The following is a 72,089-nucleotide window of genomic DNA, read 5'->3' on the forward strand; positions in this document are numbered from 1 at the left end:
ACGCCCAACTCCATCCACCTTACAGTTTTGATAGTGGCAAACTAGGTTTATAGTATTTGTTGATGTCATTTTAAGACGCACACAACAGTTCATCCCCTGACCTTTAAATCGGTAATGATGCTAATTTAAACATCAACTACCTTACTTCTCTCTCCATCCTTGATTCACTCTTTAAAAAAAAGTTTTAAATATGCCTTTATTTCCTGCATTTTCATCAAATTTTGGCATTGGTCTCTGCATTTTTTTTTTTTTTGGCATTGGTCCCTGCACTTTGTAAAAATATTGGTATTGGTCCCTCTATTAATTTTCTGATAAAAAAAAACACAAAAACTATTGGTATTGGTCCCTGCACTTTGTAAAAATATTGGTATTGGTCCCTACACTTTGTAAAAATATTGATATTGGTGCCACGTGGCGTGAAATGATTGGGCCACGTGGCACTCCGTTGGTTTTGTGTTTTTTTTTAATAGAAAGTTAATAGAGGGACCAATACCAATATTTTTACAAAGTGCAGGGACCAATGACACATTTAAACCTTAAAAAAATGGCTTAAATATGAAAATGGTCCCTACAAATATCTGGCGTTTTGGTTTTAGTCCCTATAAAAATATTTTTTTGATTTTGGTCCCTGCAAATATAAAATATTTGGTTTTGGTCCTTGGTATTTTGTTTTAATCCTTGTAAAATCATTTCATATTGAAATTGGTCCCTATAATATTCATTTTAGTCCTCATTTTGAGGGACTAAAATCAAATATTCTACATATTACAAGGACCAAATCCAATATGAATCAATTTTACAAAGACTAAAACAAAATACCGAGGACCAAAATCAAATTTTTTATATTTGTAAGGACTAAAACCAAAAAAATATTTTTACATGGATTAAAACGAAAATATCAGATATGTACAGGGACCATTTTCATATTTAAACCTAAAAAAAATTGATTAGGTCTTGGTAATGCTTGAACTTTTATCTATGGAGTGACTTTATGAAGACATCCACCAAATTATCTTTCGATGCAACTTTCTCAGTAATAATTTTCTTAAGTCTGATCTACAACAAACCATATCATACATGGTGCTTCCTACGACACTTGCATATGGTGTACCCTCCATCTTCTCATCCTCAAATTGAGGATAATGCATAGTCAAAAGTTTTGTGTGATGATCCAAAGGAATCTCAGTGGTCATAGCACTACTCTTTATGAGTTGTCCCACCACTTTCTTTAGGTAAACATATTGAGATAAGAAAAATTCATCCTTGTCCTAGTTTTTCCGGTATTTTTTTCAAGTATACTCTTAGCAACAACAAAAAATTTCATCTCAAGCTAGGGGACTAAGTTGTCCCTTGTATAAAAAACGAGACACTAATTTGGTATTATCTCTTGTCAGGAACTAATTTGTGTGATGAAACTCAGATACACTAAATGTTTCATTATACGTAGTCTTCGTGAGCATAGCTCAGTTGACAAGGACAATACATAATATCGCAAGGTTTGAGTTCAAATCTCAGACACAAAAAAAAAAATGTAAAAAATTATATGTACGAATTTGTGCTTCAATATATTAAATATTGTTAAACTTTATCATCTGAATTGTACTTATAAAAATGTCCACTCTAGGATCAAATATAGAAAATAATAAGATTCAATCATTTACAAAAAATATTTTAAAAATTATTCACGCAGTTCACGAGTACAGTTTTTATCAATATAAACAATGAACAATAAACTAATAAAATATGCAGCCCGTGTATCTCGCTATTGCAAGTATATATATTTTAATGAATCATTTCGTTTTCTTTGGACCGTCTTTAATTTAGATAAATAATAGTGACAAATAATACATTCATAATTCATCAATCAACCCCTTTTATAAACACTTCTAAGTTGTAACAGATTTAGAACACAGAGCACTAAACCAAGAAGAAGAAAAAAGAGAAGTAGAAGAATCACATAAGCTAAAAAAATGGGAACAGAATCCAAACCATTGAAAATCTACATGCTCCCATTTTTTGCACAAGGACACTTAATCCCTCTTGTAAACTTAGCTCGATTAGTAGCATCCAAAAACCAACATGTAACCATCATAACAACACCTTCAAATGCTCAACTCTTCGATAAAACAATCGAAGAAGAAAAAGCCGCCGGCCACCATATCCGCGTCCATATCATCAAATTCCCATCAGCCCAACTCGGTCTACCTACCGGCGTTGAAAATCTTTTCGCTGCTTCCGATAACCAAACTGCCGGTAAAATTCACATGGCTGCTCATTTCGTTAAAGCGGATATTGAAGAGTTCATGAAAGAAAACCCGCCTGATGTGTTTATTTCGGATATCATCTTCACCTGGAGTGAATCCACTGCGAAAAACCTTCAAATTCCACGGCTTGTTTTTAACCCGATTTCAATTTTCGATGTTTGTATGATCCAAGCTATACAATCTCATCCCGAATCTTTTGTTTCTGATTCGGGACCTTATCAAATTCACGGTCTACCTCATCCTCTTACACTTCCCATTAAACCATCACCAGGTTTCGCTAGACTCACAGAATCACTTATAGAAGCTGAAAATGATTCTCATGGCGTGATCGTTAATAGCTTCGCTGAACTTGACGAAGGTTACACAGAATATTATGAGAATCTCACCGGACGGAAGGTTTGGCATGTGGGACCAACTTCTCTAATGGTGGAAATTCCCAAAAAGAAGAAAGTAGTGAGTACTGAAAATGATTCCTCTATCACGAAACACCAGAGTCTCACTTGGCTCGATACTAAGGAACCAAGTTCGGTTCTTTACATTAGCTTCGGGAGTTTATGTCGTTTATCAAACGAACAACTTAAGGAGATGGCTAATGGAATCGAAGCGTCAAAGCATCAATTCCTTTGGGTGGTTCATGGAAAAGAAGGAGAAGATGAAGATAATTGGTTACCAAAAGGTTTTGTAGAGAGGATGAAGGAAGAAAAGAAAGGAATGTTGATTAAAGGATGGGTTCCACAAGCGTTAATATTGGATCATCCATCGATAGGCGGATTCTTAACGCATTGTGGCTGGAACGCGACCGTGGAAGCAATAAGTTCCGGAGTACCAATGGTTACAATGCCCGGATTCGGGGATCAATATTACAACGAGAAATTGGTGACTGAGGTGCATCGCATTGGCGTGGAAGTTGGCGCCGCGGAGTGGAGCATGTCGCCTTATGATGCTAAGAAGACAGTGGTGAGAGCTGAAAGGATAGAGAAAGCTGTGAAGAAATTGATGGATAGTAATGGTGAAGGTGGAGAAATAAGAAAAAGGGCTAAAGAAATGAAAGAGAAAGCATGGAAAGCTGTTCAAGAAGGTGGATCATCGCAAAATTGTCTTACAAAACTTGTTGATTACCTTCATAGTGTGGTAGTTACCAAATCAGTGGAGCTAAACTAGCTAGTGTGCTAGTTTTAATTTTCCTTTTTCTTAGTTCTGTTGTATCTATAATTTGATTTTAAATGTTTTCTAATCAATAAAAAACATGAATAATTTCATCTTCAATGTTTTCAAATCAATAAAATAAAAAGTTAAATATATTTTTTCATCTGATTATTTTTTTGTCCCTATAAAACAAGTGTCACTAGGACCATAGACATATTTAATCCTCCTCTCAAGAAAAATATAAATATTTAATCCTAAAATAAATTACGATTAAAAGTAGATTTAAAACAAAATAAAATGTAATGTGTTTCAGGTACTCCATCCGTCTCATATTAGGTGTCTCATTTGAGTTTTACACGGAAATTAAGAAAATGATTAATAGTGTTGATTTTAATGGTATAATATGTTTCATTTACTAAAATATTTTTATTAATTATAATTAGTGAAGTAGTTACATATGATTGAAGTGTAATATATAAGAGTATGTTAGTGGAAAAAAAAATAATAAATGTTATATTGATATTGTAGAAGGAACAAATAATTTGAGACAAAGAAAATTATAAAAGATGACACATATTGTGAAACAAAAGGAGTAATTTAAAACCCAATCATGGAATGAGTTATCTCACATCCCATCCATGTATATATAATAAGAATATATCAAATAAAAAGGATGGTACCAAATTCATCACCCATCATAAAAAAAAACAATATTAATTCATACTTCACCAGAAATAATCTAACTCAATCCAACAATAGAATATTCATGTCTTCAGCATCAATGATAAAATAACAAGAATTCCATAAGATTCTAACTCAAAAGGAAATAAATTTCAATGTTAAACACCAACCCTGATGTTACATATCATAGCATCGTTTTGCCTACATGTCTATTCATCAACTAATATAAAGGGGAAGAGATAGAAAACATTTTCATTGCCGCCTTCTAAGCCGTCCCATAATTATCATCTTCAACATTAGTATTTGTACCGCAAGAGTACAATCACCATAAAACACTAAAAACAACAAAGAGGTGAGAATTAATATCATAACATTAAATTGGAATAAATGAATAGATACAAAAGTCTTAGACCAACCACAATACAGCATCCCATTTGGGTGCTTAAACGGGTCTCGACTGTACACGTCACTCATTTTATAATTAATACTAAATAAGCATATAATCTCTCCAACCCAACACCTCAAAATAATTATTAATTGGGTCTCAACAATAACTCTATATCATTACATTTTAACAATAATTTATATATTCATTCATAATTATATAATTTTAAAATATTGAAGTAATTTAATTATAAATTATTAAAAAAACGAACATTTTTATTTTATTTCTGTTAATAATTCAAGAAAAAGTTAAAACTTGTAAAAACAATATAAAATGAATGATGATAAATTGCATAATTATTTTTTACAACTATTATATAATTATATAACTAGTTTTTAATATCAAAATAATACAATAATTAAATATATTAAAAAAAATAGAATTAATTATACATGTGGGACCCATTAATAATAGGAGGGTGCCTATAAAAGCACTCACCTTTATAAGCAGCATAATCATTGATCCACAAAAGGGGTGCCTATTTACAATGGTGCTTAACAGGGGAAGAACTCCCCATTGTAGATGGTCTTAGCATTGTTGGTCATTTATTACAATCATACTCATAATATTTCACCATTGTTTTACGACATTAGCACGTCCATTATTTCATATCATCGTTAAATATATCACATACATCACATAAGACACGTATACATCATGGCATAAACATATACACCAATTACACATACATGAACCATATGCATTTGCACTTCACTCCTAGTCATATATGCATGCCGGTACCAGAACCTATCGTCATAGTAATAGATCAGCGGTGTGTTGCTGATTGTACATTCGTCATTTGTCATTCCTCATTCTTCATTATGCAATATGATACGATGCATGAAGACTCACTAAACGTCACATAGAAGGCACATAAATAACACATCATCTTTACAACATAGTCATTTCGTCATATTACTTGTTATTATAAAATAAGTACGGCATTTGTCATATTTCGTCATTCATAAACATCATTTATTCCTTCATTCATCATCGTCATAAAACAAATCATATCATCATCATATTACAATATTAGTATGACATCATTAATAACATCATAGGTACATATTAATATATGTATTTCATGTCATCGTTAAGTCAACAACAAATTTAAATCTCACTCAAATCATTAATCTTATCTCCATCCCCTGCACCTTTTATCCTAGTGACATTTCTTATCTTTTGTGCTCAGTTTAAGGTTTTCACTACCACGTCATCCTGCCTTATAGTATCTTTCTTCATATGCGACTAGGCTTATTAAGTTCTAAGATTAATATTCTAGCCTCACATATTATTTCATCGTTACTATCGTCTATCACCTTTGACACTAAATCATAAACTCGTCTTACTCGGGTTTGTACTCATTATTTTAACTTATAATATCAAAATTATTCTTTATCCTAAGGTTCTCCTAATATCTCCTTTGTTGGTTTAAGAACTACTCCTAACAATCCCATTTACTTCTATTATCCACTCTTCTTCGGTTCTAGATTTAGTTTCCCTATTGATTTGAGTTAATCACCTTCATTTATGCCTAAACATGCTTCCTATTATTTGTATAATAGTTTAGGATCATTACTTTACTTTAGGGACTCATTTTGGGAAGAAAATATAGGTTTATTATGCTTAGGAAGGGTGCACGGTCGTGCTCTTTGGGAGCACGGTCGTGCACCCTTTAGAACAAAAATTTTGCACTCCCATGACAGCAAGAAACGCATGGTTCGTGCGTTTCTGGTGGCAGACCGTGCATTTTTTCCAATGATGGCAATATCGCATTTTTGTTGCGATTTCGCCTTGGGGACCTTCCCCGACTTCGTTTTCGACCTAAAACTCGTCAATTCCGACCTCAATCATCCTCCTATGAATTCAATATCATTTAAATACTAATCATCCATTAATCTATCCAATTATCAACTCTTTCGACGATTAATTCCGAGTTCATTCATCCTATTTTTGTTCTATTCAAATCTAATATTCCTACTTCATCATCAATTTGTATTACATCTGTTCTTCATCATAAATTGCATCATAACAACTAGGCATGGCAATGGGGCGGGGTGGGGACGGGTTTTACCTTCCCCGTCCTCATACCTGATTCTCATATACTTACTCGTTACCCTACCCATACCCTACGGGGATGAGAAATTGAATCTCATCCCCGTCCCCGACAGGTTCGGGTATCCCCGCCTCATCCCCGTCCCCGCATTGAATAATTTTTTTAATAAAAAATAGAAGTTTTTTTGCATCCCCAAGAGCAACGTTGTAATATATTATCCAACAATAAGATCACTTTCACATTTGTTAGACAAAATGATTTAGTTGATCCTTTAAATATAAATAGTAGTTTTTATTAACATGACAATTATCAAACAAAATAACATAACATATCAATATAAAGTAATTTTTTTACATTTGGGACAGGTTTGGGTATGAGTTCGGGGTGGGTACCTATATACCCGTTACCCGTCCCATACCCGTGTTTTGAGATCGGGGAAAACCCATACCCATACCCAAATCCAGTCAAAACGGAGAAAACCCGTCAAATTGGGTTTGGTTCGGGTGGGTAACCACGTGTATGGGTTTTGTTGCCATGCCTAATAACAACATTCTTAAAATTAAATATCCCCCTGTCATAGTTAAGATACCCTAGTGTGAAAGGATTCACCCCCTTACCTCGAATTCTTCAGAAGTTACAGTTTTTGGCTCTCTTCTTCACAACTAGGGTTTTCTCCTCATCTTCTCTCTTATCTTCTTCTTTTTACGTTCAGCAAAAGTGCCAATTCTAATTTCCAAATTTCTATTTATATTTGGGTTGTTCACTCATTATTATTTCTTTCTCTTCTATTCTCCATTATTTTACTTCTCCCTCCCCCGCTTATTTATTTCTTCTATTCTACACCTCTCCCCTTCTATATTATTTTATTTAACCTTCATTTCTATCATATTAATCACCATAATACATCCTTAATCATCAAAACTCTATTTATTAGTAATTTAACAAAATATTCAAAAAGCATGCATCATTAAAATCATAAAAATCAAGATTCATCTATTTAACCTCCTTAAATTATTAAATATAAATTTTGGGGTTTTACATTAGGAGTCTCACATCGAGTAAATAAAAGTGTTTGATGTGATATTTAAACCATGAGGATCTCTCACCTAATGGACTATTTTTTGGGTTGGTCTCTTCTCATGGGCTTAAGTCCTAACAACAGTGAGGGTAGATTTTTGTTATGCCCGATGTATAATATAGGTAAAATTATGACAAATTTGAATAGTACGGAACACCTAAACTTAATACCAATGCTAGGGTACATAAGATATTACTGTAGATTATTTCAAGATTGAAATTGACTAGGGTTATTTTACATAACTAATCAATTCTAAATAGTTAAACATTACATCAACAAAAAACATAATCAAAACCAAGATAAAGAAGCAACTACGTTCTTCCCCTTTTTGATGATGACAACCAAACATTGATGTTTTTGACGTTAGTTCCCTTGAAACATAGACATATAGAAAAAAGGAACCACAAGTTACATAATATGCCGACACACATACAAACACGTCACATTATACAATATGCCACACACAAATCACAAGCATGCATATAAGGCAAGTCACAAGCAGGCATATAGGTGGGGATTAGCATGGAAAGTTAATGTTAACCATTAGATCAGGTAAAGAACACAATCGTATTTACACTCTTAATACTAGATTTTTTTTGTCACCATCTCTCTCCTTCAATATTATATCCAATGTTTTAACTTAAGTATAAAAACAAAACATTCCCCGAAATTAAAACTTAAACATTTTTCCACGCTTATAATCCAGATCTCAAAAAATAAAATATGTCTAGAAAATCATGTGTGATAATTTCTTGCGTTGAACCAGCCTAGGAGATCCATTTTTGTAACATGGTTTTAATTGAATTTGGATTTGATATTGTTATGACAAGGAGTGGAGATCAAGTTTTTATTTTATTTTAAGAAAATTAAATTAACAATAAAAAGCATAGACAAGGGAAGAAGAGTTTGAACGGTGGGTTTCATGGTGTTGTAGCCTTGCCGATGGTGAGTTGGTTGGTATGAAGGAGAGAAGTGACAAAAAAATCTCGTGTTGAGAGTGTATAATAAGATTGTGTTCTTTACTTGATCTAATGTCTAATATTTACTTTCCTGTGATGAAAAACAACTCTCATTTTTCATGCTAAACCCCACCATGCATATAAGTCAGATCACAAGCATGAATATGAGGAATCCGTCTACATATAAGGTGTACATCACCATATTCTCCCTTGTGAAAAGTAATAAATTTCTCCGGTGTGAAAAGTCTCTGCAAGAGTTTTTTTTATTTTTTTATTTCAAATTTAAATTTTTATGCTTTGGGAGTTATGGTGTCACATTTACCTCCTACTATTTGGATGAGTTTTGGTTTATCTTCTTGCAAAAAAAAAGGTTGGAGATTTCTCCTTGTCATTTAAAGATTCTTTAATTTTATACCCTCGAGACATTTGACTATGCAAATAAGCTGATGTGGCACTCTGAATGTGTAATTAATTTTCATTTTCCATATTTTTTTAGTACATGCGATATTTGTGACTCAATTTTTTTAAATAATTAAATATAATAAAATTTCATTATTTAAATAAAAAAATATTTAAAAAAATCTTCTCTCTTCTCTCCCTCCTTTATATTTTCTTCTCTCTTTATCTTCATCCTCCTTCACTACTGCCGCTTTTCCCCCTCTTTCTCTCTCACTATGCTGACCCATAAATCAACTTCCATATCAACGTTAATTAGGTTATGCCCATCAATATTTTTTCATAAAAAACTAATGCTTAGTTTGTGTTTCCACTTCCATCTAAGTCAATAGGAATCGAACTAGAACAAACACAAATTCATTTACAAATCTGAGAGTTGTTCGATGGTGGGTGAGTGGTGGGGGTAGCAAGGGGTTGGCCGGAGGTCGAAGGCACGGATGATGGACGAGACGGTGGTGATGTTGATGTTTTGTTCTCGCTACATTGTAGTTGTTGTTATTAGGTTGAGATGGAGTTGGATTTCGATTTGAGTGTTGTTGTTCTTTTCGCTGTTATTGTTGTTGTTGGTTTTTTATGTTGATAATTTTTTGGTTTTGGGTTTGGGAAGAACATTTATGTTCATGAACTTATAGGTTTGAGAAAACATTTAATGTTGAATGTGTTATTAGGTTTATAGAAAAAAGGAGGAGAAAGAACATAAAGAAAAGAGATAAGATAAGGAGGGAGAGAAAGGATCAGAGTAAGAAGAGAGAAGGGAATGAGGAAAGAGGAAAGGAACTGTGTCAGAATAGATGGATGGAGAAAAAGTAGGAGGGTTAAAACTACAATTAAGTTTAAAAACTTTCTACAGTTTGACTTAGAAGCCCGATAAGGAGAATTAAACTAGAGGTGTTCAAAATTGAACCAACCCAATGAAAAATCGTAACCGAACCAATCTAAATTGAAACCGCAAAAACCGCTTTTGATTTGAATGTATTCGGATCACTTTTTTACTCAATCACATAGTTTGGTTCAGTTTGCGGTTTTCATTTTATCAACTGAACCAAACTGCAACATAAGAAGAGTGTTAATTGCACCTATGTCCCCTAAACCAGCACTCACATAAACTTAATAAAAACTTTTATAAAAATGACATATTTTTTTCATTGCTTTTAATTTGAAAAATGTATTTATGTGCTATTTGAAATTTTACAGAATGATAAATCTTAGTCGTTTATATTTCTTAAACAACAGGATTACTTGGATTACTTTTTTTCCATGTTTTTAATTTCGTCTATATTGTTTAGGGAAAATAAAAATGTAATGTTTGATGAAATTTAAAACATTGTTGTATATGTGTTGTATTATAGCTTTTTGACTCGATTTTAATGTTGAAAACAAAAAATTGTATTGTCTTAAAAAAAAAAGCCGCACCAACCGATCCAACCCAAACCACATTGATTTGATTTGGGTTGGTTAAGATTTTATTTTAAAAGTCAACCAAACCAAACCACATGCTTTTTTATCATGCGATTTGGCTGACTTTTAGCCTCAAAACCAACCCAAACCGCACCGCAGAAAGCCAAACACCCTTAAACTAAACCCACGAATTTAAGAATGAGTCAACTACATACCAACAAAGTCAACTTTAATTGGCATAGAAAAGATCATTCTGATTTAAAAAAAAATGAAAATCATAAAAATTTTCCAATTTTTTATTGCTTTAATTTGGTTTTTTTTCCAATTTGATTTTTTTTTTTGACACGCATATACACTCTGCAACCAAATTCACTCTTACCAAACCCTAATTCATGAGCGCCCGTCTGTTATAAAAGCAAACAGCAACACACCAACTAGGTTATAATCAAAAACTAGCTCTGAATTCTACTAAACCCTAATACTCACACGGAGCCGATGACTCGTATTCCGTTGGATCTTGTGGCTGAAATCCTATGTCAACTCCCAGTGAAGTTCCTTGTACAACTCCGCTGCGTATGCAAATCATGGAATACTCTAATCTCAGATGATAGCAGTTTCGTCAAAAAACACCTTCACGTGTCAACAACCAAATGCAAACACCTCCTCGCATGCACATGGATCTCTCCACCGCTACCGGAGTTTAGAATGATGTCTTATCCACTCACCTCAATTTTCACATCTGAACCCACACTCCTTGAGTGTTTTTCGCCCATTCCTCCAGATACCCTCGTTGGTTCCTGCGACGGTCTCCTTTGTTTCTCTGTTAATAAAGATCTTGTACTTTGGAACCCTTCCATAAGAAAATTTAAGAAATTACCCTCTTTGGAACAGGTTGTAACTAACTGCGCATTTGGCTATGATCCTTTTATCGATACGTACAAGGTTGTTTCTCTTTCCAGCTATTCTTGTGAATCTGATGGAATTGATGGCACTCCCATGAAGGTTTTCAGAACTCAAGTTAACATTTATACTCTAGACACTCATTCATGGAAAAGGATTAATGATTTCCCTTCCATACCCCTCAATGGTCTCTCTGAAGGAATAATCGTCAGTGGCACAGTAAATTGGTTTGCATATTCTACTGCATCTGGTGATTTCTCGCGTGTCATTGTTTCTCTTGACTTGGGGAAAGAGTGTTACCAAGAGATTTCAGAGCCTAACTATGATGAAAAACCCATTTACTTGACCTTGGGTATGATGAGGGATTGCCTGTGTATATTTTCATATTCTCACTCTTTTACCGATGTTTGGCTCATGAAGGAATACGGAAATAAAGAGTCTTGGATTAAATTGATCCATCTTCCTTACTTTGGTGATCATGATAGTCATGATGATAATATTCACTATCAGAAAATTTACGGTCAGAAGATATTATACATTTTTGAGGACGAAAATGATGTATTGCTCGTCGTCAACAAAGAGTTTAAAAAATGGAAGTGGGTTGTTTGCGATTCTAAAAATTATACTATAAAGAGTTTCAAGATTCAGAAAGACTTTGGTTGGTTAGAATCAAAAGTCTACGTTGAAAGTTTGATATCACCTTAGTATTAAGATGATGTTCCATGTCACTTGTATGAAATTCAATCCAACTTTTATGTTTATTTTGGTTTCTGTTTGTTTTGAGTGTTGGCCCTTAATGGATCATTGTTAATTAATAGTGAATGAAATTTGCATCTTAAGAGATTGTTTTGTTATTTTTATTCGTTTGTTAGTTAGAGTCGTTCGTTCTCAACCGTGCTTTGTTGTCTTTGATGGTAAGTATAAGCAATGGTAGGAAGACACTAATTGGGTCTGTCTTTTAACTGATAATGGTAACAGTATGCTGCTTCGGGTTTTATAAGACGATGAAAGCATTAATACCTTTTGCTTACAAAGAATAATCTTACGTAAATAATGTACTTCTATTTGCCTTTTCCCTTAGTTCATTGATTTTTTAGCCCACCGTTCCCTTATTCCGCCAAATGTGAATCCAAGGACAGACACAGTTCGGGATAGCTTCGCGATGCTACACATTGCGACAAGATATATCTGTCTTATTCATTCATTTATTTCTCCTTTTTATCTTCATCTTATGGTTGGTTTGTGATACTGATTACTCGGATATGTACTTTAGATGGTTCTTGTATGTCCTGTAAAGAAAATCAGTATGAATACAATGACTCCTATTAGGATTAGAAAACTAAATAAAAATGAGTGATTATTTAAAAATTTGAAGTTGTCTTCATAAAGGTTTGTGAATTGATTAAGTCTATATCAATTGCAAAGAGTCAAACACAAGCCTGGCACTACTCAAACCACGGTAACTATGCAGTCTTTACCTCTGAATCAAATATTTCTACAACCATATCAACAATTTAATAGCTAAAATTTAAGAAAAATAATAAGATAAAAGAAAAGAATGCAATAATCAGGTCTGTTTTCAATGGAAAGGTTTAGAGCATGCTGAGTTATAATGCTCTATCAAAGCTTTTAGCGATGCATCTTTCTTAACAAACACTTGAGGAGTAGCTGCTGCAACTAAATGCCAAGAGGCTAGGAGGTTGATGTTGTTAGTTGAATAAGCTTTAGATGTGAATGTAATGGTATACTGTTCTAATCAAGTTCTGGGGTGAGCACAAAATTTGTTATGGACCCCTATCTTTGATAATAAGTCTAGTAGATTACATAACTCCCTCCGTTTCACAAAACTTCTCACTTTTGAAGAATTTATAAATTTTGTTTTTTAATGAAATTCTACGTTTTTTTTATAATATATTTAACCATTTGTTATTTCATTCTATTATTTCTCTATGCACAATAAATATGCAAGGATATTATTGACAAACTAATAATTATTGACAAACTAAGTTCAAACTAAGTGTAAAGTCTCCATCTTCTCCTTCTATTTTCCCTTCTTTAATGAGAACTTTTGTTGAATTTTGAGAAACTCCTAGGGATGGCAATGGGTACCCAATGGGCAGGGTACTATAGTACCCATCCCCATACCTGCGTTTGTAAAAAATACCCGTACCCGGACCCGTACCCTCGTGGGCAACAACTTTAGTGCCCTTCCCCATACCCTATGGGCACCTAAGTGCCCATACCCGCACCCATTATCCGCAGTTTAACTCTGAAAAGACAATAAAAAAGCACCACAACTGAAATACAACTATTATTCAGAAATATGAGATTCAAGAAATAGTTACCTGAAAGCATAAGAGATGGATAACAAAAAGCAACGAAAGGCAGGCAGGCGGCAGAGATTCAACGCAACAAGAGGCTAGGTTTAGGTTACTGTAATAAGCAATTTTTAAGTTTAGGTTTAAGCTTAAATAGTTAGGTAAATTAATTAATTAATTAATATATAAATTATTTATTATATTATATAAAAACATATATGCGGGTTGCGGGGCTGGGTAGTATAGTGTCAATACCCGTGCCCGTACCCTTTTAAGTTTGCGGGTAATTACCCGGACCCATGCCTATATCCATGAAAGCGGGGTTTTACCCTACCCATTGCGGATATTTTTTGCGGGTGCCCATCAAACCTGGGTCTATTTTCCAACTCTAGAAACTCCTCTTGATAAAGCTACATATAATTGACCATGGCTGAAAAATGTCATGGAAGATAGATTCAGACATTGAGAATGGTCTGCCCTTGTGACTTATTTATGGTAATTGCAAAACTTAGTTTAACGGAAAACTGTTTTCTACTAAGCACAAAGGGATGTCCGGAACTCGCATTTGTTTTTAATTTAATTCTAGGCAAGAATGCTCTTTTCCAGCATTGCTTCCCGTTAGGATTTCCACATCCAACATATTCTTAAATAAACTACGACATAACAATCGTGTTCCATTACACAGGCCATATCTAGGGTCTATGTTTCGCAACAACGTCGAATGTGCACCTTTTTTTACCTTTAAAATATTTGGTGGGATTCTTCCTTGAGCAATTGAGTTTAAGAATTCATGTTGATATAAGTTATGAGTATCCTCTTCAACCTCGTCAAATGACAACAAATTGTGTTCGTCTCCTGGAAGATTGATAATTATGTCATTCAATTTTTAAACATCGTCATTTGTAGGTGTAATTATGGCTCGTTCGACCATATATGATGCATCTCATCCATGCAAATCTAATTGTGGAAAAATATGATCAATAAGAGTTTGTATTGACTGTTCTCCTTCCCATGGGAATGCAATTTGAGGAGGTATCCTCACCATATCATTGGGTTTGGTAGGTTCAACACTATCACCAATTCACATAAGAAATTGTGCAAATTCAGGATCATTCATTGATCGCATATTTTGTACCAAATGTAGAACCTTGGTATTAGCCCACAAATAAGATTTAATAATACATGCAGATATCATTTCTGCCTTACTACCTTTTTGAATAACTGAAATTACTTGACGAAAATCTCCACCAATGATCATAACTTTTCCACCAAATGGAGCATCACAATCGAAAATATCTTTTAGTGTTCGATCTAATGCTTTTAAACAGTATATGTTTTTCATTAGGGCTTCATCCCAAATTATGGCAGTTGCTACTCTAATAAGCTTTGCAAGATCTTTTTACCTTTTTATATTGCGGATGGAATTTGGTTGTACATCAAAAGGTAAATTAAATCAGGAGTGTGCAGTTCTACCACCTAGTAATAATGTTGCAGCTATACGAAATGACGCAATTGCTAAGACAACTTTTCCTCTATTTCTCAAAGTTAGCATTAATGCTCGACAAATAAATGTTTTACCTGTTCCACCCAGCCCATCAACAAAAAATACTTGACTCTGTTTATGATCAATGGCATTCATAATGTTAGAGGATTTAAAGTTAAATCTTTAACATTGTTTTTTCCATCTTAGAAATTGTGGTTGGGTCTAACACAACCCCGCAAAACCGGCTTGTGAGGTGATGATTGCCCCAACTTATAAACACATTGTCATGTCATCACCTATCTGATTTGGGACTCTTAACACAACCCCTCACGACCTGCAATATTGAGCTTGGTTCATGGACATTAATGGTGGGTGGCCTGATAGCGGAAACCTAATAGTAGGTGGCCCAATGGATCTTAGAGTGGCTCTGATACCATCTTAAAAATTGTGGTTAGGCCTAACACAACCCCACACAATCGGCTTGTGAGGTGAGGATTGCCCCCACTTATAAACACATTGTCAGGCCATCACCTATCCGATGTTGTACTCTTAACATCATGTTTGTTACTAATATTTTTTTAGAGAATTTAAAGTGCGATCTTTAACAATATTTTTTGCTCACATTTGTTACTAATCTTTTTTTTAGAGGATTTAAAGTCCAATCTTTAAAATTATTTTTTGCTCACGTTTGTTACTAATCTTTTTTTTAGAGGATTTAAAGTCAAATCTTTAATAATATTTTTGCTCACGTTTGTTACTAATCTTTTTTAGAGGATTTAAAGTCCAATCTTAAACAATATTTTTTGCTCACGTTTGTTACTAATCTTTCTTTTAGAGGATTTAAAGTTTAACAATATTTTTTACTCACGTTTGTTACTAATCTTTTTTTTAGAGAATTTAAAGTCAAATCTTTAACAATATATTTTGCTTACGTTTGTTACTAATCTTTTTTTTAGAGGATTTAAAGTCTAATCTTTAACATTATTTTTTGTTCACGTTTGTTACTAATTCTTTTAAGAGGATTTAAAATCCATATTTTAACATTAGTTTTTGCTCACGTTTGTTACATTTATTTTAATATTTAAATTAAATTTATTCTTATCTAATTGTTACATGTGTTATTTGTAATAAAAGAATCTTTAAATAAAAAGGGCTTCAACTATTTTTTTTACAGGGGTTAAACCGAAATTCACCCAAACGATAGAGAATAAAACCATAATAACTAAAAAAATTAATATTAAAACTACGAAATTTCCAAGGTAATTAAAATCGGACCGAACCAGCCGGTTCAACCGTGAACGGACCTATCTTCGGTCCGATTATGCCTCAAAACCGTTCTGTAGCCGAACGGTACACTAAACCTGGAAACCAAAAACACCGGGAAAACCGGCGGATGGGCCGGTTCTTCATGTTGAACCGCATTCATCATTTCTATTCATTGAAAAACCAGAAATCTACTTCCCATAAGTTCATAGGGAGGTGAGAGGAGTAGTGTCTGTCTATGCCATGCTTGAATATATGGGGAATATTGGAACTTAAGAGGGTAAAATATGAGGAAGAAGAGTTGATTTTGAAGAAGAAGGCGTGATAAGAAATTCAAAGAAAGAAGAGAGATGGCAAAGAAGTGAAGAGACAGAGGTGAGATCATGGGCTTTTCGGTTCAACCAGAGGGAAAACATATTCGTATGCTTTGAAATCTTGAATAGAAATTATCAGCATTTCCTTGGTAATTAAGATGGGAACTTCTACGGCAAACTCATAAATTAAGGTGTACCGATACTCCTGCTTCTTAAATTTATGCATTAACAATCAATTTTATGAAATAAAAAGTTATTTATCGGCATTTGTATCTCAGAAAATATCATTTCATAAAAAAAACACATCATTCATTGTTTATAAGAGTCATAATAAGTTTTTTTTTACATATTATCGTATAAAATAATCAAAGTTCTCTATTATGAGCGATAAAAATTCAAAAAAATTCAATTTTAATTCATTGATGCTTTTGGTGAATAAGATTTTAATGATTATAATTATAAATGATGAAAAAAAAAATTCTTCTAAAAATAATTCATTTAACTATAAATTTAAGAATCTGGTGTACCATACAATTTGCCAACTAACATTACATTCATTAATTTCAAGTTCCAATAAAAATATTACTATCAAGAATAAATTATTCAAAATTTACTGCTACTTACTGATGTTTCAAAAAACACCGCTAATACTTCTACTAACAAAGATAATCGGTGTTAATAAAAACATATTGGCTTAATTGCTATTTTAGTCCCTTAGCTAATTTTTTGGTATTGCTTTGGTCCCATAACTAAAAAAAAGTCTGTTTTGGTATTTTAACTTTTGTTCTGTTTCTTGTTTTGGTCCTTTCCGTTAATTTTATTCAAAAAAACGTTAGGGTTTATTTTCTTCATCTTCTCCATCTCAATCCTTCATCTCCTTCAACTATTTCTGGAAAAATAGGAAGAACAACAATAATAGCATCAACAAAATTAAGCAGCACCAACAACAATTTTGGCATCATCATCATCATGAAGTAACCCATAAACCCTCTCATACAACAACAACAAAATCAAATGGTAGCAACATCAAACAACATCAATTTCAGCATCATCATCTTCCTCTCATCCAAAGTTTTTGCAACAACAACAAACAATTTTTGCAACAACGTCAAACAACAGCAATTTCAAACCCATTTCACAATAATCCCAAATTTTCAAACTTTCTTTCATATTATTCAAAACCAAGAACAAAATGAATAAATGGTAGCTAAAAAACACAAATCTCAGACCAATTCATCAATTCCCCCTATTTTTTTCTTCGAAAATTTAAAAGGAGAGACAGTTCAGATCCATAACTATGGGTGTGATTTTGTCGTTGTTGTTATTCTTTAAGCTGATTTGATTCAGCAGATCCAGAATTGGGAAGAGTGAGGTGAACATGTTGAAGTATTGTGCCATATGAACAAACATCTGAAACAAAAATCCATATACAATAAAAATTGCCCCAAGAAGAAAATTATTTATGTTGTTTTTTGGGATTGTGTTTGAAAAGAAGATGATTGTAATTTTGTGTTTGGCAGAGAGTGAAATAGAGGAATGAGTATTAGATTGGAGAAAAAAAAAAGATGAGATGAAAGGAGAAGAGAGGGTTTGAATTTGAATTAACCCTTTCACAACAATTAAAACAATTTGGGAGTAAAATAAAGTTAGGGTTTGAATAACATTCATGTGAATCAATTCTGGGATTTTCTCATGAGTTTTTTATGAAGGTAGCTTGAAGATGATGAAGAAGGGGGAATGAAGATGAAGATGATGTAAACCCTAACGTTTTTTGAATAATATTAACGGAAATGACTAAAACATGTGACGGAGCAAAAGTTAAAATACCAAAATGGACTTTTTTTTAGTTATGATCAAAGTGATACCAAAAAATTAGTTAAATGACTAAAATAGCAATTAAGCCAAACATATTTATCGTTTATAATATTAATCATGTACAAGTATTAACTTAAGATATTTGATGTGGAATTTATTTTTTAATAGTATGAAACTATAAACATTTATGTAATTTTTATTTTTATTTTTTTGTTCATGTAGCCTAATGGTTAGAATTCACCTTATAAGGTGAATAAGTGCGGTCTCCGGGATTCGAACCAACTGAACTATGCTCACGGGACTATGTAAATTTTATTTATTACTGCTTTCTATATTTTATTCATAGTAAATATATATTTTTAATCTCTACAAAAATATATATATTTTTAATTATTACCGTTGAACTCCAATCCAATCTTTAAACCTTGAACCCATGAGAACACCGATTCAATATCCGATCCGGTTCTGATTACCTTGGAAATTTCTCTCAATGGTTGCCGCCTTTCACGCATCTCCAATTCAAACTCATCCACCTTCTCAATTAGCAATAGCTTTGAACAAATCCATCACTTCCGTTCTCCATGAATTCAATCAGAACACACTCAGTCAGAGATTACATGACATTGTATTATCTAATATTATTATTTTAATTTTTATAACTAAGCTTTAAGTCAATTTCTATAATTTAGTATTGTTATTGTTTTTAAGACAATCTTAAATAGGTCTCTGAGATTGGCAGTATTTCAAAAAGTTCTTTGACTATATTTAACCGTTCTTTCAAATACTAATAATTTCATAGATGGTAAAGGATCTCTTTCAAATTAATTAGTGGTCTTAGGTTGGAATCCAATCTTAAAATTGTAACCATGCTAAATATCTTGAATGAAATCTATTCAACTTATTGTGGTTCAACCGGTTCAAGAGAGTAGTTTCTACAATTGCATGAAGAGTGTAATATCCCACCTAATTCCTAAAAGAAAAAGTATCAGTTGAGCCGGTCTGAGAAGAATATTTACTAAAGGGTAAATTGTATGATAAGGTATATAAATGGTTTTCTATAATACCCCAAGCATTATTTTGACGGACTACAAAAAACATTTAACTGCGAAGTGTTAATTGTCTACGACTGTGAGAGTCATGTTAAGAAAGGACATTTAGGGTAATTGTTGCATGTGTATAAATATAAGCCAAACCCTTTTTTACTCTCATTTACTCTTCTCATTCACTTACTAAAATCACTAATCCATCCTAAACTATCTCAACTCTTAGAGTGTGTTTGGATGGGGAATATTTTGAGGGAATGTAATGTTTTGAGAGAATTCAACTACTTTGAGGTGAATCCAAACAATAGAATTCACCATAAAGTAGTTGAATTCCCTCAAAACATTCCCCAACCAAACACACTATTAGTCTTTCTCCCTCTTCAGTCAATCTCATCAACTTCTCACCCAAACCCCACTTAATCGAACATGCAAGTGAATCTTATGAAGCCTAGAAAAATGGAAAGGCTTGGATTAAGCCTTGATATTCCTCCCTCCATTCTTTTCGCTGAACCGAACCTAAACCTTCCCACCTTTATGTTCAAACTCTTGCTAAGCCATCATTGGTGCATGTATATATGTTATGATGGGAATGGATGCTTAAGATGTTAGAAATAAGCAAAAGGCGGCAGTAAATCATTGCATGCAAGAGCTTTAAGCTGAAGAGGAGGCTTCGGTCAGTAGGAACAATAGATGAAAGAGTTTGTGCAAGAATTGAAGTCTGGTAGGAAGCTTGGATGCATAAGTTGTTTTAAAAGCTAGGGTATTACAGTGAATTTGGAATGAACAAGTATGATATTAAGTTGTGCTTAATGGGTGCAAGGAGCAATGGTTGAGGTAGTGGTAGAAATGCATAAGTTGAAGATCAGTTGTTGAAAGAATCCAGAATAAGTCATGGTGAGTTCCTATAGTTTAGTCTCCCACCTTGGGGGTAGTTATCTTATTAATGAGTGAGATAAGCTTTAAATTAGGCCTAACTTATTGCATGTGTATCTGCCATTGTATGTAATACTATTGTTTGTTATTCTAAGATAGAAATATATTCAAATATGTCGCGTCCCTCGCAGGCTCCAGATTATGCTAGATGGTTTTACTCTAGTTGGTAAACCACACGATAGTCTGAGGAGTCCGGTTCTAACCCTGATATAGGGAATTTAGTCGGCCAACCAGAGGAATGTGTTTTGGGTTACTCAACTCGGTCCATTCAGTAAAATGAACTCACATAATATTCTTTGTTCCACGCTAACTTAATAAGATATGAATATAATTATATGATATGATTATGACAGTATGAAAAGAATTATCGTATTATACAGTTAGTGATCCTAGTATTTCCCTAGATTAGTATGATATTCATGACATAATAGTAAACTCTTGATTATGTATATGTACAAACATATGGTGATTGTAGGTTATCCGAGATTGCCTATAGCCTAAGACAAGTAGAACTCACTGAGACATCCTTTCTCATCCCACTCCTTTTATTTTTATTTCAGTTAAACAGGTTGCTCGTGATGAAGATAAGCATAAGAGGTTGGATGAAGATAAGCATAAAAGGTTGGATGATTACGCACATCGTTTTATATTAGCATATTGCAACTAGTTTTATGTATTTTGTACTCAGTTATTATCTTATGTCATGTACTCATTAGTAATGCGCATGATTGTTTCAAACGGTATTATGTACCTTGTAGGATTTAGCTAGTAGTTTATCAGATGTATAAGACTGTTTCGCCAATGTATTTTCATTCAAGCAAGAAATTATGTTGTAATTTTAATGCATCTAATACTTTATGTTTAATACTCGTCTAAATATTCTAAACAATTTAGTATGAGTGTTACACTGAAGATATCTAGTTCACAACATGAAAAAATATCCTTTCAAAATATTTATAAAATCATGATGTATTTGAGAGAACGCTATAGAACCATAGACTTCTCGGTGGTTTACTTCATTATATTTTTAATTTTAATAAATGCTACTAATCAAAGGAAACTAACAATACTAATTATAAAAGCATGGAACAAACATATGAAAAATAGGAGACCACTAAAAAGCATTCATCTTCCTTAACTCCAATAATCGAATGGGGTACTCTACTACACTTTTTCTCTTCACAACTCATAATTAGTAACAAATTATGCTTTCCATAATTACAATCAAAGAAAATCAGATTTTGTTCCAAAATTACAATTAAACAAAATCAGATTTTGTTTCAAAATTAAATTTAAGAAAAACAGATTTTGACCCAAAATTCAAAATTTGACTCCCAAGATATAAGTGTGTGAATATTTTTCTTAAATCAAAAAAAAAAAATCAACACTTTCTCTTTTTATAAAAGTTACTACTTTTTTTTGCCATTCAAGATAAAAATAAAAATAAACACTTTCTCTTTTTATTGGTTACTACATTTTCTTTCCAATTCAAAATATAAAAATATCTTTTTTTTTTACACATAAAACCAAAAAAAAAAAAAAAACTAAACGCTTAGTATATATACTAAAAAACACAACAGTTCTAAGCCATTGTATAAAAAAATAAAAATAGGGTTTCAAACTCTCTTCATTTAGGAGAAGCTTCCCCTTCAGAAGAGTTGTGCCTACTAGTTAAATTTTCACCTTTAAGGATTAAGGTATATTTTTTCTCCCTCTTCACTCCAGTTCTATTCAACAAATTTTGATTTCATTATTTAACATTTTTACTTTGATTGATTTTGTTGTTCTCTATTATGTTTCATTGGTGTTTTTATTGTCTACAAGATTATGATTATCATTGGTGAACTACAACCATGTACTTGTATCTAGTACTTCAAAGTTTACTTTAACTTTTACCATCAACATGGTTTTAGTGTATGTTTGGATCTTTATAGCACTAACGCTTCAAATTGATGGTGTGTTTAGTTTCAGTGTATGTATGTTTGGATCTATGAAGCACGGACGTGTTAGATTGAAGGCTTTTTTGGTTTAGTGTATGTATGTTTGGATCTATGTAGCACTAACGCTTTAGATTAAAAACATTGATATATGTGATTTTGCTTGGTTTAAGTGTATGTATGTTTACATTTATATTATTACAATTGTCCACTCATCAATTTTTAGTGTCTTGTTTGGTGTCAGTGCTAATGCTTCATAGGTTTTGATGGATAGTGTGTTTGGTAAAATCCAACTACACTATTATTTTGTTGAAATTATAAAAATGTAATTTTTATCAAAATCTCAATGGCCAAAGGCGGTTTCATTAAACTGACTGCCAATATGCACTTATTGATTACAATAAGTCTGCTTATACAAGAACTTAAGTCTGTATAATTCAATTTGTTTTATTTGTATTATAGGTGATGTGATTACTAGAACAACTGCAAATAGAATTCACCATTCTGATATCTTTGAAGGGTTGTCTGGTGTTCATTGTTGGACTGGGCATACATTTGTTCTTGTTTTCTAAAACACGTGTTGTGTTTGTGACTCACACTAGCTTTAAGCAAAGTGGTGGGTGATTGTGCTTTTCTTGTATTAACTGGTCTGAAAATTTGAAACGTTTTAATAGCTGTCTCAAACATTGTCTTGAATGTTTAAAGTTTCATGCATAAGATTATTCTTGTATATCTAATGAGAAGTGGAGAAATATAATATAATTAGTTATCATTATTGTCTAGATAGTTTATGATAGAATGAATGTAAGTTTGGATTTCATTGTTTAAAAAGTGAACATCATTGTAACATAATCTAATTTTTATATTACTTAGTTTGGTCATGGTTTCAGAACATATATTTCAAATGGCAATAATAAAAGATATGGAAATTTTGAATTTAGGAAACTATGTGTTGCTTTCTTGTCAATGGCCATGTATTATGTATGGCATTGAATGACATTGCATAATAGATTCGAACTACATATTTTATCAAACTATGACACAGACTATAAATTTATAGACTTTGTATTATTGTCATTATGAGTGCGGCTTTTCATTATATAGTGAATGACAGATTTAATCTTCATTGCATTGGATGATTATAGGAAACTTATATATGGCATGTTCTAGACAAACCCTTATATATTCATTAGTAGAACTAAAACTAAAGTAATCTTTGAAGATGTGAAAAGAAAATATGTAAGAAACAGATGATGAGAACATATTTTGTTATGATTATCTACTGTAGGTTTCTCAAAGTATTTTATGGATAGTTTTGTTTTGTATTATTCAAGTGTCGTTACTCATGACTCAATATGGAGTAATTATGTTGTATTATAGAGTCATTTTAAAAGTTCAAATATAGTCATAATAGTGATTTTACTTGTAAGCAATAAAATCCCTATTCAAGATTATGAGTACATAATATATGGAATAGAGAGCATGTACTTCTCAAAACAGTTTATAAATCTCAAATATATTTAAATTCCTTTGAATTGGGATTTGAACATAAATATTTCTATCAATTCTTCAAATTCAACTTTGTGTACATTAGTGGGGAATTCAAAAGATTGTAAATTACTACAATATGATACATGCATTTTCTGATGGTTGATATATTATGCTAATATAAGTTCTAATAAGAACAAATTGATGGTGTTTAAATTTGTCTTTGTGACATTTCAGGATAATGTCAAAAGTATGGTTGAAAAGATTCTTGAAGATGGCTTGAAAGATTACAAGATTTGTATAGAACTAATATCAATAGTACAAGCTTCTAAATTATCTCTGGTCAGACTATTTACTTGAATTTTCTTATGTTTCATCACTCTTTCTATCTATCTATATATCTATCTCTATATATTATATGTATATGTGGGTGGGTGGGTGTGTGTGTGTGGTGTTTTAGTGTTATTTATCTTTGATAATAATTTTATCAATGTTTGTAAGAAATATCTAGTCTAGTAATTAAAGGTAACACAAATCATGTACTACCTATGTTCTTTATTATATGAGACAATTCACTTTTTAGGTTCATTGAATAACTAATATATTTAGTCTATATTATAGACCACACACACCAGTTATTCAATGAACCTAAAAATTATATTGTCTCCTATAATAAGGAACAAAGGTATTATTGTCCAACAAAGTGTAAAAGATTATTTTTAATTAGTAATATATTGCAAATAATTTACGATATTCGGTGATAATGTCTCAAAGTAGCAACCATCACTTCCACCTTTAGAAGCTTTAAATGTCAAAATAGGTTGTAAAGAAAGTAGATTTGAAGATAGACATGATTATATTGTTGTCAATTCTAAAACTCAACAAGCGTCAATCGCAAATATGAAGGGATTTTAGAGAGGTTTTTCAAAATTTTATAATCCTCTTAGCGGATGAAATCCCATTGAAAACGGATCTTGATTAAATCATTAATCACAAATCAAACAGAAACTTAAACACTTTAAGATTCATGTGTTTACCTCTTGAAGAGCAGAATCTTTGGAGAAGAAATATTTCTGATCACAAGCAAAGCAAAGTAGTGATGTCTCTACTCAGCCCACACGAACAGAACTTCTCCGATGACCGGTGCTAGCCAATTCCAACGGAGATTCAGAGAGACTAGGTTTAGAGAGCGGCGACTAGAGTTTCTAACTTTTAGAATTAGGTTAAGTGTTTCAACCAAAAGTTAGTAATGCTTCAACACAAGTGTTTTATTTATAGAACCACTTGTGTGGTCAGCAAACCAAGCATTTAACACACTGTACCTTACGGTGGACCGCGTTTCTCTATTTTTCGTAAATTAAATAATAATTCATATTTAATTATTTAATTACTAATAAGTCTCACTTATTTATTTTATAAATAAGTCTTACTTATTTATTTCTCTCATTTATCTGTCCTCTGTGTGTGACCCTATAGGTTCCCGTAACGTTGACAATAATATTAAATCACATATTTAATACTATAAACAGTGAGCGGTATCTAGCAACGCATCACTGCTACCCAAGTGATGAGAATGTCATGTGATCTGACGAAACCTTTCTGTGATAATGATCATGTGTATAATTACCCTTTTGCCCTTATGTCTATATTGAACACAAGGCATAGACTGTGTGTCATCCTTGTCTAGTTCAATATTGGGTCCGTAGACATTTCTCTTGATATGTATGAGGGGCAAATTCCATCTAGGTCACTCATGTCCCTCAACATGATTCATGGATTACCCATCAACCAACTTTATAGTCATCCTGTTACGGACAACGTTTGAATGGTGACAAAGCACTCGACTCCAACATCTAGGGTACATAGTGGTTTCAGGTCGAAGGGTGGAATACACCACTATCATTATGAGAATATCTTATGACACTTTTCATAACTTTTACTATGTAGTATTCTCATGGCGGGTCAATCCAATATAAATATTACTCCTAATATTTATATCTATGTGAAGACTTGATAACTCTTTATCCATGATCTGTGAGATGTAATCATCAGTCTATCCACATAATAGTCTCTATACTTTAATGATATCCCACTTCTCAATAAAGGTTGACTACGGATACTTTAAGAATAGTTTCCTTATGTTTAACGGGGTCTCACAATTAAGTTATACTTAATGTTTCATTAAACAGACTAACTATTCTAGGGACTTTATTATTTTGAAACAAAACAAAATGAATAAAGAAATGTCTTATTATTTATATACTCACAATATATATTTATATCAATATCAAGATACAAAGCCAAACCCAATCAATATAGATTGGCTATTAGGGCTTACTCCAATACACACCGTGTAATTAAAGGTAACACAAATCATGTACTACCTATGTTCTTTATTATATGAGACAATTCACTTTTTAGGTTCATTGAATAACTAATATATTTAGTCTATATTATAGACCACACGCACCAGTTATTCAATGAACCTAAAAATTATATTGTCTCCTATAATAAGGAACAAAGGTATTATTGTCCAACAAAGTGTAAAAGATTATTTTTAATTAGTAATATATTGCAAATAATTTACGATATTCGGTGATAATGTCTCAAAGTAGCAACCATCACTTCCACCTTTAGAAGCTTTAAATGTCAAAATAGGTTGTAAAGAAAGTAGATTTGAAGATAGACATGATTATATTGTTGTCAATTCTAAAACTCAACAAGCGTCAATCGCAAATATTATTCCCACAAGAAGAGATTTCAAGACCAATGATGTTATTGATTTGATTGGTGAGAATTTTATTTATTCGACTAATGAAAATATTATTGATTTGACCGTGATAATTCTAGGTATTAGACCAATGGCAGTGTTACTGATCTGACCATTGATGATGGTTATGTGCTAATTAGTGATGATAAGAATGAAGTTATTGTCACAGTTTTTAAAAGAATAGGTAACTTCCAAGATAAATATCTCCTATAGCTAATGATCTTAGAAAATACATATCCTTCCAACAACTCCGTCAATATCTTCATTCTTATCATCACTAACTAGTATAATCATCATCATTGGTCAGATCAATATCATTGTGATTGGTCCGATCAATAAAATTGTGACTAGTCAAATCAATAACATTGTCAGTGGTCAAATAAATAAAATGATAATTGGTCAAATCAATAACGTCATTGGTATTGATATTTGTTCTTGTGGGAATAATAATTGCAATTGAAACTTGTTGAGTTTTTGAATTAACAACGATATCATTGTGACGGTCATCACATTTACTTTTATTACAAGCTATTTGGTCAATTGGAGCTTCTAAAGGTGGAAGTGACAGTTGCTTTTCTAAGACATTGTTCCCGAGTCAAGAATAAAAGATTTGTTAAGATGTTGAGCTTCTAAAGGTGGAAGTAACAGTTGTTTTTCTAATCTAAATTCACCGTTTTAACATGAATTAATCATTATCAAACTGTGGAAATGAAAGTGGAGGGTTTGATAATTGTTAATCCATCATCTCAAATATCAATTGATAAAACGAAAGTGAAGTTTTGATATTCGAACAAGTGAATTTAGACAAGGATTGCAAAGGTAGCGAAATAGTCTTTGCAATCCTTGAGACATATAAGTTTCGAACTTCAAGGATTCTAATAGTAATCAAGTCAACGAAATAGGCTTGATTGCAAGAGGAACATAAGAGAAACTTTAGAAGTTAGGTCTAACATAAGCTTCTCGGTTTAATAGTTTGGTTTGTGAAGGATTTGTCGTTGGGATGAACCAATAATCCCAAGACTTTTTTTTTATTTTTATTTTCTTCGAATTAAAAATCCAAACTTTTTAACCTTTGAAACTTTCATCTAATCATTATTAAAAGTTGATTGAATTCATAACTCTCTATCGGAACGATACTCTTTTATTACTACACCGGTAGAACCGTACACTTGCAGTTTTATCCCATCACATGTAAAACTTAAAAAAAAAAAAACACACACATAGCAAAAAATAGTACATTTAAATTGGCACACATATTTTTAATTTAAGACATAACACACATGTAAAATTTAAAAAAAAAACACATAACAAAAGTATTACATTTAAATTGGCACGCATGTATTTTTAATTTAAGACATAACACATGTAAAACTTAAAAAAAAAAAAAAAAAAAAAAAAAAAAAAAAAACATAACAAAATTAAAACATTTAAATTGTGTTGCATATGACAATTTTAGACAATTAAAAATAACACTTACGTTATTAGAATTATACCAAAGCAAAAATGCCACATGGTTGGCATAAGAGTGCAGTAGAGATGTATCTTCCGGTCCTCCAGGAAAGGGAGGCTGCAAAGGTAATGCCGATGGGGCAGCCGCTGCTGCAATGTCGTCCTAGTCCATCACAGGCACAACATCATTCGGAATATGTTGCTGGTCATAACCACCATCATGGTGTACCTGATCCTGATAATTCAGGTACTCCACCTGGGTCGGGCCAACCACCTGTGACTCTTCAGGATGTGTAGCTTGACAAGTCTAAAAAGCCCGAGAAGTCCCTGAACCATCCCCCTCCGACCTCTTCCCATCTTCGGTATATGTGTGTTTTTCCTCTCTCTCCTTTCGGTGGCTTTGTGTCATAGCACGCCTACCACCAATCATCTTAGATGGATCAATGGGTTGCCCCTGGTCCTGATCAGACATATCTACACAAAAATTAAAAAATTCACATCATTTCCATAACCTAATCAAACACATTAAACCTAAACTGAACATAAACATTCACATTAAACCTAAACCAAACATAAACATAAACATAATCAAACACATTAAAAGTACAATGAACATCATTTCCATAACCTAAAACTAGTCCATATCATCATCATTACAATATAATTTATGCGCATCACTAACTAAATAATCAATAATCAATATACACTTTATCAAACTATCATTAACATCCTCTCCATCATTTCCATAACCTAAACTAACTAAATAATCAATATAATTTTCATTGATGCATTTTATCAAATACTTTGTGTGCAAAGTATCAAACATATTCAAATTGTGTTCATTTGGCACCATTCAAAACCACATTATACTCTAACATCATTCAAACATAAATTAAAACAACTACATTAAATTATAAATTACATGCAATCATCAAAATTTTAAATCCTACGGGTCTGTTTGGTAAGACATCTCAATGAGCTTATAGCTTATAAGCTCGTCTGACAAAAAAAAGCTCTGTTTGGTAATGCTTTTTCACCATGAACTTATAGCTTATTTCACGAGCTTATAAGCTATTTTTCAGAAGCTATTTCAAGTAGCGTTTGAGCTTATAGCTTCTCAAAATTCCTTCCATTTTTACCCTTAATATTTTATCTAAAATCCATTTTTATCCTTTATAATTTATTATAATTTAACTAATAGATATAATTACCTTATAAATATCCATTGCCTTCCTTTGTTGTAATAATAGATATAATTATGTTTTTATGCAACTGCAGTATACCTACATCATAATATATATATATATATATATATTTTTCATAAATAAAAATGATCATTGCCTTCCGTTTAAATAAAAAAAAAATCATGAATTACGTTATAATTTTTTATAAAAAGCGCAAAAATCCTTCAAAAAAAAATAAAAAGGGCAAAGAGAAATAGTGACGTTTAAATTCTTTTGGTTAGGCTTACATTATTTTTATTACTTAAATTCACTAAACTCGTTATATTTTATTACCATACTTTTTTTTTTACGTCCAAATCTTGTACTCTTTATATTTTGTTTTCTCAGTAGATACTCTTTATATTTTTCTAAAGATAATGCATAAAAAATATATTAAATTAATAAATTATAAATACTTAAATATTAATGAATATAAATTTTAATATGAAATAAGAATGTCCTTTAGTGTCATTTTACATTTATAAGTCAGTTGAACCGCTAATTTTACCAAACACTTCAACTAGTTTATCAGCTATAAGTCATCAGCTATAAGCTATCAGTCATCAGCTATAATCCATCAGCTAGCTTATAAGCTATCCACTATTTCTACCAAACAAAGCCTACATCAACCCTACCCAAATGCACACTACAATTTTTTTTTTTTTAAAAAAACTACACATGATTAAAAATGAGTCAAGGTACTTACTTGTGATTAAATGGAGATGATTAACTTATTTTGCTCCAAAATTGAATTGAAGGAATTGAAGATGTTTTGGGAAGTTTTTGAACAAATGAAGGAAATTGGAAAACTGAGTTTTTGTTTCTGCATATGTTCAGCACGCATCGGCAGTTAACTATCGAAGTTTCCTCGGCAGTTAACTGCAACCGGTTCTATTTTTCTTAGTAGTTAACTATCGAAGGGTATTTTAGTATTTTACATGTGTTTTTCAACCTTCTTGATATGTGTGTATACAACAATTTTCTAGAAAGAAACGTTCCAAAAAGAAGGGACGGACATCCTATTTGAAGCCCAAAGTACATAGGCCCACCATTTTCCTAATATAAAGCTAAACTCATATCTTTTTATATTATAAAAAAAAAAAAAAAAACCAAAATACAACCCAAGACAAACCATCGACACAGACATGCTATATCAAGAAAATAAAATGCAACGCTGCCACCTTGCTATTGCATGAGAAACAAGATCTCTGAAATCAACTCGTTGGGAAACGTACCGGAGTTTTTTATCACCGTCGGAAAACGCGCACGTACAGGTTTTTTTCTTTCTTTTTCTTGATTTTTGGATTTTGCTACCTTTGTAGCGCGTGAGAATGGATTCCAGCGCGTTTCGCCGTCGCGATTACCGCAGCTGCAAAAGTGAATTGCGTTGTAGCAGTTCTCTGCAAAAGTGAATTGTGTTGCAGTAGATCTCACCTTGCGTGGTGATTTAGAGGTGTTATGGATCAGGATCTAATACCTTTAAGACGGAAAATGCATGTGTTTGCGGTTTTGGATCCACTATCTTTAAGACGGAAAATGAGTTTTGTATCTTTCTCTCTTTCTATTATATTGCTCTTTTTTTGTTTTATTTATCGTTTCTCTTTCATCTTTTACTTTCTTATAAAACCATAAAAATACTATAAAATAGTTAAATTTTCCGTCATCAAAGTCACTCAATCCTTTCAATTGTTCAAGTCTAGATTCATCATACATCTACATAAATTAAAAACCACCCATATATTATTGGATGTCTTTCATAGTTTTGGTTTTGGATAAATCATTTTCATGAGATTCATTTTTCGAAATGGATCCAAATCACATATACATGTTTGAATACTTATTTTTTAATATATTATTTATTGGTTTCTATTTTTAAATATTTTAATAATATTTGTTAATTTAAAACTTGATTGCACTTTTGCCTTTTTTATATTCACACTCAAGAATAGTATTTGTTATGTGTCGTAAAAGTATTTGTCATGTAGATGAGAGTTGTTCTGGTACTCCAACTCGCGCAGGTTTTGGGGGGTTATTCAAAATAGTGCCGGTTTTTACCTCTCTGGCTTCTCCGGTTTCATTGCAGACTCTACTGATATTTTGCTCGCTAAGCTCACCACAATTCACCGGGCTTTTCTCATAGCTTCAGACATGGGATTTGAAGAAATGGCTTGCTACTCTGACTCTCTTCTCTCCATCAATCTCATTACAGGTCAAGCTTCAAAGTACCATGCCTATGCCGTTTTAATTCAAGATATAAAGGACCTCTTATCTTCGCACAATTTCTCTATCCAACATTGCCTCAGAGAAGGAAAACAATGCGCTGATTTCATGGCAAAATTAGGAGCTTCTTCTAACGATGTGTGCTTAATCCACTCATCTCCTCCTCAAGACCTTCCCGATTTACTTAGGAATGATGCTATAGGAACTTGCTTTCCTAGAGCCTAGGATTTCTGTTTTCCTTTTGTTTCCTTCTGTTTTTTTTTTTCTTTTTTCTGTTTTTGATGAACCTTGTCACCAAAAAAAAAAAAGTGTTGGACATCGCTACATACATAATTCTAATTCTAAAGGTGTTCGTGTTTCGCAATGAATGTAATTTAATGAACATGAATTGTCAGACATTTTTTTTTATCATTGTGGGAATCTCCAATTGTTAAGACACTTGCTCTTCTTTTACATGTACCTCATGAATTTCCTTACATTTTTTTTTTTGTTTTTTAAATTTGAATTGATTTTCCAACAATTTTACAAACATCATTATGGTTTCATGGTAGACATATAAGAAATCATTTGGTTGATGGTTTGATTCATGACTTATATGTATGGATTTATTACAATCGTCAATTCCGCACATTCAAGTAGTCACCATGTTTTTAGTCATGGGATTTACTTGAGCTACCTCTTGTAACTATGTGTAGGGTCTTGCTAACTTCTACCGTCAAACGTTGAAATTTTGCATTGAAAACAATTTTGGGACTTTTAAAGTTTAAAAACACAACTTTTGAGATAAAAGTATTACTTCCCTTGTCTCAAATTAGCTGTCATCTATTCTATTCTTCGTTATCTCAAATTATTTGTCATTTTTATAGTACCGATACAATATGTAATATTCATTTCTGCTAACATACATACTCTTGTTTATTACATTTCAATCATATAGTTATTCCATTAACTATAATTAATAAGAGTTAAGAGTATTTTAGTAAATTTTTGTCACCCAATAAGTTTCAATGGTATATTTCTTCACAAAAAGAATGTTTCCATAGTATATTAAGCACCATCATATTCATTAACATGAGGGATATAAAAACTCTTAAAATTTGTGGTTGAGCTTAACACAATCCCACAAAACTGGTTTGTGAGATGAGGATTGCCCTCAATCATAAGCACATGTTCATGTCATCTCTTCTCTGATGTAAGACTCTTTAACACACCACTTCACGTTCAATATTATTAGATTTGGTGCATGGATATAAATGGTAGGTGATCCAATAACGGAAAATTGAAAGTAGGCGGCTCAATGGATGGAGGAGGCTCTGATACTATATTAGAAATTGTGGTTGGACTTAACATAAAAAAAAGGGCAACCCGGTGCACTAGAGCTCCCGCATATGCAGGGTCCGGGAAGGGGTTCCGCCATTTGGTGTATTGTACGCAGTCTTACCCTGTTTTACACAAGAGACTGTTTTCAGGACTTGAACCCGTGACCTTTCAGTCACATGACAACAACTTTACCAGTTGCGCCAAAGTTACCCCTCTGTGGTTGGACTTAACATAACCCTACAAAATCGGTTTGAGGCTAGAATTGTCCCTACTCTTGGAATTTGTGATTGAGCTCCTGGCGGAGCCAGGTTTTAAAGCCCAGGCAAAAAAAAGTTGCAACACATTTATAAAGGTTTACATAAGAAATTGCAAGCAAATAATAAAAAAATCTAAAGAGATTGCCCAATTTATAGAGGTTTATATAAGAAATTCATAGGGATTTACATAAGAAATTGCAAAAAATTGGACCGGAGCCCGGGTGAGTGCTCGGGGTCGCCGGGCCATAGAACCGCCCATGATTGAGCTTAACACAACCCTTCAAAACCGGTTTGTGCGGTGATGGTTGCTCTCACGCACAAGCATATGTTCATGTCATCTTTTATCTGATGCAAAAATCTTTCAACACACCCATTTACGCTCAATACTATTGAATTTGGTGCATGGATATAGATGGTAGATGGTAGGTGACCCGATAGCGGAAAATGGAAAGTAGGTGGCTCGATGGATGGAGGAGGCTCTGGTACTATATTAGAAATCGTGGTTGGACTTAACAAAACTACTTTTGTCATGTCATCTTTTATCTGATGTGAGACTTATTAACACAACCTCATGCCCAGGAATGCACATCTGGAGCGTGAATATCAATAGTGGCTGGCCCGATATTGGAAATCCGATAGCAGGTTCGAAATTATGGTTGGCCTAACACATTCCACAAAACAGGCTTGTGAAGTGAGAATTGCCTCCTTATAAACACATGTTCAGAGCATCTTTTATCTCATGTGAGACTTTTTAACACACCCTTTCATGTCCGGCATTGATACTAATGGTGTGTTTCGTTTGCAAAACAGCAAGTACTATACAATACAGTACAAGACAGAACAACACAACACTAGGGCTGACAATGAACCGAACCAACTCGACAATAGTTCGGAACTCGATTCGATAATTAACTCATTGAACTTGGTTCATGAACCAAATGAGCTGAACTTGAGCGGAAAATTAAGTTCGTTAAATAAATGAGCCGAACTTGAGCTGTATATAGTTCGACTCGATTGGTTCATGAGCTGACTCGATAAAACATACACATATATATTTAATTTATTAGAAGCTTCCTCTTATACTAAAATCATATGTATACTCTTCACCAAAAAAAAATCATATGTATACTAATTATAAGAAAAGAGATAAAAAAATAAACTAATGATAAACTAGCGCAAGCTTAGGCTTTTAACCACACATATATATACTATATTTTGTCCCACATCGGTAAGTTTACACACGCCAGTGAGGTCGGGTAGTTATAAATAGAAGCACATTAGTCTGGACAACACAACAGTATAAGGTGCGCATGCTCTTTTCCTGGGTGGAGAGGCCAAACAGTTTAATATTATTTTGTTTATTTGAAAAATAAATTAAAAGGTCAAGATATACACTATTTTGACAAAAAGAAAAAAAACTTTTGAATTATGTTACTCGAACCTTACGAGCCGAACCGAGTTGTTCGTGAACTTTAAATGAGCTGAACTCGAGTCAAGAAAATGGTTCGTATCGAACTCGAGTTTCGAGCCGAGTCAATTCTTACCGAGTCGAGTCGAACTCAGATGGATTCGACTCGACTCGACTCATTTCTAGCCCTACACCAACACAAGGTAGAACAGTACGGGACAAATCTTTATGGCATTGAATAATTTTTTGTTTTATACGATTTTTGAGGCACGAAATGTTATTTTGGTATTTTTGACAATCTGTACATGGGACATAAAGTTGTGTTGTGGTTTGGTAAGGGACAAAAATATCAGTTTTTGTCTTGTCCCTTGCCTCCAGTTTGTCCTGTACCTGAAACAGTTTTACAAATCAAACACTGGACAACTGAAGTTGTTTTATCCTGACCTTCATTTTTTAGCAAATCAAACGCACCCTAAATGATAGATGGTTTGTTAGCGGAAATCTAGTAGCAGGTGACACAATGGATCTTGGAGGAGGCTTCGATACTATATTAGAATCTGTAGTTGGGCTTAACACAACCCCATAAAATTAGTTTGTGAGGCGAAGATTGCTCCCACTTATAAACACATGTTCAGACAATCTTTTATCAAATGTGAGACTCTTTAACAAACACATGTTTTCATATTTTTATAAGCTTTATTTGTGAAAAACCTTTGGAGAACTAAGTGATGATATAGTACTCTTTGAATTACTTATTTTACCCATTTGATATTTGAACATAACTATCACATGAAATGTCTCTCTCAATTTGCAACCTTTTTATGCTTGTTCACTAGTTGATAAGGACAAAAATATTATATTATGCCATAATTTTAAAACAATATACTATACTATGTATTATTTATTATTCCTTTAAAAAAAATAGTATTACTATTAATTTAGTAAAACAAATTATTATTATGATTATTATATAAGTGTGACTATTTTAAATCACATTAGCAATTAATTATTAATATTTATTGAAGAATATTATGAAAAACAACTCGTACTCCACCACAACTGTGTAAATATTAGTAAAACTGAATTCAAAGCAGTAAAGTTGTATGTCCCACTTAGTTAGAAGGAAGATACAGCTGTATTCGCCAAAAAAAAAAAAAAGATACAGCTCTATTCCACCACAAAACCAAAACAAGAACCACCGTTGGATCTTCCTTCTCTTTCCTCTTTCTCTTTCCCCTTCCTTCTCCTTCCTCTTCCTCCCCTACGGATCTAACCGGAAACAACCACCCAAAACTAAAACACAGTCGTCTTGTGCTCCGACCCGGAAAAGCGGGCGATTTGACCCGCTCCCGCTCCAGGTAAACCCGGCCGCGAAACCCGCTATTGACCCGCTTTTCCCTAACGCGCGAATCGGTAGCGCCCTGATGCGGTAGGCTGTTTTTGGCCGCTCCGCGCCGGGAGCGGCCGCTATTAACAACAGAGGTTGATACAGCTTAGTCTAAGTCAGTTTTCCTCAGTTAGAGCTCTTAAAATGGTTGTATAATACTTGTCTTCTCTTCTGTATTTAGGTTTTGTATTGGCAAAGTTGTTGAAAATGTCTGACCTTACATTTCGAGTTGGGGAAACAATCGAGTCAAAAACATTTATAACTGGTTATCGTGGTGCATGGTTCAGGTGCAAGGTATACATTATGTCATCCTTGAATTTGTTTTTTTCAGTGTAAGAGTATCAGATTCATTTGTTAAATGTGCGTGCATTTAAGTTAAAGTATTGATTGTTTTCCTGTGGGTTTGTTGTTTATATCAATTTGATTATTCATGTTTTAAGCATATTAATGTACATACATTTCAATAATGTCATAGTAGTGTTTCTATATGATAGTTGTTACTTGTTAATTGACATCGTAAATAGTCCTTATCAGCTCTTAATGTAATGGTTGGAGACTTGGAGTTGCTATCATATGACCAGGAGCTATGAGGTTATTATATGTTTGAGTTATGGAATTAGTTTCTAGCAAGTATAAGGCAACACTGCCTTTATCATTTTAGCGTGCTGAGGTTGGAGTTGCCGGCATTAGTTTTCTACTTCCATCTCTTCTAATCTCTGAAAAACACTTCTTGAATTTTTGAAGAGATTTAGTTCCACGGATTCTCCCATGCACCTCATCGAGTTCTTTGTTGTCCCATTAAGAACATGTCCAGCTGCTGCCGGTGTCGATTGAGGGTGTTGACATACTCTGACTGTGAACCGTCCCTGTCACAGGTCATGGATGGAGCCAATTCTTATTTGAAAAAATTGCAGAGGTATTGTCCACATTTGAGTGGGTTTCCTTCAGTGTCCCATATCTCTTGGTCTGCGTTGCAGTACATTAAGTTATCTCCATTGGTCATGGTGTTGAGGAGCCATGACATCACCAAGCTACCATTTTTGCTGCTTGTGGTCACCTTTCTCTTGTTATTTGGAGTCCCTTGTGATATATCCTTTCTTTCCCATTCTCTAGAGAGATATTGGAACTGATATTTCCTACTCTAGCAAGTTTTGCCATCTAGTTTGTCGCCGGTGTTTGGGAGAACCGAATGCTCAACCGAGTTGGTCTCTGACTTTTCACCCTTCATGATTGGTCTGTTTGCCAATGGTTTAGATAGTGGTCTAATACCAAGCGGAAAAATGATTTGCATCAATTTTCAATTGTCACAAAGGGTGAATAGATAGGCGAAACAAAACTGAGTCTTTAAATCAATCTAATCCTTAAACAAGGGGTCATAATCTCCTCAAAATCCTTATGTATTTGCTAAAAAAGAGAGAAAAAATACAATTGATCCTATTGAAACCACTAATTAATGCCTAGTTGTACATTTGGATCAAATGATCCTGATTGATTGTAAAGAGAGAACGAACAGTCATATTTTTCCACCAATATTCAGTCATCAAACAAACACAACTTCTTCTGCATTTTAAGTTTGATCAAACAAACTTTATTATTGTCAAAAATAGTTCTTGTAGAATTCTTCAGCATTCTGTTAATCTGTTGTATGCATCAATTTGATACTCATTTATGCTATTGGCCTTTTCCAAAACATATTTTTGTTGGGTTGCTCAAGTATTGTCTATCATTTTATATGGACATGTTTATAAATTTAAAATTTCACATTTGATGGCCTTATTTTATATCATTCTTTCAGATTGTAAAGATTGGCAAGAAAGATGGTGTGGCATCCTATTCTTTGGCATATCCTGACTACCCTGATCAAAGTATGTTCTTGCTTCATGTTTTAAGTAAAACTAGAGTTTATTAACTTGTTGAGTAAGATATTAGAAAGTCCACACACAGTTTGGTTCCCTAATGCATTTGGTCCACTGAACATTTCATTTTTAACTTGGTGTAGTACATTGGGTCAACGGTCAACTACAAAGTTTGTTGTTCTTTCATTGACGAGAAAACGTATTATTGTTTGAGATTTTCCCACAATCATATGACACATTTTTTCTTTCGAGCCAAGTAAAGAATTTAGAGTAAATCATCAAGTTAATCTCTGAAGTTAATGTGGTGAGACATGTATTTTTTTTGTGGGTTTACTCTTTATTAAGACAAATATTAGGCATAGAGAGAGGACGAGCTGTCAAAAGTAGGGTATGGACTTAAAGATCTTGAAAGAAACAATGAACTCGACAACTCCATTATTATTCTTTTTTTGCATTAATGCTAAAGAATCCCACCTTTTCCACGAATCTCTGAACTGATTCAAGATGACAAGGGAAAAGGGTGGAATATTTTGGGAAAGAAGACCAAAGGGAGATGGAATCCCGCATAAATATGGTGGAGCATTAAAATATTCTGGAAGGTGAGCACCAGACTTGGATCAAATTTTTTTTAGGTCAAGACTAAATTTGATGGGCTTGATGAAATCAAGATGTAACTGGGAAGAATGAATAGGCTTGAGATTACTTTTGGTCATCTAATAATGCATAGACAAGTTTGAGACTGAAGGAAGGATCTGTCTGCAAGTTCTTGATGGAATTAAGAAGAAAATAGAAAATGGTAATGGGTTGGATTGTGGTAGCAAGACACATTCTTGGGCAGCAAAGATGGGTGATAGGACAAAATCATTGGGTTGAGACTTGTAAAATCTCTCCGGGGTGTAGTAGAGGAAGTCGCCAAAAATGCAAAAACCAAATACAAATATGATAATAACCCATTTGTCGAGATCAAGGTTGAAGTCAAAGGTGGAGATGTAGCAAAACTCTAATCAAAATCTAGAGCAACACTCTAATCAAAATCTAGAGCAACACTCTAGTCAAAGGTGGAGAAAAACAATAATCATCATCAAAATTGCCCCACCCGAAGTTGTTCTTAGTGGTGGATGGAACATTATAGACATGGGAAACTTGGTGAGTTCAAACTTTCTGGCTGAGCCTGAAGTGCTGAACTCAGATGCATGTAGAGCATAACAAAAGAGGGAAGGTAGAAATAAGGTGTAGTTGCTTCGATGGAGATCTGGTCGATTGTAACCTGCCCACTGCCATTTAGACCTTATTGGCCGCACCTAATTTGATGTTAACATTTTGTTGATGAAAAAGGGTTTTGCCAAACGTGATTCAAGGGTAGACTTCTTCAGATCCAACACAAGGCATATCTAGCCTTAACACAAATTCTTACCATGATCCCATTTGCCTCGGTATAATAACCCCTAAACCTGCTGTCCGGTTTGTGAACGATGTTCACAGTCAAGATGACCCTGCTGCAATGATGTGTAGAAAAGATTGGGTATGACCGGCAACCATTTTGGTGTGGTAAATGTAGCAGTGAAAACCATCTTGATGGGACCTAGGAGAGCCTTTTCACCCGTCACCCATTTTTGGCTTGTCACGGTCAAAAGTAGCGGGAGTTCAGAGGGAAGAGGTCTGGTTTTCCAATGTATATTAAACAAACAGAAGTTTATCATATTGCAACATCGTTGACAGAGTTAATTTTGAAGGGGATGGTATTGTTATGGTAAACAACAACGGTGAGCTAAAGTAGCTGGGATCTGTTAGGTGAGTGAGTTACCCAACAGAAATATTTTGATAAATAAATAGGGGATGGTACATTGGTAGATGGAGAAATTCATTCTGGACATTGGATAACAGTTGTGAAAGGAGTAATCCTTTGTGAAGGGGAAATACTTTGTAGATAGACCTCTATCTTTCACAAAGGGGAAACCCTTGGTTTGGAAATGTATGTTGAAACATGGTTGAGGAAATATTGGATGGTATACTATCTTAGTGTGGGTATGAATATATCAGTTCAAATAGCTTCAGCTTATTTTTTCTTTTCCCTTCTAGAATATCTGTCTGCGTGGCAGATTATGTTGGAAGCAGTTTCCGCTACTCAGAGTGAGTTACAGGGTTAATTACAAGGGCGTATGATAACCCCTCTGTTCGTGTAGGATATGAATCCTGTATAAGTCTTTGTATTCTGTATTTCTAAGATCAAGAAATCACAATATGTTTTTTCAATTCACTTTCCCTTTTCTACTAGTGAGCGAGGGTTTGTTGGAACAAAAATGGGTCATAGCAAGCTTCAATACAACCATGAAGTTAGAGAGTATGATGGAATTGTGTCTAGAGTGGACTGCACAAGAGCAGTGTAATTATACTAGTGAGTTATTATATGGCTCATTATAAAGAGTAAGCATTCCCTAAATTACTCCGTGTTTGAGCATAATAGCAGTGCAATTATACTAGTGAGTTGTTAAATTATATCGCTCATTATACAGAGTAGTCATCCCCTAAGTTATTCCTTTGTTTGAGCATTAATTGACTTCATACATATATTTTTAATATGAAGATATTTTTCACAAGATTAAAAGAGCTATTCAACAGTAAGACTCGTGATACTTTTCATACAAGTTTATCTTTGCCTTTTAAAAATTCTGTAGTTATATCCCCATGAAATTAGAGAATTATCATACAAACTGCAATGATAACAAATAATTTGAAGTTAGTAACTGTTATACTACTTGTCTGTAGAGATAAGTCAAATCAAGGTGTATCAAATTCCCTCTCATATTACCAAGTCAAAGGCATCCAAAAAGGAATTGATGGTGCGACCTCCCTTTCCTACCATCTATCGTGAAAGTGAAAAGCTTGATGTCAATGCCTTCTCAGAAGTGATAGTTATTGTTAATGACGAATGGAAGGTTGGGGATTTGGTAGATTGGTTTTCTGATGGTTGCTATTGGTGTGGAAAAGTGACTGAAGTATTTGGAAATGATAAAGTTCAGGTTTGTTGCCTATTTATATTGGACACCTGATTTTGGAATTTTGATGAGTTAAAAGTATTTTTTTCAAGTCCTATTGTATTTAGACAATGATTTTACTTTTTAATTCGTCGAATCCTATAATCTTTTTAATTATGGCTTAATATTCCATTGTGTAAAATCTATCAAACCATGGGAAATTGTTGGCCCAAGCTCTTTGGTTTTGGTTGCAAGTTGCAACAATGGGGAGAAATTTGTCACAACAATGGGTAAGTAGTGTAGCCCTGTGATCTTTGCCCAAATAGGTAGACATAATTATAAATATCTAACAAGCGATGACACACATTCCTATCATCTTCCTAGACCACCGAGGATAATCAATAATAACTTAAGTTTGGGACAATGTGATCTTTGTAGTTCTTTCCAGTAAGCCAGAACTGGGTGTCGGAACCCTAGGTATCATAGTTTCTCTCATTCACAATGTTCATGAGGAAGCTAACAATCAGTTGATAAGAGAGATAAATAGCCACCAAACGAGGGCTGCTTGCCACCAGGATGGATATTTGTGTTACCCGATTGTTGTCAGCTTTCCGTTCATTGAATAAGTTGTTTTTACAACTTGGGTCCCTTTTGTATGTTCCTGAGGGAATTTGTTTCTCTAGCCTGAAGACGTTAAATTTTTCATATGTTAGATTTGTAGATGAGTCCCTCTTCCATAAGGAGGAAAACACTGAATGGTGGTGGCTTTGTTTAGAAGCAAATAGAGAAACACAGATTTCATAAAATATTTCACTAGTAGGGAGTAGTTCTTGTTGAACGCCAATTAAGGTTGCCTTTCGTAGATACTGTTTTGAGAAGAAGAGCGAAGATTTTGGAATCTGTGTCTAAACTACTCAGCAAGACCATATTACCTAGACTCCAGACAAGCTATAAGTACAATGATTTAGGACTACTCTAATTAGTGTAATTATGTGATATTATAAATTTTTTAGTTATCCTATTTCTTTCTGCAAATTTTTGTAATCTAGTTATTGACTATAACTTTTGGCAACCAGCCTTGCTTTGTTTCCTACCATTACGCTATTTTATTAAGCTTATTTTGAAAATCCCATTTGATGCTAATTATTCAATGGTTGTTAGTTCTTGGAACATGTTCCAACTTTGATTATCTTTATATCGATTTCACTTTACTCACTTTGTGAAAGATTAAATGTTCATTACGCATGGCCGCATGAATGTTTCTGGGTTTAAATTGAGAAACAAAGGCCATGTTATTACACACATTACTACGAGTTTGTATTTACTTGAGATATATCACTTTTAGCTTTGTCAAGTGGTTGGGGTTCTGTTTGCAGGTCTTTGTGGTTAGATTTCTTGTTGGTTGTTTTGTCTCTTACTTTCATTCTTCAATTTTCAATGCTTTTGCTGAGTTCTCCAAGTGGTTTTTCCAAATTTATAAAATGAAGATCAGTTTATGATTAGATTTATTTTATTTCTTGCCCCACTATTGTTTTCACTGCCTGATACTGAGATGCATTATCATATAAGAACCTTTTACATATAATCCTTGCTTATGTGAAATCAAATGGACTGTTATACATTTAAGCTAATTAAGCACGAAAACCTCTAGGATTGGGCGTGTCTGACACACGTCAGTGTCGAACTCTCGTATGACACTTGTATGACATGTGTCGGACAACTAAGACAAGTGTCCCAAAAAAATAGTTATTTTTTTTGCTTCGACACTCTTTGGAACGTGTGTGACACACGTGTCGGACAACTAAGACGAGTGTCCCAAAAAAATTATATTTTTCTATGGTTCGACACTTCTTGAACACATCTCAGACAAATCTACAAAGGTTAAAAATGTGTCGAGACAATGTTCATCAATGAGTGGTTAAAGACATTAAATTTCATTACAACATTTTTAGCTTTTTACTTAGTGGTAGATAAATAAGAGTAGTGATATTTGAACAACCATTTAAGACAACTTTGGTGACAACTTTCATTTTCTTTCTTTTTATCGGTCAAAAACAATAGAGAGAGAAAAAGGAAGAAAGAGAATAAGAGCATAATGTGAGTATGAGAGAGAATGTTGTCAAAAAGTTGTCACAAAGTGGTTGTACAAATATCATTTCTCGATAAATAAAGGACAAATATTGCTGTCTCTTGTTGTGGAACTTTCTTTAATGAAAAAATTGTTCAATTTAGATGCACATTATGTATTTTGATTCTCAATTTAGATCTTTTAAATATTAATATTTTATTTATTTATAATATATATACCCGTCTTTTCACTTTTTTTATTGCGCTAACATTTGAAAATTATGAATGGTGTTTTTTTATGAAATTTTAATTTTGATTAAAACTAAAAATAATATATAAATGTTTGTTGGTTTCAAGTTATAAAAAGTCAAATTAACCATGATTGTCTATTTCAACGACACCGACAATAATACAATATAACAAAAAAAAATATAATCTAAATTATTTTTTTAATGACACCAACAAAAAATTTATTATAGAAAAAATTGTTGGGTATAATTGGAATGATGAAAAAGTAAGTATAAATACATGCATCTAGTTTATTACACCTTTTAAATGATAAAGGAAAAAAACAAAAATATATATATATTCATATCGTGTTTGTTACATTTGTTTTAATACTTAAATTTATTCTTATCTATTTGTTACATGTGTTATTGTATTGAAAATTAAGGGTATTTTTGGAAAGAAAAGTCCAACCCAAAAGTGTGCTGAAAGGTGTAGTTTATATATATATATATATATATATATATATATATATATATATATATATATATATATATATATATAATGGTGTCTGTGTCCTATGATTTTACATTACGTGTCATGTCAGATGTCTGCATTGGAGTTTGTGCTTCATAGAGTTTTAAGTAATGCTTTGTAATCAAATTGAAAAGCCACCACCTGAGAATATGGATTTTTAAAAAAATATAAAAACAAGTAAATTCTTTTTTCATGCAAAAGGCTATAGTTTATTTGAATATGAATCATATAGACAGATTCATTACTTTCTTTCTTCATTTAGTAGTTATGGTTTTATTTTGTTGCTGATTTACCAAGATTTGGGAAAATGATTACGAAGTTGTCTTTCTAGATTGATTTGCTACCACCTCCGCTGGGTGAAGGGTCATCGTATGAAGCTTTAACCAAGGACCTGCGCCCTTCTTTGGACTGGAGCCCAGAGAAAGGTTGGACTGTGTGTATGCCTACGGTGTGTATTTATAATTATAATCCCTTAATTTGACTTATCTTTCTAATTTTGATTTACCTTCCCATATGCATTTTTTTTTTGTTCAATTTTTTTTTTCCTTTTTATATCATTTTCTCTTCCTTTCCGATCACATCTCTGATTTTCTCTCCCATTTCTTTATTTTCTTTTCTATTTCAATTTCTTTGTTCTACACCACTTGCACCCCAATGGGTGAGAAAATCTTTCCAAATTCTTCAGTGTGTAATTCAAACATGAATCCATCACTTGTCTCCCATCTCTTTTCGTTATAAAAAAGAATCTTTTCCCTAAATCTTTATCCATATTCTTTGGTGTGTAATTTAGACTCAGATTCCATCACATGTTTCATCTCTTTTCCTTTTCAACAACTGCAAGAATCTTTACCTAAACAATATTGTAAGTGGTGTCGACTAATCTTGCAAAACTTTAATTCTTGCCGGAGGCATTTCAACCATAAAAGTACACATGATGTGTCAACCATAGCATGCTAGTTAGTCTCTATGCTTGACTTTGCAACGATCTATAATAAATCAAACATTTGGAATGAAAATTAGGAGTAAAATGCTTACCTTTAAAGACGAGCAATGGGCAAGTCATAACAGGGCACGAGAAGTGAAGTAGGGTAAAAGCTGATTAACCTGGACAAACAAGAATTGTCGTTAGATCACTTGATGCCTACTTTCACAAGTAGTATGAAACCAACGTATTGGAGGAATAGTAGTTTTTGGTTCAAGAGAGTTATTGAAAAGTTATGGAGTAGTAGTGTTGTGATCCCACAACTACTAAAGATAAGGCTAGACTATTCCTTAGAAGACTTGGGCAATCCTCAGCAAGATGGCTCCATCACTCTCTCAGCAAGTATATGAGATTTGTTAGCAAAAACAAATATGGCAGAAGCAAAACCCATCTCATCATCCATGATTTATAGGTTGTAAACTGTCCATCCAGAAGTGGTTTTAATTTTCTCCTCGAGGCCTCTTATTTACATCAGAGGTAGGTGCTGTGCAATTTCTCAGTCAACAAAGTTTTGTCACTACATGTCCCAGCTTCTTAATCACACTCGATGGTGGTAAAGATTGTAAATTGAATCCTAAGTTGTCATATGGGGAATATTTCTTGGGGCCTGCATCCCCAGTCTCCATTAAAGTGTATTATGATGCTGATTGGGCCATCTGGTTCTGATGATAGAAGGTCCACTTCTAGTGCTCATTTCTATGTTGGTTCTAATGTAGTCTTCTTGTGGGCCAGAGAATAGGTACTGGTTGTAGATCCAGTACAAATGTTGAATATCGCAGCTTAGCTCGTGTTACTGCTGAACTAACTTGGTTTCAGTCCCTTCTGTACGAGCTTGGTGTCAAGCATATTGTTCCTCAACTCTTCAGTAGCATAAGTACGTTTCTCTAGCTCACAACCTAGTCTTCCATGCTCGCAAAAAGCACAAAGCACACGGAGCTGGATTTTCTTTTTGGAGAGAAATAAGAAGCTCAAGGTTCTGCATGTTCCTTCCACAGACCTTACAGAGGCACCCTGTTTCCTTCCATATTCAATGCTCTCGGTTCCAAGCTCAGCTTGTGTTACTCCTTTCCTCTCCCTTGGAAAGCATCATAATCCTTGTTTCAACTAATTGCTTGTCTTTAGACTGTTTATGGTGCTGTTGTTCTAAAAGTTTGTTTGGGTAATTAAAGATCATATACACATATTACAGTTTGAATGATCAATGCTTCTTTTTCTTGCAAAATTTGCAGGAGGAAGGATGCAGGTGTCCTGCTCGAATAATGAATCCAGCAAGTTCAGGTAAAACACTATTACAATATACTGTTTTGATTTCTTTTGTTTGAGTGGCATATTTTTTACCGTGGTTATTTTCTAATTCAAACAGTGTAGATAGCAATCCTTTAGGAAGAATGTTTATGTTTTATTGATTTACATATCTGCGTTATTTCCCTTTTATAGTACAGATTTTCCTCATTATTTTTCACTATCAATTTAAGCGTATAAAATGTAGCCATCTATGTACACTTGAGACAGGCAAATATTTACTGAGCTGAGTAATCGGCACAATCTTTTATGTATTATACAAGATTTACAATTTAATATTGGAAGCGTCATAAATAAGGAAACTAATTATTAGTTATAAATATATAAATAAAGGCAAAATTTATACAGTAAAAATATATTATATTATATTATCTCTTCATAGGAGATAGTTTCCAACATTCTCCCTCAACCCTAAATATTAGTGATTCCATACCATTAGAGTGAAAAACTAAAGAAAAGGTAAATGTACTTTTTTGTCATGTTGAATCTTAATTCTTGATCTTGAAATATCAAGTTAGAAGAATTTATATGAAAGCTATCCTACACTCAAAGGTGTTAGTTAACCTACACCCTCTGAAACTGGTTCAAAACTGTTGCGATAGTTTGTGCTGATGTGGCAGCTTCTCAAAACTAACTGTTTATGTTGCATTTACAAACACAGCTTGATCAAGCTAAAGCTAATATACTTGCACAAATACTCTTAATATATTTAAAGAGATTAGAGGACAATTACTGCTTTGGACATGATATTTGGTGGTCAGTGATTGTGGAAATAAACTGACTTTTGTTACTCGCTTTGCACTTTGTTCAGCTGTTATTTCTTAACATATTTTTGAAAAATTGTCAATTTTTTTACTTTTTTTTTTGCGAAACTGTCAATTTGGTGTTTGCTTTGCATTATTGCTCAACATATTTTTGCAAAATTGTCAATCTAACCTCAAGCCGCTTTGCTATATTCTGGGAATATTGTGAACATAAATGCTACTACAGATGGATCAGTGAACGTTGGTCAGTCTTCATACAGAACCGTGGAGAGGAGAGAGCAACGCAGCTCTGTTGGAAACAGTGTGGATATTGAGGAAGCTGGCAGTAAAAGTGGAGGAACTAGTATTTCAAGCTCACATATTATGGATGCATCAATTGAGAATTTTGAAAGGACTGCCTCAAACAGTCGATGTAATGATGACGACTATCCTGCTAAGAAGATGAGAAGCAACCTTAGCCTTTGTCTGAATTCCATGTCTTCGAATACAATGGAGTCAGCAATTCTGGACTTGGAAGAACTTGTAAATAAGATTAAATGGTTAAGAGCTGTGTTGAAGTCTGAGGTGCCTTTATCAGGTGCCAAACGCCCATCTTGGGAATTTTTGCAGCATCATGCGTCATGCATATAGTTATTTTTTTTTCTTTCTCTAACAAATGTAAGACCTCAGTGTACAATCTGATGTTGTAGATAGTGCCTTGTGTGGTTTTGCCAAAATTGCGGCGAGTCACCATGATTTTGCAAAAGCTACACTTTGTTGCTTTTGCAAAATTAACTCACCGTGAATTCAAACATCCACATAGGGGTCTCATTTTTGGTTTCAGGCATGTGTATTTTGCCTATTTTGTATCATTTGGCTTTGAGAAACGATATTTGAACAATCATTTTTTACAACTTTTTTGACAACTTTCTCTCATATTCACATTATCTTTTTACTTTCTCTCTCTATTGCTTTGATTTTTGTGTCACTGCCTCATTTCCTTTGTAAAATTTTGGTTGCCACAAAAGTTGTCACATATATGAATGTTCAAATAACACAATTCTTTGGCTTTTCTGTTCCATATATTCAAAAGTGTTATACTAATGAGAGTGGCAGAAATTGCCTCTATTTTTGGCATTATGTGCTGTTATACGAAATCTTTACTTTAGTTGCATTGAAATGTAAGACAACCGTCGATGAATTATGTAGAGTTTAAATAACATAAAAAAAAAAATGAAATCAGCCGGTTATGCTTAACTAATGGATGAATTTCGGATTGGATTGTATGTTGGATTTAAATAACAATATTGATGAATGAACCCAGATCAACATCAAAATGATATTACCTTCAAGCTAAGCATGAAATTAAACTCAACATTGTGTACTCTTGGAATTGAGAGACCAAGAAAGAAGTGTGTTTGAAAATCTGGAGGACGTGCGAGAAGGACGAAGGGTGAAAAAAAAATATACTCCTAATTTACTGATATACTCAACAATTTTCCCTAACTTTTAATTTGCAAAATTTAATCAAAAAACTTCCAAAACCCCACAAATCAATTATCTTCTCATTTTGTCAATTTTTCAACTAAATTTTTTTGAATTCTTTAAATTAGAGACTTTTTGCACAACTACACAAGTGGTTAATATACATTTTCTAAAATCTTTAACATTTGTTAGATTTTTTTTCTAATTTACATGTCCTTGAATATAACCCGAAACATATTCATCATCCTATTCGGTTTATATGGTCTGAATTAACATCAAAGTTACTCATTTTTGTCTGCTTTTCATTGTTTTAGTATGTCTACCTTCAAGCTATATGATAGGACTAAGAATTACCCTCTTTATAAAGAAGAGAATGAAGCGTGTTGATCTTCATCTTTTCTCATCCTCATGTAAAAAAAATCTCAAAGCACATTGTTTGGACATATTAGATCAAGAAAGGAAGATACAAGCTTTGAGGGAGCTCGCCCAATCTCCTCCTTCAACAAATGTGATTGTTCCTATGGGACCACTCCCTGCAGAGGACATCCTTTCTTTGTCGGTTGTGATTGTCCATGTTAGACCACCTCTATAGTGGTCATCCTTCCTCTAATAGCTCTTTCATCATTTGGTCTACATGAAGATGCAACGCTGTCAAAAGGCATACCTTTGAGTGGATTTATGCAATAGTCGGTTATTCCTCTTGTTAGTTAAATTTAATTGGACATATAATTGGTCTTGTGGCTGTCATTTTACTTAATCTTTGACTTGTTTGAATTTTATTTGACTGTGGTTGTATTACATTCTTTTGACATGATGCATTAACACTAGAATATTAGGTTTTGGACAATATTATGTGTAATATGGTGTTTTATTTTGTTATATTGTGTTCTATTATGTTTAGAGCGTATATGTTGCAAAATCTTGTGAATTCATGAGGTTCATGTTATACAAACCAAAACAATATTTTAGACATTTGAAAAATGTCTGAAACCTGTCAATATATCAATATCTATTTATTTATTTATTTTTTTATAATCTGCAGTGCACTGTCGGTTTATGTAATCTACAATCTTGCAAGTTAATTATCTCTTTATCAAATGAGTCAATCTTGTTCGACCTTTATTATTAAGATAATAATAATGTTTTTTTATTTATTTTTTTATTTTATCTTTGTTAGGAATAATAATTTTCTTTATTCTCAACAAAAATAAAAATACAAAGTTGAATTAAATGCGTGAAATATAGGTTGTTAGAATAAAGTGTCTTTGTTTTGTCTTAAGAGAAAAACAAAGGAAAAAGCAAATAAACGTAGCTGGAGTTTGATGTTTAGATCGCAGCTGTGTGAGAAATACTTTGAAGTTACATCCCACCTAGATTTTCTAGAGCGAGAAACTTTTTCTAGAGAGAGAAACAAACAAAGGTATGATGCAACCTCGAAGATCTCCGCTTTACCCTTTCCTCTTCGCCTTGATCTCTCTGCATCTGCAATTCCTTTCTGGTAACCCTTTCTTTTTCTTTTCTCTATTCATATTGTTCAACAATTTCATGGCTTTGTTTGTTAGGATCAGTTTTGATTCATGGGTATTTGTTTTTCTAGTTTTTTATTTTTGTTTAAATTGTTGTTGAATTGTTCAAAGATGAATTTTTTACATGGGATTTTGATTTATGTATGAAATAATGTGAGAAAGATTATTTTTTGATCAATTTTAGATAGTGGGTATGGTAGATAATTTGAGATGCAAATGTTTTAGGTTTGGAAGTTTGTTGTGAGACATGTGATTTTGTCTTAGAAATACTTTGATACCTAAGAACATCTGCAATGTTGGGTTCTTACTCGGTTTTTTAGTTAAGAATTTGTTTTGGCGAGTATCATGATTCCGAGGGAGATTTCAGGTATAAGATTGACTTGGTAATTAGGTTGCGGGTTCGCGCCCGTTCCAAGGTAAAGAAAGCCCAATGATATGGTTTGAGACTGAAAGAGTATTAAGGAGATTCAGGGTTCGATCCTTGTTACTAACAAATTAACCACCGACTTTTGTAACTCGCATGGGTTGGCATGTAGGTGTGGGACCTTGGAATAGAATCATAAGGAGTAGAATCATTAGGATTTAGGAGGTTAAGGGTTCGAGCCTAGTAATACTAAGTTACAAACATTTAGTCCTCAAAGGTGTAGCCTAATGGTATGGGTTGGGACGCTGAAAGAGTATTAAGAAGGAGGTTCATGGTTCGATCCTTGCTGCTAATATGATAAACAACCTTGCAGCCCTCAACACCTGCTGACAGATTTTGCAGATCATGTCAGATTTTATATCAGATTTTCCAGTTGATTAAAATTCATCCTTTTTTTTCTTTATAGAAATTAAAATTTAACCTTGTTTTACCCTTTTCACTCCTGTTATCTTCATCCAACATATTATGCAGTGTATAAATGGAAATCTATCACTTATCCCAAAGGACAGTGTTGACCAGAATTTAGTAAAAAATCGGTGTAGTCAGTGGTTTTTAAATTGATCTCTTTGCGGTGAATGACTTTTAGGTTGATCTTTGTGGTCAGTGGTTTATCTTTAAAAATTGGTTTCATCCAAAAATTTGTGCATTCTTTCATAAAACCACAACTTAAGTTTCCTTGTTCTTCCAGCCACTTTTTGAAATGATAACGATTGCTTCTTCATGATTGTTCTTGTTGCCGTATTAGTACCAGTAACCATTTATGTTGAAAGCTAGTGTTTTTTAAGGGTATTGCTCTTATCGCGTCTATTGGTGAAGGTTAACGGATGTAATAAGTCTAAACTGGAGGTTATAGCGTTGTCTGTTGTGTGCATTGCAGAGTGAAATGTAATCCTGTTGTTAAACTTTGAGAAGTAAACAGCATGAACACATAGGGTACTGTTTCTAAGTTGTCCTGATAACTGAAGTGGCCTAGTGGGTAACCATTGGAGTTGTCTAAGTGATTTTTTTTTCTGGCACTAACACACATTTGAATGGTTTTAAAGGTGAATTCTAAACCTATTTGTTACGTGTGAAACAAGCATTTCGAAGTGTGTTGACGCCAAAACAAACACATACTAATTGTGTATTCAAGATTCTTTTTAACACAAGAAATTGTTGCACTTTCTGAGACACTTTTATCAAAGCAAATTTTCCGTGCTCTTAATGGAACAGTTTTGCAGCCTCCCAAAATCTAAAACAGACTATAAGTCTTCGCCTCAATAGATTTTTACCTTCTAACATTATTTAGTACATACATACTTTTGGGAATGAACAAAAAATTTGTGCTTGAAAATTCTTTATTATTTGATTTCTTACAAGACATTTTGTTTCCTTGAAGGCCTAGCCGACAACAACACATCAGATTCCAAAAAAGAAAATAAGGATGTGAGTGCACATGTTTCAAGTGGTTCTGCTGGTCTGAAGATACTTATTGTATTCGTTGGTGTGCTAGCAGTCATAGCATTCGGTGTTTTTCTTTTCAAATTATGGCAAAGAAAGAAGAGAGAGGAACAACATGCTCGTCTTTTGAAGCTGTTTGAAGATGACGATGAACTTGAGGTTGAACTTGGTATGCGGGATTAACAACTTATCTCATTCATTCACGTATTAAAATTTTCACATCAACAAGACCATGCTCTTTTACCATTCAAACTCCAGCAAAGGAGGTTATTTTGAAAAGTCCAAATTCACCATCAGATTGTCACCAGTTTGTTTCTCTCGACTTAGCATGGGAGATTTAGGCCATCTTGTCACTTATTGTTAACAGCTTGAAGCATTTTTATATTCTATCATTGTATAATCATTTTGTAAATCATATATATTCATTCTACTTAATAAGAGAACATCAATCAAAAGTTTTTGTAAGGTGATTACAGAATGGCACCAAATTGTATTCCTTTTATGTGGTACTGTACAAATATGATCACATTTGATTTCCTTTTTTGTAGTACAGACCAAAACCCTATGAAATTCATGTTACTCGTCTTATTTTAGACAACTCCTTGCAGTTCAATCTCTAATTCATTATACAATACAATTTTGTATACAGTGGTTAGATAGAGATTTATATTTCTGTTCCTTACTAATATTGATACTGTGAAAGCAAAGTATGGAATATGTTATTTGAATTGCCTTCTAGTTGTACCCTTCTCAGGGACTGCCTCGTCATTTTTTTGACGATCAAATATGCATTCAAATCAAATAAAGCAAATTGAAACAAACAGCTAAAGCTGCAGGTTCAGGGACATACCCACGCATGAATGAGGACCAAACTGTTGTGCCATACCAACTAGACAACGGGCAACAACATTCTTAGTTCTTTTAATATAACAATTGGAAAGAGTGGAAATGATATCAGTACAATCTTGAATAACTTTCTCTAATTCGGCGACTTGAGTACGACCTTTGATGCATTTTACTGTCACATCCGAATCATATTCAATGAGTAAATTAGCCTCTCGGTTTGTTGTTAGGATCCATTGAAGACACCAACGAAGAGATAGAGCTTCAAACAGGTTAGGGGATATATCATGGTATATCATATATACCTTCTTTCCAGTTTTGTTGCAACAAATTCAACTACTCCTCTGTGGTCTCTAAGCACCATGCCCCAACCAACAGTTTCATCCTTAAAACACCTGACATCCACATTCAACATCAGCACCCCAGACGGAGGAGGGGACCAGAGTTCAGGTGGATTTATCACCTGTGTTGCAGCAACAGTTGTTGTGTTGTTTGCAACATTGAATTCATCAGTAAATTTCCCAGCTGACAGGGTTATTTGGACATGTTGAATTGTTAATTTAAGAAGCTAGGTGGTCTTTTTTGGTTAACCACTCAAACATGGGAACATCAAGGCCTATAGTAAAAGAGAACCAAGTCTGTTGGGCAAATCTGCAGCTCATAAACAGATGGTCTGAATTCTTCTCAGCTTCAAAACTTAGCGGGCAAATTGTATCAATGTGCATCCCTTTCTTGTTCACCCTGTTCTTGTTGGGAGGATTTCTTTGGCAAGTCTCCATAGGAAATTTTGAACACTATGAAGGGTCTTGATCTTCCAGAGAGCTTTCCAGAGGATTTGATCGTTAGATGATGATGTTTCCGAGTTATCCTTCGAAGCAGCCGCTTTTATGAGGTGGTGAACTGACCTAACTGAATATTGTCCTTATCCCAATTCCAAATTGTGCTGTCATGGGAAAGTCTGCAAGATAAGGGAGTATTAAGGATTTGCCTAGCTTCATCGTTATTGTTATTCTGCATTGAAAGTATTAAGGATTTGACTAGACTGTTTTTTACACGATCACGGATCCACCTAGGGGTGGATATCAAATATCTGACAAAATCCGGTTATAAAAAATTGGCCATTACTTTTTACGAGGTTCTCGCGCTCTATTCGGATTTTAGAATGCGAAATACTTGTTTTTGGAGGCTTGTTCAAAAAACATGTTTTCGGAAGTTTTATGGGATTTTTATGCATAGAGCATGTGAAAAACTCATAAGTTGAGAAAAGAAACCGTCTAAATTTTTTGGATAAATGTACATAAGATTTTTAATTGGCCGAAATTTTGGATATGTTGAATATGCCCATGTTCAATACGTTGATGAAAGACAAGTTATATTATGCCTAAATATAACTTAATGATTAAAAAATTACTTATTAAAATATTATTGATTATATGTTGACATGCCAGTCCTTCCGTTATTGCACTAATGCGTGTAAATTACAAACAATATTTTATATAAATAATTTATATAGATTAAAATTATAAATATAAATATTTGTAATATAAATATTTGTAACTTTCAAATGTAACAAACTTAACAAACTATATTAATAATTTTTCAATAACAACAATGATATAACAAATATAACAAAAATTCTTATTTTTTTAATAACACCAACGATATAACATTATTATTATTATTACAGAAAAAAAAAAAAAAAAACAAAATTTTACGTCCCAGTCCAATATATAGTTCAACCAGTCGTTGGGGTTATCGTGTTGCTTGCGTTTTGTTTTCACTTGTATTATACTTTACTTGTTCACTGCGCGTACGTTGCTTCGCAAAAACCTCTCTCTCTCTCACTCTCACTTTGCAGGTTAGTAATCTTTCTTCGCTTCTGAATTCCAATCATTGATCATCATCGTCTTCTTCTTCCTCTTAGCTACATCATCTTTTACACTTCAATTATGTATTTTTTTCTTACTCAATTTTTCAATCTCTCATAATCTTCATCATAACGCGTCTTTTTCTATCTCTATAGCGATTCTGTTTAACTATATGAATTCAATTTGTCATCTTTACTTCTAACCTGTTTTTACGGTTTATCGTCTTTGTTCACTGTAACTAACAACAACATCTTGATTCAACAATTTTTTTGGTTTAAGTTTGTTTATTATTGGTGTGAGTTGATTTGATTGACTAGTTAGTCAATGTTACCGACACTTCTGATCAAAGGCGTGTTCGACACATGTGATTACTTTCAATTATATAATATTCTCAGCAGTATCTTCAGTGTGTGTGTGTTTTGTGTCCATGATTCGTAGCTAGTTACTAGATCTACATACTTGAAATTTTCATATTGTTTTCTGTAGCACCGACACTCTTGAAGGTGTGTCCAACACGTCTCATTAACGCATCAATCACACTGAATTATGTTATTTTCTCAAAAATTTATAGGTGTCAGTGTTGTGTCCATGTTTGTGTCCATGCTTAGTAGTTTTTGATTCATCATATTTTGGTTAAATTTGTTATTTTATTGGTTTGATTTGATTGACTAGTTACTATTTCTGTACACTGAATATTGAAATTTCCTTATAGTTTATGGTCGTCACAATAATTAGATTATTTTATTTGATATTTTTTATTTTTTTTAATTTGTTTTCAGTGATTGGAATTTATGATGGGGGGAAGCTATGTTGAAGATGATTGGGAATTGGCGTCGTCTGGATCAGCTAGCGAGGTTCAGATTTCAGCTAATGAAGCTCGGACAGTGGTTTTAGTTGGACGTACCGGCAATGGGAAGAGTGCAACCGGTAATAGTATTCTTGGGAAAAAGGTTTTTAAGTCGAGGGCTAGCTCGTCCGGTGTCACTTCCTCTTGTGAAATGCAGACTGCTGAGTTGAGTGATGGACAGATTGTCAATGTTATTGACACTCCAGGTAAATACACGCCAACTTAGTCTATGGAGAGTTAATAATAGAAACCGTAGTTTTTTTTTCAAAATATCTCAATTATTACTGGTGTCTGTTTTTGGCATCCGTGTTTGTGTTACTGTTTCTTAGGATGAAATGTTAGACTAGACATGATGATTAGTTGAGTTTGAACCCTGGAATTAAAACGTTAAATTTTTTGAGGGACAGCTTATCATAAGCACCCTATTTTGTTTTTGGTGTCCATGTATGTGTTCTGTAGGATGAGATGTTAGAGTAGACATGATGATTAGTCGAGTTTAAACCGAGGGACAACTTATTATAAACACTCCATTCACATTCCTTCAAAACCCTTTACACACAGGAGATGATTTTCATGTTTCTTACAAGATTGGAATTTTTTGCACAGAATTAACTGAAACATTCCAATGATTTTTATTCTCGAAGGAGAGGTTGGGTTGTTGGGAATTTTGTGAGATGGTTTTGAACAGATGTAACTTAAACATTCCAATGATTTTTATTCTCGAAGGAGAGGTTGGGAAAGTAGATTTTGTTAGATGGGAATGAAATTTGATGTGTGAATCTTCTTTTTGAAAAAGTTCAAAGGAACTCTTTACAGATTTGGCAAACATTTTTTTCAATAATGCCCTAGAATAATATTCTTGGCATGATGTTTTTTGGAATTTCATTCACAAGGATTGATTTATATGACCTGAAACAAGTTACACCTATGGCTTTGTTTGAGTTATGAAGTGCGTGTTGATTGTGATTACTTGATTATTTCCTTCTACGTCTTGAAAAGTTTGTGTCGCTTTAACCTGAAAAGTTTTGCAGGATTATTTGAAGTTTCTGCTGGATCTGAGTTTATTGGGAAAGAAATAGTCAAGTGCATTGACTTTGCCAAGGATGGTATCCATGCCATCCTTGTGGTGTTATCTGTTAGATCACGATTTAGTGAGGAAGAAGAAAATGCTCTACGCAGCTTGCAGACATTATTTGGAAGCAAGATTGTTGACTATATGATTGTGGTCTTCACGGGCGGGGATGAGTTAGAAGATGATGAAGATACACTTGACGATTATTTAGGCCGTGAATGTCCAGAGTCTTTGAAGGTATTTATTAGTATTATAGTTTAGATTAACCCCTATTTCTTTTTTATTCCATGGATTACTTTTTTCATTGGAGCATTTAACTGTTTGTGAAAGATTTAAGCATTCAATATATTTGCATTGCACAAACATACAATGTATTAATACTCTTAATAAAAGGATAACATAAAACTTTATTATGCCTTCTTGAACTCCCTCCTTTATTGATACGAATCACTAGTAAGTCTTCTTACGCATTTGGATAACCTTTAAAATATGGGTAGCATTTGGGTGACATAGTTTTTGGGTGACATTGGTGGCATTAGTTCATTTTGGATGGGAGAGAATGATCTATGAATGATTAAAAATAGTTATTTAGATGAGAGAGAATGATTGATTAAGAGTGAGATAGGAACAATGTCACCAAGTGCTATGTCACCCAAGTGCTACCCTTAAAATATGCACCTTTGTGATATATGTTTTTTCTGGATAAGCTTATAAACAAACAAATTTAAATTCCCATTTGAACCATTTGGAGATTTAAAACAGTGATACACAGAAGGAGAAGTGAGCTCTATGTAGGTTATTGTTCTTTCTTGGTTGTTTTTCTCTTCTATCTTGTAATCTTATGGAAAAGCATCATATTTTGTATCCCTCTAATTTCTCTCTCGTATTTTTTTAATGCCTTCCTTATTTTATCTGAAAAAAATTAGGATAGTTGAGCAGCTTAAACATTCTTTTCAGAATGTTAAACTTACTATTTTAGCATGTTGATATAATTGGTAATGCTGTATATGTTTTTGTATGTTGCTTGAATATCTAGAAATATAGGAAAGTCTATCTGCTGAACCTCTAAAGAAAAATTAATAATTTTGTTGATCTTTAATTGGCTTTAATAATATTGTAGCAAATCCTCTCTTTGTGTGGCAATCGTTGCGTTCTCTTTGACAACAAGACTAAGGACGAAAAGAAGCGATCTGGACAAGTTCAACAACTTCTCTCGTTTGTAAACTTGATAGTATTACAGAATGGCGGGCAACCTTATACAGATGAGTTGTTTGCAGAACTAAAGGTAGAGGTTTTTGCAAGTTTCACAATCTTGTTTCTTAAATCTTGGAAAAGTATCATGATATCAGTGAATTCATATATTTATTGCAGAAAGGAGCAATGAAACTGCATAGAGAGCAAAGAAAGGTTGATTCCTTGGAAGGATATTCAGAAGGACAAATATCAGAGCTTAAAAAGCATATGCAGCAAACATATGAGGAGCAGCTAAAACATATTACCGAGATGGTACCTTTTCTGTCTATATTTTTTTATATTCATCGTCATTTCATTTCGATGTTATTTAACTCAATTTTCTGATGTAGTGACATTTTATTTTATTTTTATTTTTGGAAATTTTTATAGTAGCTATATATACATGCATTACTGCATGGTGCATACTAACTTAATAAGAAAGTCTAGGTTAATTAAAACAAGCAATTGCATAAGTTTGAACTTACCAAATAGTTGCATTCATTGCAGTTAGCTATTGTTGGTGTTTTGACTCAATGTCGCTTAGGATCGAATTTTGCTTAAAGCTCATTCAATATCAGAAATTAAGTAATGGGCGACTATATTCTTTTTGCATTTCATGGGTTATAGGTCCAATGGCCTTCTGAATTTGTAACAAACATTAAATAGACACGTGCATCCATTTTTGGGCGTGTACTGTTTTCATTGTCATTTATGTACGAACCAACTTTTAATAAGGAAAACAATTATGGAGGGTATCTTCCACAAGGAATACACAATGAGATCAGTAGATTAGTTATTTGCAGTTCCTATAGGAGTCAGAACTTTTGGTAGCTAAGTAGGGGAAATTGCAACACATTACAATTTCTACAAACTAGAATGGGAAAGCTGTTGCTAAGAATACACAAGAAAATTTACAATGTTAGGCTGGTATGATTTTGCTTTAGATTTTATCAAAAATGGGAGGCTTGTATATGTAGCTGTAAGCTGAAGCTCTCTTACGATGTGGTGATTTTGGACTTGAGATGAAAAAAGAACGTATGGAGATACAATAAGCTTTATCTATCCTTTGAGAAATGGATAGGAGATAAATTAGTAGGAGAAACTATCAAGAATAGGCCAACAAACAGTTTCCTTTTTCACATATAATAGCATAGGAAGTAATTTACTCAATCAGTTTGATGTTATTGTCATAAATATATGCATTCTACTTTTATTGTTCTATGCTTGAACTCTGTTTGGAATCTTAGCCTCGAAATAGTATTCACATGACAGAATATGAGATATAGTTATCTTATATAGTTGAATATTTCTCCTAATATTTTTTTGTTTGATCAATTGTATGGTTTTGTAGATTGAGTCAAAGTTGAAGGAGGCAACTACAAGGCTTGAGAAACAATTGGCAGAAGAGCAGGCTGCAAGACTAAGAGCAGAAGATAGTGCAAAGTTAGCTCAAAAGAAATCAGACGATGAAATACGAAAACTAAGGAAGCATCTTGAGAAGGCGCATGAAGAACTCCGCAAGCGAGGTGATAAGGGGGGTTGTGCCATTCTATGATCTAGTAGCAAGCACTACTTCAAACTTTCGAAGATTTGTTTAAATTTTCTTCCGGGATTATGAAATCTTGTTGCGTTTGTATAAATGCCGTGACTACTGCACACTTATATTTTTATTGTGTTGACATTATGCATTGAAGACCTTTAATATATATATATACAATGTAGATAAACTTAGTTTTTTTTTTTTGTTGCTATTGATTGGTTATTATTATTATTATTATTTTGGTGTTAACCCTTTGGTGTAATCCGGAGTTTGGTTATGAGGTAAGTATAACCTGACCAAGAATTGTTCCACCACTAAATTGAACCTGGGTTCTCTAAAACGCTGAATCGAACTTGGGTTCTTTGAAACGATTCGTCATTTGGTGGAGCTTATTAACCATTATAACTCAATTGCTTTTATAATTGCTTGGTTTGTTTGGTTAGTTTTTTTAATGCTATAAGCTAGCATTTCCCATCTTATTCCTTTTATTTTTTTTCAATAAAAAATTACGATAGAATATGGCAGTGCTAAAGCTATGGTAATTGGAAACTTTTTTAACATGGGAAATGAGGTATAATAGAGCTAGATTTAGTAAAACATGGATAAATTAACAATATAAGTGGCCATTCTTAATTTAACAGTATAAGTGGCCATTCTTAATTTCTGGGATGAGAAGTTTTAGCTGGAGTGGCCATTGTCTACAAACAAAAATCTATTTATTCATGTTAAGGATCGATAATGCCTTGATTAAATAATTTAGTGAACTATTATTCGAGTCACCAAAGTTGCAAGGATTAACTAATTTAATTAAGTTTAGTCAAGAAAAAATAATCTTTGATATAAACCGTGTATCTTCATCTTGTACTTTCAACTATAAAGAATAACCTCTCCGGTTTGTAGTAAAGCAATGGATGGCAAAACTCCCATTTAAGATATTTAATATTTTTTATGATTTTTACTTTGACTTCAAAGGAATTCAAGAAAATTATTGTTGATACATTTGGTTAGGCTGAAAAACACATGTAAAATACCAAAATAACTTTCGGCTAAGTATCGAGGAAAATGGAACCGGCTGCAGTTTACAACTGAGGAATACCTCAGCAGTTAACTACCGCCGGTTCCATCGGCAGTAAACTGCCGAAGTGTCCTGAGGTCAATAATCACAACTTATTAAGACCTACAAATGTGTGCAAATCACATTCACAACTTAATTAAACCAAGAAACCAATGTCATCATAATGTCATCAAAATACAAACAACATAATATCATCAAAATACGAACATACGAACATAATGTCATCAAAATACGAAAAGTAAAAAACACGTCCTAAACAACAACTACAAGTAATCCTATTGTTGGCCCTGGTCCTGCTGATGCTGTTGTTGCCGCCTCCTGGTCAATATCGGCGTGATCTTCTCCCTAACATGGGTCATGGCCTGAAACCATTACTCAGGGGTCATAACCTTTGTCTGACCCATATGCGCATCAACGTAGGCAACATCGCCACTAACCATGTCACAGGTATCAGGCGAGCTTCTCGCCTCGTACCGCCCCCACTGCTCTGCAATGATCTGCCCTTCATTTGCTGCACTCGGAATCCAGCCCGAATACCAGAAAACCTCCTCAAATGCCTGGATCTCCCCGTGCTCTTCGTACGACCTCCAGCATATGTCATCAAATGGAATACGATCAAGAAATGAGCGATATGTCACCCCCTCTCCATGACCCTTCTGTAACGCCCACCTCGCCGCCACCAGATAGTTTTCAATGTAGTTGGGATTTGGATCAACACGGTAAAATTTAGGAAAATGCGCCAGAAACAATGTCTGCACAAACCAAACAAATCACATTGATAAGTTATTACGCACGAAAAATATAAGAAAAGAATAGAAGTTAATCTTCACATTTATAAGTTTCTTACAGTGAGCAGTGTCACGCTTCCCCTAAGAGCACTGTCTCCAGGCAAACATGCCTCAGCTAAACAGTGGTATAGATATGCCAGTGTCATCCCTCCCCAGGAATAATTATGCATCCCCGCGTAGTCGTCCTCCATGGTCGTTAGATAAACCAACTCGATGTGTTTGTTGCTTTTATCACCAAACAACAAACATCCAACAAGATATAGAAGATAACACTTCACACAAAATGTCCTAACCCTCTTCAGCTCCTCTGGATCCTTTGGATCCGCAAATTTGGTAGTCTTATCAAGGTACCTCGTATATAACCCTCTCAGCTTCGGATAACTAATGTACCCACCATACTCTTCACCACAATTTTTCTCTGCATTCGCTTGCGACACACCTAAGTGCCTCACCATTAGTGTCACTGCCTCATGTCTCAACATTTTCTTCCCATGGCTCAACATCCGCCCTTCAATCTGAAGATGCATAATACATGCGACATCATCCAAAGTCACAGTCATCTCCCCCAAGACCATGTGAAAACTGCTGGTCGCGGGATGCCACCTCTCGCATAATGTCATCAGCAACGCATGAGGCACAGTGGCGTAGCCCAGGTAAACCAAATCATGTAACCCGCTATCCTTTAGGGGACCCCAAAACCATTATGCATTATCTTTTGGACGTCGTAGACTCAAAATCTTAGCCCCATGATTAATTGGTTTTACAATCTGCACCTTACGGACCTGGAATAACAGAAAAATAAACATATTTCAAACAACTTAAACAATGTAAACATTTAACAAAACAAAATAAAACTTAACACATGCAAAAATAAAAATCACAAATTTAAATTGCCGCATGTATTTTTAATTTAAGACATAACACATGTAAAACTTAAAAAAACACATAACAAAAAACAATTTAAAACATAATTAAACATAAAAATAATAATAAATGTTGAAATAAAGAAAATATAAAGAAAATATACTGGTCGTCGTACCCACCATCAGTCACATCGTGGTGTACCTGATCCTGATAATTCAGGCACTACACCTGGGTCGGGTCAAGCACCTGTGACTCATCAGGTTGTGTAGCCTGAGAAGTCCCTGAACCATCCCCCCTCTGACCTCTGCCCCTCTTTGGGATGTGCCCGCTTTGCCTCTCCTTCCGGTGGCTTTGTGTCATCGCACTCCTACCACCAATCATCTTAGATGGATCAATCGGTGGTCGTTGGTCTTGATCAAACATATCTACACAAAAATTAAAAACTTAACATCATTAAACTTATACATTCAACCACTTTATCAAACACATTAAACTTAAACCTAAACATAACCTAAACTTTAACATTCAACCACTTTATCAAACATTCACATTAAACCTAAACATTATCATACACACTATCATTCGCATTCAAACGTAAATAATCAAACACATTATCATACACATTCAACCTAATAAACATAACTTAAACTAAGCATAAACATTCACATTCGGTGAAAAATCAAAACCACATTCAACCTAATTCAATATACACTTTATCAAACTACAATTACCATCATTTTCATAACCTAAACTAACTCAATAATCAGTACAATTTTCATTTGGGCATTTTGTCAAACACTTTGTGTGCAAAGCATCAAACATACTCAAAATGTGTTCATTTGACACCATTCAAAACCACATTTTTATTATACATCATTTAAACAGCATAGGCAACAACTACATTCATTTATCAATACATAAACTACACATGCAATGATCAAATTGTCAATTCATTCATAAACCCTAACCACATGCAAACTACTCAATTTTTTTTCAAAACTTAACCTAAACAAACTAACATTAAGATTGCAATGATTAATGGTACTTACTTGTGATAATGTGGGGATGATTGGCTTGCAATTCGTGAAAATGGAATTTGGAGAGAATTTGAGAATTTTTTAACGAAAAGATGAAAACTGCAAAACTAAGTTTCTGCTTCTGTTATGTTCAGCACGCCTCGGCAGTTAACTGCCGAGGTTTTCCTCGGGAGTTAACTGCCGTGGATTTTATTTTTCCTCGGCACTTACCTACCGAGGGGTATTTTCGTCTTTTAAATGTGTTTTCAAGCCAAACAACATGTGTATACAACAATTTTCGGAATTCAAACCGTCTATGGGGACTTGTTGGTGGTGAGAATAGGCGAGTATTTTCTATTATAATAAGAATATTTTTTTGTTGTCAAGTAGCATAGTGGTTAGAATTCACCTTTTTTTAAAGTGAATAAATGGGGTGTCCCGAGTTCGAATCCCGACCCCTGCATATAAAAATGCATATTTCATTAGAATCATTTGATTGATATTTAAGTAGAATTTTGTTTACCCTTTCCGACGATATTTTTGTTACGTTTCTCTTAATAATTCAGTAATATTATTAATTAAACACTTCGGCTATTTCAATTATGGCCAGTGTACAAATAAAATACGATGTTTGCAACATTGTTTAACAATGGTTGATCCTCGTCGAAAAACCTATGTAACACACAAAGTAAGTTTATCCCTTCATATGTTTTTTTTTTGGGCATTTACCTTTTCTATCCTATGCATTTCTTGTGCGTCATTTATGTTTTCCGAAAATGTTTTCAGGCATTTTTGGATTATATAATCCAGAAATAGTTTGCTCTATATTTTTGGATGGAAAAAATAGTTTTTCACCAATTCGAATTACAAATTCATAACACATACGTGTTTTGGACTTTATAATTTGAACCCACCAAATAGTAGGGTGCTTTTCCTTATTTTTTTTCGAATTATAAAATCCGAACTACCTCTATAACTTATCTTGTGTCTAGAAATCGAGGAAAAACAAATTCATATTATATGATTTGAAGTGTATCAGCAAAACCGCCGAGTCTGCTTGTGAAATGAATAGTCAATTTAAGAAACATACTAATCATTCTAACCCCTCATAATAACCATTATAAAATCCGGTTTGCAGGCTACTTGACCGGGTCTACTTGTGACATGAATAGTCAATTTAAGAATCATACTAATCATTCTAACCCCTCATAATAACCATTATAAAATCCGGTTTGCAGGCTACTTGACCGGGTCTGCTTGTGACATGAATAGTCAATTTAAGAACCATACAAATCATTCTAACCCCTCATAATAACCATTATAAAGTCCGGTTTGCAGACTATTTGATCGGATTGTTTCGAAACGCACGCATAATAACCTTATAAGGGAACACAGACTCCCATAGAAATGACTTTTTATTGAACTCTAAAATCCAAAATTTCACCCCTTAGACCTATTTTTTTTAATTATTTTTTCTTCTTATTCATAAAAATCCAAAAAAAAATAAAATGCATTTGCATGATTTGATTTTTAGAATTTTTTTGTTTGTATTTTAGTATTTTTATTTTATTTTATTTGACTTGTTTTATCATTTTTACTTTGTTCTTTGGTTGTTTTAAAAGCAAGTTTAAAATTGCTGAAATGAGAAGGATTTTGATTGTTGCATGTTTATAAGCATATTTATGATTATATAATATGAAAATTCCTATAAAGCGTTTGGACTTATAGTCAAAACAAAAAGTATTTTCATAAACAAGAAAAAGGACGTGCAAAAAATGCATAGAATAAAAGTAATAGGTATTTTTAGTATTGATCGAATAATTAAGGTTTGCAAGGTTTGAGTTCCATAATTCCTTTGTATATATTATGCATTGTCTCTACTAATTGGTTTTTTTATTTGTTTGTGTGGTGGTCGGAGTTTGAATCTCGAACCTTGCATATATTATGCATTGTTCAGCTAAGTTCACGAAAACTTTTTTTCTTCTTCTAATTTAACATCATTTGATTCTTAATTAAAATAAATAAACAAAATATCAATAACAAAATGCTATGAGATTTACCGGGAAGAGAAATATAAAATAAATTAAAGAAATTGCAAGTAATAGTGAGTGTTTCTCGATCAATTTTAAGGCAAAAAGTCATCTAAATCAAATATTAAAATATTATGATATCTATATAGATCATCTTATCATCTTTAAGGTTGCCTCGTCTACATTTCCAAATTATTTCATTTCTTTTATCAGAGCTCCCTAAAGTACTATTTTTAAAATCAAATATCTTTAAATTATTTTAGAGTGTGGTAGTGAGGAAACTCGTAATATTCATTGGATGAAATTAGAGCTATTAATTTAGGGGACTTGAGAGTTTAGATTCTAACTCATATGTTAAAAGAGAATGCTAACCATTGCCCTTGGGCATTGGTTAAAGTATTAAAATAAGTAAGTTTGTATAAAAAAAAATTGGTATAAATATTGCTAAGAAAAAAGTAAAGATTTGTATTTCCAAGATAAAGTTCCTATTAATGAAATCCTTAACCATTGCCCTTAGGGCACTGGTTAGCAAGACCCTATGTTAAATGAGCTTAAAATTCCAAAAGATAAGACTATTATTTTTTATATCCTACAAGGTTCTCGCACGCTTTATTTTTTTTTTCTTTCCGAAATTGTCATTCGAATTTTATAATTTAAAATGAGTTAGGATTCTAAAATACGAATCATGTCTATATGTAAAACAAAGACAATAACTTCTCCATTTTTACCGTTTCACATTTACCCTTTTCACATTCTCTCTCCCTATCCAAAATCCAAAATATTGGTTAAATCTTTGAGGTTTTTTTGCTCAAAATCATCACATTTCAATCTTTATCAAACATCAATATAAATGTTAGGTCTCATTCCCTCTACATGCAACTGTTTGGGTTTGGATTTTTTTTTTCTATAGCACTAAAGTTGTTCGGATTATAAAATCCGAACTAGATTGTTGTTGTTCGTATTTTATAATTCAAACTGTACAAATGGGCATTTTCGTGGATTTCTGCTAATTGTGTGTACACTTGATTATGTATGTGTTTACACCAATTTTTGATAATGTAAACTTCATTAGCTATCAACGCTTTAGGACTAGATAAATGTCTTTTTATAATGTCCGTCAAGTCTTGCGATTTATGATATCACTTTATGCGTTTTTTAAGAACAAAGTTATTGTTCTTATTAATGTTAGAATTGGATCCAACAACTTTTAATAACAAGTTTTCTCATGACAACATAATAGAAAGATGCTCAAGTGAACATATTCAAAAGAAAGGAAAATAAATAAAGATGAAAAGAAATGCAAATTGCAACAGAAAGAGGAAAATAAATCAATAACAAAGTAATCTTAAATTGTAGGAAATGTAAAGGGTGATTGGAATCCATCTCTATCCGCCCCTAAACACGTTTGCCAACGGGGGGTGGGTGTTACAAGGCTTTCAGACAATAAGATCCAACCTTTTGTTCTTATTACAAACTAATATATATATATATATATATATATATATATATATATATATATACCTTGTAGGAAACTACCACTAAATCATACGGTCTTATAAAATAAAAGTAGAAATAACTTCCTAAGACACTAGAAAATAACTTCCATGCACTTCAGATTTGTTTGCTGCCATATTCCACTTTGCCTTATTGCACTCCAATTATAACTTCATATTATTTCTCCTTATCTATAGTCGAAAACCATATGCATGCAACACATTAAAACACTTGGTCGAAAATGCAGAATGTTGAAGTCTATATGCTCTTAGTCGAAATCCCCTAGCACTTCAATTTTATACTTTTTATTGCTCAATTTTTCGTTCATTCATTCGATCAATGTCTCATAATCTACGTAACGGTTCTTTTTGTATCGCTATATCGATTCTGTTTAACTATGAATTCTGTTTGTAAGTTGTATTTGTGACCTGCTTTAGGGTTTATCGTCTTTTTTCACTGTAAATAACAACCTTACAACAACAAACTTTTATATCCTTGTATCGATTCTTTTTTTTTTTAGGGTTTATTGTGTTTATTTACCATAACTATAACTTTACAACAACAAACTTTTGATCATTGTAATACTGACACTTCTGATCAATGTGTTTGACACATTATATGTAATTTCATTGAGTTATGTCATTTTCTCAAAGTCTTATCAGTGTCACTATCGGTGTGTGTCCATGTCTATATCGCTGCTTAATAGCTTTTGATTCAACATATTTTTGTTAAGTTTGTTATTTGTTGGCTTAATTTGATTGACTAGTTACTATTTCTACACACTGAATATTGATTTTTTCATATTGTTTAGTGTCATCGCAATAACTAGATTATTTTTTATTTATTTATTTTTTTGAATTTTTTTTCAGGGATTGGAATTTATGATGGGGGGAAGCTATGTTGAAGATGATTGGGAGTTAGCGTCGTCCGGATCAGCTAGCGAGGTTCAGATTTCAGCTAATGAAGCTCGGACAGTGGTGTTGGTTGGACGTACTGGCAATGGGAAGAGTGCAACTGGTAATAGTATTCTTGGGAAAAAGGTTTTTAAGTCGAGGGCTAGCTCGTCCGGTGTCACTTCCTCTTGTGAAATGCAGACAGCTGAGCTGAGTGATGGACATATTATCAATGTTATCGACACTCCTGGTAAATACACGCCAACTTAGGCTATGGAGAGTCTGTAAGAGAAACTAGTTTTTTTTTTATTTTTTTTTTAAAACATATCCCAATTATTACCGGTGTCTGTGTTGTTATTGGTATTCGTGTTTCTGTTAGTGCTTCGTAGGATGAAATGATAGAGTAGACATGATGATTAGTCGAGTTTGAACCCTGGAAATAAAACAACGTTAAAATTTGAGGGACAATACATCATAAGCACCCCATTTCATTTTTGGTGTCCGTGTCTGTGTTTTGTAGGATGAAATGTTAGAGTAGACATGATGATTAGTCGAGTTTAAACCGAGGGACAACTTATCATAAGCACTCCGTTCACGTTCCTTCAAAGCCCTTTACATACAAAGGAGATCATTTTCATGTTTCTTACAAGATTGAATTTTTTTTAACAGAATTAACTGAAACAATCCGATGATTTTTATTCTCGAAGTCGAAGGAGAGGTTGGGTTGTTGGGAAAGTATATTTTGTGAGAAGGGAGTGAAATTTGATGTGTGAATCTTTTTTTTTAATCTCAACCCCGCTTTTGGAAAAATTCAAAGTAACTTTACAAATTTGGCAAACAGTTTTTTCAATAATGCCCTAGAAATGTCTTTGGAATGTCATTCACAAGGATTGATTTATATGACCTGAAACAAGTAACATCTATGAAGTGCATGTTGATTGTGATTACTTAATTATTTCCTTCTACTTCTTGAAAAGTTTGTGTCACTTTAACCTAGAAAGTTTTACAGGATTATTTGAAGTCTCTGCTGGATCTGAGTTTATTGGGAAAGAAATAGTCAAGTGCATTGACTTTGCCAAGGATGGTATTCATGCCATCCTTGTGGTGTTATCTGTCAGATCACGATTTAGCGAGGAAGAAGAAAATGCTCTGTGCAGCTTGCAGACATTATTTGGAAGCAAGATTTTTGACTATATGATCGTGGTCTTCACGGGAGGGGATGTATTAGAAAATGATGGAGATACACTCGACGATTATTTACGCGGTGAATGTCCAAAGTCTTTGAAGGTTTTTATTATAACTATATAAAAAAATATAGCTTAGATTATTAGAACCAGGTGTTTTTGAAGTAATATATGATCATTTATGATGTTGTTAATTCAATTTTCTAAAAAATATTTTATAAAGTCCGTAATTTAAAAAAGAAATGTAAACCATCTTCCCCTTCTAAATCCTCAATCCAAACACACCCTTAAAGAAAAATTAATAATTTTGTTGATCTTTAATTGACTTTAATAATATTGTAGCAAATCCTCTCTTTGTGTGGGAATCGCCGTGTTCTCTTTGACAACAAGACTTGGGACCAAAAGAAGCGATCTGGGCAAGTTCGACAACTTCTATCGTTTGTAAGCTTGATAGTATCGCAGAATGGTGGGCAACCCTATACACATGAGTTATTTGCAGAACTAAAGGTGGAGGTTTTTGCTAGTTTCACAATCTTGTTTCTTAAATCTTGGAAAAGTATCATGATATAAGTGAATTCATATATTGATTGCAGAAAGGAGCAATGAAACTAGATAGCGACCAAAGAATGGTTGATTCCTTGGAACTGGAAGGATATTCAGAAGGAAAAATATCAGAGCTTAAAAAGCATATGAAGCAGGCATATGAGGATCAGCTAAAACATATTACTGAGATGGTACTTTTTGTGTCTATATTTTTTTATATTCATCGTCGTTTCATTTCGATGTTGTTTAACTCAATTTTTTTGACTTAGGGGGATGTATTTGATTGGGATTCCAAGGGATTTTAAAATATTTTTTAATTATGAGAATGTCTTGTGGTATTCAATCAAGAATCTTTGCCACTTAAAAAAAGTTTTGTGGTATTCAATCAAGACTTTTCATCGCTTAAAATAAGTCTCGTGAATAAATTGGATTTTGTGGGATTTTTTAGTGAAATTTTAGCATTAAAAAGTCTTTAATAAAAACATGAGATTTCTTAGGATTGTTTTTCTTTTTAAATTTTACTATCTCTTCCTCGTCTCTCTCTCTCCCCTCTCTTCCCCTCCCCCCGCTCTCTCTCTCTCTCTCTCTCTATATATATATATATATATAAGAGCCTGTCTTAGGAATATTATGATAGAGAGTGTGTTGTAACCATTTCTTTTCAATGAGTCATTCAAATCTATAAAATCATTTTAAATCCTTTAAAATCTTATGATGTAAATCCATTGAAATCCAAATTATAAAACTTCATAGTCTTTTAAAATCATGAAAGTCATTGAAATCATACAAAATCTTTTAAAATCTTCAAGACTTTTTTAAGCAAACATTGTCCTTTAAAGATTCTAATCCAATACACCCCTAGTTACATTTTTTTTTTTTATAATTTTTTTTGGAAATTTTTATAGTAGCTGTATACATGCATGGTGCATGCTATCTTAATAAGAAAGTTTAGTTTAATTAAAACAAGCAATTGCGTTCATTGCAGTTAGGGCAACAAACAGTTTCCTTTTTCACATATATTAGCATAAGAAGTATTTGGTCAATCAGTTTGATGGTATTGTCGAAAATGTGTTTTTTTATCCTTACGTATTCTACTTTTGTTGTTCTAAGCTTGAAGTCTATTTGAAATCTTAGCCTCTAAAGAGTATCTCATGGCAGAATATGAGATATAGTTATCTTGCATAGTTTAATATTTCCCCTACTATTTATGTGTTCGATCAATTATATGGTTTTTTAGATTGAGTCAAAGTTGAAGGAGGCAACTACAACGCTGGAGAAACGACTGGAAGAAGAGCAAGTTGCAAGATTAAAAGCAGAAGAAAATGCAAAGTTGGCTCAAGAGAAATCAGCCGATGAAATACGAGAACTAAGGAAGCATCTTAAGGAGGCGCAAGAAGAACTCCGCAAGCGAGGTGGTCAGGGTTGTGCTATTCTATGATCTGGTGCGCTACTTCAAACTTTCAATGATTTGTTTAAATTTTCTTCCGGATTATGAAATCTTGTTGCGTTTGTTAGTGCTTTTGTATGAATGTCGTGACTACTGCACACTTATTTTGATTGTTTTGACATTATGCATTGAAGACCTTTTCTACTGTTTTTTTATTTGCTATTGATTGGTTAGGTAAGTGTAACCTGGCCAAAAATTGTTCAACAACAGAATCGAACTCGTGTTCTTTGAAATGATTCGTCATTTGGTAGAGTTTATTAACCATTGGAATTCAATTGTTTGGTTAGTTTTTTTGAATGCCATAAGTAAGAATTTCCCATCTTATTCGATCCATCTACGAGGACTTAAATAATAAGAATCATTTGATTGATATTTAATTAGATTTTTTTTTACCCTTTCAGATAATATATTTGTGACGCTTCTCTTAATAACTCTAATAAAATATGATATGATGTTTACAATCCCCGTGAGTTTGCTCAGTTGGTAGGAATATTATATATTATATGCAGAAGCCGGGGTTCGAATCCCGGACACTCCACTTCTCCGCAATTAAATTGTATATAAGCTCTAGCCACTAGGCTATTTGACAAAAAAAAAAATGATGTTTACACCACTGTTGATCTCCGTTGAAAAACATGTGAGACACTCAAAATAAATTTATCCATTTAAATCAATTTTTTTTTTGGCATTTACCTTTTCCATCGTGCGCATTTCTCACGCACCATTTCTGTTTTCCGAAAATGCCTTTGAGCATTTTTTTTTATTATATAATCAGTAAATATTTTTCTTCAATTTTTGGGTGGAAAAATGATTTTTTTTTCCACCAATTCGAATTATGATCGTAACATGTTTTTTGGATTTTATAATCCAAATACACCAAATAATAGGGTATGTTCCTTGTTTTTTTTCTTCTTTCTTTTTCGGATTATTAAATCCGAATTACCCCTATAACTCCTCTTGTGCCAAGAACTCAGGGGTAAACAAATTTGTATTATATAATCTGAATTGTATCAGCACAAACATAGAGTCTGCTTTTGATATGAATAACTAGTTTAAAAACCATATTAATCATTCTAACCCCTATACTAACCATTATAAAATCCGGTTTGCAAGCTACTCGATTATATTGCTTCAAAACTTGCCCATAAAATCATAAAAAATGAAGGAACACGACTCCCATAGAAATGGCTTCTTATTGGACTCGATTCCATTGCTTAAACCTATTTTTTCAATTTTTTTAAAAAAATATCCACACCAAGAATAGTCCAAAAAAAATTGCATTTGCATTATTTGATTTTTAGAATTTTTTTGTTCGTGTTTTATTAATTTTTTGATTTTATGTCATGTTTTATCATTTTCGTGCTCATAATTGAATAATAACTTTGAGTATGTGAAATTTTTGGTAAACTTGTTGTTGATGTTTAATTTTCATTGTTGTTATAAGTTGAAATTATAACTTTGAAGTTTTAGCTTAAATTGATGAAAAATGATGTTGCTGTTAATTGTTGGTGAAATCATGATTATATGTTATGAATGTTGTTGGGTTATGTTGATGATGATAATTTATGCATTGGGTGTTGATAAATGTGTTGTTGTGGTTAAGTTGTGATGTTTTTATGACTTTTGTGAAATTGGATTAAAATTGGAGAAGTTTGATTTTGATGAATTTGAATGAAGTGATGAAGTTGTTAGAATGAATGAGATTTTTGTTTTAAATCAATGTGTTTTGGTGAAGAATCGTTTCGGAGAAAATCGGGTTTGTGTCAAATGCCGTTTTAA

The 72,089-nt window shown here is 33.2% G+C and overlaps 6 protein-coding genes across 8 annotated transcripts; all 6 read left to right on the forward strand.

Annotated features, from left to right (window-relative positions):
- The first annotated feature begins 1,848 nt into the window (after positions 1–1,848).
- Positions 1,849–3,544, forward strand: LOC11431381 (UDP-glucose flavonoid 3-O-glucosyltransferase 7). The gene has a single exon (XM_003605420.4). The coding sequence runs from the start codon at positions 1,971–1,973 to the stop codon at positions 3,423–3,425; it is 1,455 nt and encodes a 484-aa protein (XP_003605468.1). The 5' UTR covers positions 1,849–1,970; the 3' UTR covers positions 3,426–3,544.
- Positions 3,545–10,978: 7,434 nt separating this feature from the next.
- Positions 10,979–12,088, forward strand: LOC11432304 (F-box/kelch-repeat protein At3g23880). The gene has a single exon (XM_003605417.1). The coding sequence runs from the start codon at positions 10,979–10,981 to the stop codon at positions 12,086–12,088; it is 1,110 nt and encodes a 369-aa protein (XP_003605465.1).
- A 23,661-nt stretch (positions 12,089–35,749) lies between these two features.
- Positions 35,750–47,640, forward strand: LOC11430616 (uncharacterized). Of its 3 annotated transcripts, none has more exons than XM_024782747.2 (7): positions 35,750–36,106; positions 36,193–36,305; positions 37,807–37,876; positions 40,634–40,887; positions 44,003–44,119; positions 45,883–45,931; positions 46,946–47,640. In XM_024782747.2, the coding sequence occupies exons 2-7, from the start codon at positions 36,219–36,221 to the stop codon at positions 47,347–47,349; spliced, it is 981 nt and encodes a 326-aa protein (XP_024638515.1). In that variant the 5' UTR covers positions 35,750–36,106; positions 36,193–36,218; the 3' UTR covers positions 47,350–47,640. The 3 variants fall into 3 exon arrangements, with proteins under 3 accessions (XP_024638515.1, XP_024638516.1, XP_024638517.1); XM_024782748.2 differs by having other exon boundaries at positions 35,750–35,982; XM_024782749.2 differs by lacking the exon at positions 44,003–44,119 and having other exon boundaries at positions 35,753–36,106.
- A 1,805-nt stretch (positions 47,641–49,445) lies between these two features.
- LOC11431382 (uncharacterized) lies at positions 49,446–52,171 on the forward strand. Its single transcript, XM_003605439.4, has 2 exons — positions 49,446–49,681; positions 51,512–52,171. The coding sequence occupies exons 1-2, from the start codon at positions 49,606–49,608 to the stop codon at positions 51,754–51,756; spliced, it is 321 nt and encodes a 106-aa protein (XP_003605487.1). The 5' UTR covers positions 49,446–49,605; the 3' UTR covers positions 51,757–52,171.
- Positions 52,172–54,125: 1,954 nt separating this feature from the next.
- LOC11429667 (immune-associated nucleotide-binding protein 9) lies at positions 54,126–59,163 on the forward strand. The gene is made up of 6 exons (XM_003605441.4): positions 54,126–54,274; positions 55,064–55,337; positions 56,163–56,440; positions 57,324–57,488; positions 57,575–57,709; positions 58,788–59,163. The coding sequence occupies exons 2-6, from the start codon at positions 55,076–55,078 to the stop codon at positions 58,989–58,991; spliced, it is 1,044 nt and encodes a 347-aa protein (XP_003605489.2). The 5' UTR covers positions 54,126–54,274; positions 55,064–55,075; the 3' UTR covers positions 58,992–59,163.
- Positions 59,164–67,119: 7,956 nt separating this feature from the next.
- On the forward strand, positions 67,120–70,301 carry LOC11434709 (immune-associated nucleotide-binding protein 9). The gene is made up of 5 exons (XM_003605442.4): positions 67,120–67,386; positions 68,146–68,423; positions 68,663–68,827; positions 68,914–69,054; positions 70,101–70,301. The coding sequence occupies exons 1-5, from the start codon at positions 67,125–67,127 to the stop codon at positions 70,299–70,301; spliced, it is 1,047 nt and encodes a 348-aa protein (XP_003605490.2). The 5' UTR covers positions 67,120–67,124.
- Positions 70,302–72,089: the final 1,788 nt, after the last annotated feature.

The sequence above is a fragment of the Medicago truncatula genome, chromosome 4, assembly GCF_003473485.1.
Source record: "Medicago truncatula cultivar Jemalong A17 chromosome 4, MtrunA17r5.0-ANR, whole genome shotgun sequence".
NCBI lineage: Eukaryota > Viridiplantae > Streptophyta > Magnoliopsida > Fabales > Fabaceae > Medicago > Medicago truncatula.

Excerpts from the sequence above, each read along its gene's own strand:
- LOC11431382 (XM_003605439.4), top strand. The coding sequence starts at position 49,606 with ATGATGCAACCTCGAAGATCTCCGCTTTACCCTTTCCTCTTCGCCTTG. Across the intron at positions 49,682-51,511 it reads GCATCTGCAATTCCTTTCTG|GCCTAGCCGACAACAACACA; the intron begins GTAACCCTTTCT and ends GTTTCCTTGAAG.
- LOC11431381 (XM_003605420.4), top strand. The coding sequence starts at position 1,971 with ATGGGAACAGAATCCAAACCATTGAAAATCTACATGCTCCCATTTTTT.
- LOC11430616 (XM_024782747.2), top strand. The coding sequence starts at position 36,219 with ATGTCTGACCTTACATTTCGAGTTGGGGAAACAATCGAGTCAAAAACA. Across the intron at positions 40,888-44,002 it reads TTGGAAATGATAAAGTTCAG|ATTGATTTGCTACCACCTCC; the intron begins GTTTGTTGCCTA and ends TTGTCTTTCTAG. Across the intron at positions 44,120-45,882 it reads GGACTGTGTGTATGCCTACG|GAGGAAGGATGCAGGTGTCC; the intron begins GTGTGTATTTAT and ends CAAAATTTGCAG.
- LOC11432304 (XM_003605417.1), top strand. The coding sequence starts at position 10,979 with ATGACTCGTATTCCGTTGGATCTTGTGGCTGAAATCCTATGTCAACTC.
- LOC11434709 (XM_003605442.4), top strand. The coding sequence starts at position 67,125 with ATGATGGGGGGAAGCTATGTTGAAGATGATTGGGAGTTAGCGTCGTCC. Across the intron at positions 68,424-68,662 it reads AATGTCCAAAGTCTTTGAAG|CAAATCCTCTCTTTGTGTGG; the intron begins GTTTTTATTATA and ends ATAATATTGTAG. Across the intron at positions 69,055-70,100 it reads TAAAACATATTACTGAGATG|ATTGAGTCAAAGTTGAAGGA; the intron begins GTACTTTTTGTG and ends ATGGTTTTTTAG.
- LOC11429667 (XM_003605441.4), top strand. The coding sequence starts at position 55,076 with ATGATGGGGGGAAGCTATGTTGAAGATGATTGGGAATTGGCGTCGTCT. Across the intron at positions 56,441-57,323 it reads AATGTCCAGAGTCTTTGAAG|CAAATCCTCTCTTTGTGTGG; the intron begins GTATTTATTAGT and ends ATAATATTGTAG. Across the intron at positions 57,710-58,787 it reads TAAAACATATTACCGAGATG|ATTGAGTCAAAGTTGAAGGA; the intron begins GTACCTTTTCTG and ends ATGGTTTTGTAG.